This window comes from Trifolium pratense, linkage group LG3 (assembly GCF_020283565.1).
Source record: "Trifolium pratense cultivar HEN17-A07 linkage group LG3, ARS_RC_1.1, whole genome shotgun sequence".
NCBI classification, from domain to species: domain Eukaryota; kingdom Viridiplantae; phylum Streptophyta; class Magnoliopsida; order Fabales; family Fabaceae; genus Trifolium; species Trifolium pratense.
In genome coordinates, this window is record NC_060061.1 from 20,873,164 (window position 1) to 20,944,126 (window position 70,963).

General features: G+C 33.0%; 7 protein-coding genes, 1 long non-coding RNA gene and 3 pseudogenes across 13 annotated transcripts; 7 read left to right on the top strand and 4 right to left on the bottom strand.

The window, feature by feature from the left end:
- The first annotated feature begins 3,546 nt into the window (after positions 1-3,546).
- Positions 3,547-4,812, top strand: LOC123914744 (annotated as a pseudogene).
- Positions 4,813-7,305: 2,493 nt separating this feature from the next.
- Positions 7,306-11,547, top strand: LOC123916782 (arginine decarboxylase-like). 2 transcript variants are annotated; one of them, XM_045968314.1, is made up of 5 exons: positions 7,355-7,487; positions 7,565-7,624; positions 9,103-9,660; positions 9,892-9,970; positions 10,061-11,547. In XM_045968314.1, exons 1-5 carry the CDS (start codon positions 7,404-7,406, stop codon positions 10,912-10,914), a joined length of 1,635 nt encoding a protein of 544 aa, XP_045824270.1. In that variant the 5' UTR covers positions 7,355-7,403; the 3' UTR covers positions 10,915-11,547. The 2 variants fall into 2 exon arrangements, with proteins under 2 accessions (XP_045824269.1, XP_045824270.1); XM_045968313.1 differs by having other exon boundaries at positions 7,306-7,487; positions 9,892-11,547.
- Positions 11,548-13,214: 1,667 nt separating this feature from the next.
- Positions 13,215-16,840, top strand: LOC123918308 (arginine decarboxylase-like). The gene is made up of 4 exons (XM_045970316.1): positions 13,215-13,582; positions 13,670-13,729; positions 14,970-15,527; positions 15,661-16,840. Exons 1-4 carry the CDS (start codon positions 13,493-13,495, stop codon positions 16,693-16,695), a joined length of 1,743 nt encoding a protein of 580 aa, XP_045826272.1. The 5' UTR covers positions 13,215-13,492; the 3' UTR covers positions 16,696-16,840.
- A 5,787-nt stretch (positions 16,841-22,627) lies between these two features.
- On the bottom strand, positions 22,628-24,660 carry LOC123917884. Its single transcript, XR_006812590.1, has 2 exons — positions 24,281-24,660; positions 22,628-24,142 (listed from the first exon to the last, which is right to left on the bottom strand). It is a non-coding gene; the product is annotated as an uncharacterized LOC123917884 (long non-coding RNA).
- A 1,738-nt stretch (positions 24,661-26,398) lies between these two features.
- Positions 26,399-27,586, bottom strand: LOC123914746 (annotated as a pseudogene).
- Positions 27,587-30,548: 2,962 nt separating this feature from the next.
- Positions 30,549-33,118, top strand: LOC123917436 (annotated as a pseudogene).
- Positions 31,757-35,463, bottom strand: LOC123917438. Of its 4 annotated transcripts, none has more exons than XR_006812466.1 (3): positions 35,280-35,463; positions 33,717-34,696; positions 31,757-32,789 (listed from the first exon to the last, which is right to left on the bottom strand). XR_006812466.1 is itself a non-coding variant. In XM_045969142.1 (2 exons), exon 2 carries the CDS (start codon positions 34,684-34,686, stop codon positions 33,871-33,873), a length of 816 nt encoding a protein of 271 aa, XP_045825098.1. In that variant the 5' UTR covers positions 34,687-34,696; positions 35,280-35,463; the 3' UTR covers positions 33,213-33,870. The 4 variants fall into 4 exon arrangements, 2 of the variants coding, with proteins under 2 accessions (XP_045825098.1, XP_045825097.1); XR_006812465.1 differs by lacking the exon at positions 35,280-35,463 and adding an exon at positions 34,801-35,166 and having other exon boundaries at positions 32,666-32,789; XM_045969142.1 differs by lacking the exon at positions 31,757-32,789 and having other exon boundaries at positions 33,213-34,696.
- Positions 35,464-36,439: 976 nt separating this feature from the next.
- Positions 36,440-39,446, top strand: LOC123919008. Its single transcript, XM_045971229.1, has 7 exons — positions 36,440-36,713; positions 36,810-36,883; positions 36,959-37,053; positions 37,506-37,614; positions 38,583-38,596; positions 38,823-38,924; positions 39,008-39,446. Exons 1-7 carry the CDS (start codon positions 36,583-36,585, stop codon positions 39,137-39,139), a joined length of 657 nt encoding a protein of 218 aa, XP_045827185.1. The 5' UTR covers positions 36,440-36,582; the 3' UTR covers positions 39,140-39,446.
- On the bottom strand, positions 39,445-40,925 carry LOC123919006. Its single transcript, XM_045971228.1, has 3 exons — positions 40,389-40,925; positions 40,027-40,134; positions 39,445-39,933 (listed from the first exon to the last, which is right to left on the bottom strand). Exons 1-3 carry the CDS (start codon positions 40,734-40,736, stop codon positions 39,646-39,648), a joined length of 744 nt encoding a protein of 247 aa, XP_045827184.1. The 5' UTR covers positions 40,737-40,925; the 3' UTR covers positions 39,445-39,645.
- A 1,915-nt stretch (positions 40,926-42,840) lies between these two features.
- Positions 42,841-45,914, top strand: LOC123919002. The gene is made up of 3 exons (XM_045971223.1): positions 42,841-43,104; positions 43,341-43,412; positions 44,207-45,914. Exons 2-3 carry the CDS (start codon positions 43,341-43,343, stop codon positions 45,695-45,697), a joined length of 1,563 nt encoding a protein of 520 aa, XP_045827179.1. The 5' UTR covers positions 42,841-43,104; the 3' UTR covers positions 45,698-45,914.
- Positions 45,915-56,623: 10,709 nt separating this feature from the next.
- LOC123919003 lies at positions 56,624-62,104 on the top strand. 2 transcript variants are annotated; one of them, XM_045971224.1, is made up of 3 exons: positions 56,624-57,020; positions 60,052-60,123; positions 60,516-62,104. In XM_045971224.1, the coding sequence occupies exons 1-3, from the start codon at positions 56,961-56,963 to the stop codon at positions 61,818-61,820; spliced, it is 1,437 nt and encodes a 478-aa protein (XP_045827180.1). In that variant the 5' UTR covers positions 56,624-56,960; the 3' UTR covers positions 61,821-62,104. The 2 variants fall into 2 exon arrangements, with proteins under 2 accessions (XP_045827180.1, XP_045827181.1); XM_045971225.1 differs by lacking the exon at positions 56,624-57,020 and adding an exon at positions 59,672-59,817.
- Positions 62,105-70,963: the final 8,859 nt, after the last annotated feature.

Below are 70,963 nucleotides of genomic sequence, written 5' to 3' on the forward strand. Positions count from 1 at the left end.
CGGAAAATATCCCCTTGCGAAAAACGAAGTTCAAGATTGGTCCAAACAGAAGAAGCTTTGTCGATCCATAGAATGGATTTAGAGATGCTTTCAGAAATTGCGCGTTGCAGCCATGACAGAACCATGTTGTTGCAGCGGATCCATTGTTCATACAAGGCATGCGTTGGTGAAGGGCATGGAAAAGTGCCGTCGACAAATCGAAGTTTATTTTTGGAAATTAGGGCTACCTTCATCGCCCGAGACCACGAAGAATAATTCTTGCTATCAAGTAGTGGTGTAACAAGAATCAAAGAAGGGTTTTCATTGGGATGAAGATAATAGGGATTTGAAGGATTGGTAGCAAAATCATTGAAGGGATTGACATCCATGATTGTTTGAAAAGAAAGAACAAAATATAACAACGGGAGAAGAAATAAATTTTTAGAGCAAATCTGATACCATATTGAAATTAATCAACCAAATAGAAAGATAAATATATAACATCTGGATATATATGAGAATTGATAAAGTTTGTTACAAGTTTGAGAGGAAGAGCACCTCTTTATATATCCTAAATAATAGAACCGTTGATGACTATATAAGGCAAAGGATAATATTTAATTACAAATTAAACTAATTTGACTAATTGACAGCTAATAACATTAACTAATACTAATTACAAATTAATTGATTTGATCAAGTAATATCAGTAGGTAAAATCCTTTGTTGGATTATTCCTCTATGTAATAGATTCGATCTCGTTGGTAGTCAACCAATAAGTGCTTGCCATGAAAACACTATTACCTTAGATGGAGCCCAACTCAACCACACGTTGAAGGATTAGAAAAGAATGTCTCTAAAAGATACTAGTAATAAGTAGTTTTAGCCGAATACATACCTCCGTCCTCAATGCGGCAACACCAAGAATCATCATCATGTGTTATATATCTCCGCCGCCGGCTCTAGCATCTCCAATAAGTCATTTACAAGTTGCAAAGACCATCGGCCGGCTATCCACCTCCATGATGGATTGAGTTGATTGTGTAGACACCTTGAATAGCCAAACATCGGTCCAAAATTTGATTGATCCTCCATTTCTCAATTTCTTAACTAAAATCTCATGGATCCAATCATCGACCTCCCCTATCACCAGCTCACCCAACTTCACCACCTCTTTCGATCACTGTGAAACTTTTTTGTAATGGAGGTCCAAAATGGATAAATTAGTAAATTTGACTTACCTCCCAATATGGGAATGTATAGGCTAAATATGGGAATGTATAGGGAGAGGGGATTATCAAAATGGCAAAGTTTTTAATCGTCTCAATTCCCCCCACCCCCCTCCCCCCTCCCTCAATTTTTATATCTCAACCATCAATTAATTTTTCTCCATTTCTTTTAAATTTAAAAGATTGATCTTTTATATTTATAATCCAATGGTCACATTATTTCCTCAAATTTTTTCCCACTTGAGTGAATCTTTTCTTGTAGAGAGAATGACTTTGGGGACCGTAGATAATAACAGGGACGGATTTAAGTGTAACATATTGGGGGCAACTGCCCCCACTCTATCTAATAATTTATCTAATAAATGTTTAATAATTTTACTTTTGTACCAATTAAAGATTAACTACTGCCCCCATTGAGCTTGAGACTATAGATTGGAGAGGTGTGTGATATAACTGATTGTGAGACTCTATTATCATAAATGCTTTAATATATAATAATGATATTAGAATGCTTTTAGGATATATAATCATATTATAAGAAGGCCAAAAATAGTCTTTATGAATTTAATTCAGTTGGTAAGGGACATCACATTTTATATGTAGGGGTCGGAGTTCGAACTTCGAACGTTCTACTTATCCACTTTAAGAGTAGAATTTCTAGTCATTAGACTACTTGACTAAAAAAAAGCCGGTGTTTTGAATTGGCAAATAACGTTAGTGTCATGATGTTTAAACTTTGGAGATGAGGATATGATGATGTTTGTTTGAAGCAAGTAGTTGAAGAATATTGACTTGCATATTAGATATAGTTTTGAAATCTCCAATTATTTTCTTAATATATATACCCATACATCAAAGGGAAGTCAAGTTTTAGTATAGCCACTTTTTTCTTGGTTTATCTTTCATTTAAATTGTTTTACTTACCATTTTATTACTTCTTTGAGAAATCAAATAACAATTACAGTATATCGATGCATTTTTGTGTTAAAAAAAAAGTATATGATTTTCGCCCCCATTAGCTAAAATTTATGGATCCGTCCATGGATAATAAAATACCAGTACTTGAACTTTGTTTTTTTTCCATTTTTTTCCTTTCGGGTAAGGCCTACCCCCCAGGGTGTAAATGGATATCCGTGGCGGCGAATAGTATAATATTCATGTCCGCTCCATATCCGTGCGGATATCCGCTAAGCGGGTAATCCATGAATTTTGAGATATCCGCGGATATTTACAGATATTCATGGATAAAATTGCAAATTAAGATTTTATTTTTATTGTAAATGAAAAATTGTAAGAAGATGATGAAAACTTTTACATCAAAAGATGAAAAAGGAACATGAAAAGTTTCCTCTATTTAATATGAAGAGAAACATAAAAATACGATAAGACTGTTTTTTTATAAGATAAAAATACTATAGTTTATATTTAAATGAGAACATTTAAGTAATTTTACTAATTTATTAGCGGGTATATCCACGAGCATAGATAGTATTAAACCCGCATCCATATCCATTAAATACGGATAATTGAAATATTCGTTTATTTTATCCGCCGATATCTGTTAAACTATCCGTCTCGTGTCCGTGGCGGATTTTATCCACAGATATCCGCGGATAAAATAAATGGATATTTCAATTATCCGTATTTAATGGATACAGATGCAGGTTTAATACTATCAATGTCCGCAGATATCCATATATACCCACTAATAAATTAGTAAAATTACTTAAATATCCCTATTTAAATATAAATTCTAGTATTTTTATCTTATAAAAAGATTAGTCTTCTCATATTTTTATGTTTTCTCTTCATATTCAATAGAGAAAACTTTCCATGTTATTTTTTCATCTTTTGAGGTAAAAAAATTCATCATATTCGTACAACTTTTCATTTACGATAAAAAATCTCAATTTCCCATTTCATCCATGGATATCTGTAAATATCCGCGGATATCTCAAAATATGTGAATTATCCGCTTAGTGGATACCCGCACGAATATGGAACAGACATGGATATCATATTTATCCAACGAGGTGGACACAAATATCATACTATCGGCCTTCATGGATATCCATTTACATCCCTAGATAGGGGTGCCAACTGAGTTGACATATCTGCCCCTAACTTGATATCTAAATGCTCTTGTGATCCATAATATTTCTTTATACATCCATTTTCATGTATTGTTCTTGACTATTTTATAGAAAAAATGAGGTGGTTCCTTACACATGTACACTTTCATATCTAAATACAATGATTAAATGTATACAAGATTCAATCAAACCATATTGTATTGAAAACTCTCAGTTCTGTGTTGTGTTGTGCTTAGGGTTGAAAAATGGGTCGCAAAGGCAACAAAAACAAGGAAATAGTAGTAGAAGAAGAGGAACAAGTGTTTGGACGGGTTAAGAGAGAACGACTCAATGCCAATGATAACACTGCAAAGAAGCAAGACTCTTCCAGTTGCAGAATCAATATCCGTTCCGAGTTCCACAAACTCAAGTCTGTTATCAATGAGAAAAAAGATGATTTGATGAAAATTGATTCTGACAAGTTTTATTCAATCCTTAACGAGTTCAACAAGTTACATGACCAAATCAAGAGACCTCAAGAGCAAGTTATCGACGCTGAAGCACTTCTCGATCTCACAAGCACTTTAGCTGAATCCGTTAAGTCTCTGATCAACGAAGACGTTACTCCTTCTCAGTTTGTTTCTTCTCTGCTCAAACACTATGCTTTCCCACCCAACAATACTTCAATCGACTGGAAAAACCTCGGCATTGCTGTTTCCCCCATTTTTCTCGCGGCTCATGGCTCTTCTACCATGCTTGGTCCAATGGAAAATCAGTTGAAACATCACAAACCAATTGTGTCTAGAAAGCGCGCTCCTCTCCCAACTACAACTACTAGGACTGAACAACTGGATGATGATGTTGTAGGCGGGGAAAAAACCGATACTGACAAAAACATGTTAACGATGTTTAACATATTAAGGGAAAAGAAAAAGGTTCAACTTGAACACTTGATTTTGAACCGATTTTCGTTTGCTCAGACAGTGGAAAACTTGTTTGCCCTCTCATTTTTAGTTAAAGATGGCCGCGCTGAGATCATTATGGACAAAAATCGTTGGCACTATGTTTCACCAAAAAATGCTCCGACTGCTAACTCTATAATGTCAAAAGAAGTTTCTTTAACTCATTTTGTCTTCAGATATGATTTCAATGACTGGAAGACGATGAAGGATATTGTGGCTGAGGGCGAAGAGTTAATGCCACAAAGGGTTCAATACAGCGAAATGGTTGACTCACAGACAGGGAGAAATGAGTGGTGACAATTCCCAACCAGCTTTGACCGTGACTCCGGTAAGAAATGAGGAAGTTGTTGTGGAGGAATCGCCTGAATGCGATGATGAAAATGCTTCTAGAGCTACTCTAATCCGAAGGTGTAGGCGTAAAATTCCTTAAGAAGTTGCATTGCATATTAGGTACTGAATCAACTTAAGTTTTGCTCATCATATAAAAAAATATGTTTTAACTTTTGCTTAAATTTTAGACGGGATCGAGTAATTAGTATGGAGAAACTATTTATAGTCACATTATCTAGTGTTAATTTGGTTGAGAGGGGAGAACTCACTTTATGTGTCCACAGGTTCCTGACGGAGATTAACCGTCATTAACGGTGGTGAAAGTTCGTACTAATATCATGATAAAAAAAAATTGTTTTTCTCTACGTATGTATCTAAATAATAATCTAGCTGAATATACAATTGCTTCAAATCACGAGGGATATAGCAAATGAATGAAATATTTAAATTTTATAATTTATTCATTGTATCTAGCAATGGGTGATATTATTACAAATCATAATTAAAACTATGACATATTATAACTTCAATAGATTACTAAAAGAAATTCAATAGATATGTGTAAATTCATAATTTTTAAGTGGGATTGCATATACATATCTTGACTAGGTTTTTATTTATTACTATCAATATCTTGACTCTAATGAAAGAATACTTGGATAAAATAAATATGCAATGGCAAATTAGATTTTCTACTTAATAGAAAGAATTCAATTAACATGCATTGGATAATTTTATATATGAGATATATGCATAGTTTAACAATTTTCTTTTTTGGGTTATATGTCTTTTCAAAAAGCAAATAAACATGCTTATGAGATTGAGGCTAGGGTAGTAATAATGCTGGTAATTTTTATGATAATAGTGATCTTAATGATTATGCCATCACCATTACTCTAACAAAGATGGTCATTTATATTTCATTCATATTGTATCTTCCTCCATTTAAATATGTTCTCACATCAAATTCTTTTTAAATATTTTTTTTTGTACATAATTCATTTTTAAATTTTATTAATACCATATTAATAACTATATGTTTTTAGAATGTAAGTCCAGATACTAGAACATAAAAAAAAGCAAGATATCTGAAAACACCGGCCCCTAAGTGTGTATCTCTCTAGCTAGGTTTTCTTCTCAGTGTTAGTGAAAATCTGGTGTTTTGGCACAAGCACATGATCTTTTATGTTAAACAACACTTCTGCCTCCTAAAAAATTAATACCATCTGAAATTTGGATGCGATTTCAAAGATGATGAAATCTCGTGAGACGTCAGTAAGGCTACTCTGGCAAATAAGGATGGCTCTGTAGACATTCTCGGATTTCGTACGGTTGGTGTAAGTCCTCAAAACATCGATGCCAACCTTGAATTCCTTCGGGAAGAAGATACACCATTGTGGCATGCTCTTCTATGATAAAATAGCAGGAAAGGGAACGAAGACGGAGGGAGGACGGCAACGAATGATGGTGGGAGGGTGCACTTGCCACTAGGGTTTGGTTTGTGAGTTTAATGAGTAAAAAAAAACTAGAAAAAGATAGAAAGTGGCTACTGAATGTCACAATAACATTGTTTAACAAAATAAGAGTGGTAAATCTTTAATCCTTAAATATTCTCAACAAAAAAAAAGGAAAAAAGTAAATCTTTAATCCTTTACTAAGAAAATCATCTGCATTTGTTTAACGTTAGCAACATTTGCAAATTGGATAATGGATAATATAATCTCGTGCCTTTTGTGTCATCATGATGGCATCTACTAACAATATATCTACTAATCCACTAACAATATCTTTTAAAAAATAATTATTACCAAATTATCTAATTTCCTCATCAATTTTAATAATCTTTTAATTTTTTTACCCATAGGTGTATTTTTACTCTAATAATAATTATAATATTTTTACTCTAATAATATTTTTACTCCAATCTAATAACATCAAAGAAGTTGAACAAATCTATGCATAAAAATAACAACAAAAATAATAAAAAATTCATTATAATTTTCAGTTATTGAAGATATCTACGCATAAAAATATGAACTCAATTTCACAATAGTATCAAAGAAGTTATTCTATCAACAAAAAACATCAAAAAAGTTTCGTATAACAAAAAGGAAAATAAAAAAAAACATCAAAGAAGATTATGTCATTTTTTATAGTCGCATATCTACTACTAACAGTATATATATAATAAAGTTAATTACTTGGAATCTAAAACGTTTGTTAGTTGTTTTGAATTTAGTCATTCTTTGCAATTTCATTTTTTGATTCGGTCCCTCTGAGTGAATGACTGTGCATCTTCTTTGACACATCATCCTCACTTGCCACGTCACACGCTGCCACGTCAGCTTCCGTTTGACACATGCATTTTTTTAAACGGACTTTGACGTCACGGACCAAAACCAAAATGATTTGCATATTCAAGTATTTTCTTAAAACAAAGAAAAATAATATCTTAATTGATTATTTAATATCTTATTTAATCAAAAACTCACGAACTTGCATCGACAAATTGATTATTTAATCAAAAAATTTAATATCTTATTTTTCTCTCGCAACAAACTTAATTTTTTCAAATATATATCATTAATTCGTTTTAATAAAAAATATAAAAGTAATTATCAAATAGTATAATTGACAAATTATACTATTAAAATACTAAAATGACAGTTAAAGATAAACGTTAAATCTATGGTCAAACGTCACTTAAAAAAGGAATGAGGAAGTAATATTATAGGAAAAATTTTATGCAAAAATAAAATAAAATATTATACGAAAAAACTATATCTATCTATATATGAAAAGGAGCATCAGGTGGTTGGAAGTTGGAAGAAATGGTGTATGCTGCTGCTTCACTCTCACTCTCGCCCCCTTTCACTCCCAAAAACTCAAAATGCATTTTACCTTTCCATTTTCTTGTAAGCGCTTATTTCTCACTTTTAACTTTCTTCTTCTGCTTTAACTTCTCATCTTCGTTTTCCTTTCCTGTTTGCAGAAATTTTCCAACAAATTCAATTTCAGACCTTCGCCAACGATTCCATCTTGTTGCTCTCAGGTCCTCTTCACATCATATTCCATTTTTATTTATTTTCTAAACAATTAATTCATTTTCTTTTTGGATTCTTCTTTTCTAATTCATGTTGGACTTATGGACATGTTTTTAGTACTTATTATAGCATAACCCCTGTTCATAAAAATGTTTGTGTAGCATGTTTCCATAAGCTATCCTGAAGAGCTTTTAGAAATAAGTTCAAAATAATTTTTGTACATGTCATAAGTTGATTCTGTAAGCTAGTCTGAACAATCTCGCTCGCAAGTGCTTATGTCGAGAGATAAGTTCAAATAAGTCAATTCAAATAGGCCCTAATATGTATAATCGTATATGATAAGTGTTTATGCTATAAACTCTTAATTAAGCTGTTTATCCAAATAGGGCTTAATAGGCTCTACTGATTGGGCTTCTCTCCCCTTCTTATCTACTTTCCTTACTATGGAATTCTACAAGTGTCCTCCACACATGCCCAAACCACCTAACTCAAACTCAACCATATTTTTTTTCTTCAATAGGTGTTACCTCGACTCTCTCTAATACTCTAATACTATCCTTCTTAATCTCATCTCGCCTCGTATTTCACTCATCGTTCTACACAATGTTTGGATTGACTTATTTGAGCTTATCTACTGACATAAGTTTTGTGAGACTATTTGGGAGAACCTAAGAAAACAACTTATGACAATTTTCATAAGTTTGTTTTAGCTTAATTTCACAAGTTCTCCAATATAGTTTATGAAAATAGCTCGTAGCATAAATAAAAACAATTTATCTTTATTTATTTTTTTCTATAAAAATAGCTTATATAAATTTATGCATAAGTGCTTGTGCTATAAGGTGCAAATAAGCTGTTTATCCAAACAGAAGTTTATTCCCATGTTGACTTTATATTGTCTCAATCAACATTGTTGGTGTTATAGTTGTACTATAAATCTACCTTTAACGTGAGTGGTACATTTATATCGAACAAAACACCTGAAACCCTCCTCCAATCCAACCACCAACTTCAATCCGATGGTTTCCGTCATTTTGTAAGACTCAAGATATTTAAGTTGTGTGACTTGTGGTATGGTATCGTCTCCAAGTTTCACCTCTAAGCTTAGGGTGCTTTGCCTTTTGCTAAAATTATATTTCATACATTCTTTATTACTTGTACTGAAACAAAAGCCATATGCTTCTAAATGTGTGTTTGGTAGTGTGACATCCCACACCCACCACATGTTTAAATGTTGTTTCATCGTGATTTTCATGATGCTTCAAATAGATGTGCATTATTACCATAATTTTGTATTTTGCCGAACAAACGCTAAAATTAGTCTCCAAGTCTCTAACCTCCCATTTATTTCCTCTATCAACTATATCATTTGCAAAAATGAAATGTTGTTCATGCATTGGTACCTCGTCATTAATTATTATGACCTATGCTTTCCTTCACTGCATTGGGGTTATCAGGAGTAACAATTCTTTGAATTATTTTACAGAAAAGAAGCATTGCACTGCCGGAACATGGGCAAGATGAGAGAATTGGGACAGTGAACACTGCGTCAATCACAAACAAGCCCGTTTCATTCAGCAATTCACTAGATATTCAGCAAGGTGGCCTGCCTCCTCTAGTTAGCGCATTGAAAGCTTCAGCTGAAGAAAATGCTGCCACTTTTCACTTTCCTGGACATAACAGAGGCCATGCTGCTCCGGCTTCGATGACTCAACTCATTGGAATAAGACCATATGTTCATGATTTGCCTGAGCTTCCTGAACTTGACAACCTCTTTTGTCCCCAAGGGCCCATATTAGAAGCACAAACAAAAGCAGCCAAACTGTTTGGATCATCAGAGACATGGTTTCTTGTCGGAGGCACTACTTGTGGGATCCAGGCAGCAATAATGTCAACCTGTTCACCGGGAGAATTTCTGATTCTTCCTAGGAATTGTCATTTATCGGCTATATCTGCGATGGTATTATCTGGTGTAGTGCCTAAGTACATTGTCCCTAACTATAAAAATGATTGGGACATCGCTGGCGGTGTCACTCCATTACAGGTGATTCATATATTAATTTACACTACCACATTGTGCTAAAAGAAATTGGCATGCTAGCGTAGCAGTTGATGTGCTACATAATCTTCGTATTCATTCAAAAAATGTCTTTCTTCTGATTTCGTACCAACCTCAAATTTGATATTAGATATTCTCTTCTGACTCCAACTCTTCCGGTAATCCTATCTAATGTTGTTCTCTTTCTCTCTTTTTCTTCTGTGGCTGGTGTTGCAGGTATTGAATGCTATCCAGGAACTGGAATTGGAAGGAAAAAAAGCAGCAGCAGTTTTCATCACTTCACCTACTTATCACGGTATTTGCAGTAACTTGAACGACATATCTGAGTTGTGTCATTCACATAAGATTCCTTTGATTGTTGATGAAGCTCATGGTGCACATCTAGGATTTCATTCTGAACTGCCTAGCTCAGCCCTCCAGCAAGGTGCTGATCTAACTGTACAGTCTACTCACAAGGTTCTATGCTCTCTTACTCAGTCATCTATGCTGCACATGTCAGGCAACATTGTAGATAAAGAAAAAATATCCAGGTGTCTCCAAACTCTCCAAACCACAAGTCCTAGTTACCTGCTTTTGGCATCTCTAGATGCTGCTAGAGCTCAACTTGGTGAAAGCCCTGAAATTGTATTCAACCCAGCGATTGCATTAGCAAATGAAGCCAAGTGCTTACTAAAACGAATCTCTGGCATCTCATTGCTTGAGAATTCAAGCTTTTCAAACTTTCCTGCGATTGATCCTTTGCGGCTTACTGTAGGTTTTTGGGAACTTGGTTTATCAGGTTATGAAGCAGATGAAATCTTATGTAGGGATTTTGGAATCATCTGTGAACTCGTTGGGAATAAATCTATCACTTTTGCACTGAATCTTGGAACTTGTAGGGACCATGTCCAAAGGCTTTTATCAGGAATAAAGCATCTAGCTGCCACATGTTTTTCCATCAAGCAGCCCAAAGACAGATTGGTTACCGATCATGCACCCTTTGATGATATAATCATGAGCTTAATCCCTAGAGATGCATTTTTTGCAAATAAAAGAAAAGTAACAGTGAAGGAGAGCATCGGTAAGGTTTCGGGGGAGCTTATATGTCCATACCCTCCAGGCATACCGGTATTGATCCCCGGTGAGGTTATTACTGAGAGAGCCGTCGATTATCTACTCCATTTAATCAGTAAAGGTGCTGACATTATTGGAGCATCTGATCCCTTACTTTCTTCTATAGTTATCTGCGATGTACAGTAAAAATAGCTGGTGAGATGTGAGAAGAACCTTGAAGCTATATAGCACCGACACTTCAGATTGAAGGTGCGTCTGGTGTCCTACATGTATCGTTGTCTTACATCGACACAATACAGATACCTGTGTTACATTCAATCACATTTTTTCAAATCATTACTAACTTTTATGAGTTAGTCTATGTGCCATGCCTGTGTTAGTGTTCCACGGCCTTGAAGTTTAAAACTTCTCAAATACCCTTCTCTAGCCTTTGCATCACACCAGAAGGTCTCATACAATTGACAAATATTTCAGACAGATGAAGAAATTCTTAGGTAGTTATTCAATCAACAATTGCTAGCAGTGATTGAATAAGGTCAACTAAATACCTGTTAATCACTACAATATATATTTTCAATTTTCATAATTAAATAGCAGTCTGAAGAATAATAGTGAATGTATTAAACCATGCAAATTTCTCCTCTCAGGATAAGGTCAACATTACTTGTAAATTCTGTACTCAACTCAGCTGTATTTAGAGTTAGTTTTGGATGAGCTTTACAAGAATGGCTATGGCAAAAGAATTATGAAAATAATCTTATACTATAACTATGAAGTATGTAACCTTTTTTTGCTCTGTAAGAGCCTTTGTAGTGTACACATTTCATGTTTTTATTTTAATAGCAAAAATTGAGAAAAAAATAGTTCGCTACTTAACCTTAAATTTTTTTTTTTTGGACGCAGCTACTTAACCTTATAAGAATTAATTTTTTTGTCCTCCTCACCTTTCCCTCACCTCATGATTTTTTTTTTTAATGAAGCATATTTCATAAGTTAAAGTGCCAACACTTTCTTCACCCCCAAAAAAATATGATTTCTTTGTGATTGGTCGATACAAGGGTTGGAAATGAGTCGAGCTGAGTCGAATTTGTTTGAGCTCGACTCAACAGGAATTGGTTCAGCTTGAAACTCGGCTCGATTTCGACACAAACTCTTTTTTCAGTTCAAGTTTGGCTCGTTTAAAGTTCACGAACAGTTCGATTCGACTTTTTTGGTTCAATTCATTTTCAGCTCGAAACTCAACTTTATATTTTGATGTGATTTTTTTTTTAGCTCGAACTCAACACTATTTTTTTTTTTGAAAAGCAGCAAAATTTATTGAAACCCACACCATGGTATAAGGCATACCGAGGGTGGGGGGAAACATACAAAGTAATTCAATTTAGTTCGTTAGCTCAAACCACACAACTCTAAAGTAAAAAATAAATAAAATTTAGATCTATAAATAAATTGGAGTTTATAGCAATTTTAATGCTTCTGTATTGGGCCAAATCCATCACAATAAAAATTAATTAATTAAAATATTGAATAAATTTCATAAAAAAGAAGAAGAAAATATTTAAAAGCAACCTCATTAAAGGTGGATGCGGCATCAGAATTGTTATGGAGCAGACAAAAATAATTTTACCCAACCAATTATTAGTTGGTTCAGTGGTGATTGACGCTGAACTTAGTAGGAAAAACCGCGGTTCGATCTCCCGCAACTACGATCGGAGGAGGCTAGAACCACTTGATACCAAAACTAACCCCCGAACCAAATTCAATTGGTGGTGAAAAACAAAAAAAAAAAAATTTACCCAGTTCAAAACTTTGTGGAGATATGGGATTGGGACCCCTTATCACATGAAGTTGGAGTGTGGTGTGGGGATTGAATTTGAAGGAAACAACTATATATGGATACAAAATTTTAGTTTTTTGGGTATTTTCATTGAATTGAGCTTTTCAATATTTTCATTGAATTTTAGTTTTTTTTTTTTAAATTTTTTTTGTTGTCAATTTTTAGAATGAATTTATACATGTCATGTTGCATTGAAACTATATTGATACAAGTTAAGTTTATTTTTGTTAAAAAAACGTAAATTTTTTTATTTTGAAAAACACTAAATCATGCTTATTTTATAGAAGTTTTGTAAAAGTTTTTACAAAAGTGACCCATAAAGTTATTAGTAGAATCTATTCAGTAATTTTTTTTTTTGAAATGCAGAGTTGAAAAATTAGATATTTATCAGGTATTGACATTTAAAAATTACAAATGTGAGACCTGTTTGGAAAACCTGTATTGTATGCTTTTTTTTTTTTTTTGTCAAGTAGCCCAGTGAGTAGAAAATCCACATTAAAAATGAATAAGTGGAGTGTTCGGGGTTCGAACCCCGACTCATGCACATATAGTGCAATGTTCCTGTCAATTTAGTTAAGCTCACAGGGACGTATTATATGCTCTTTATACTATGAATTATGATCTATTTATTAAAATATTAGAAAGTATTGAAAAGAAACCTCATTAAAGGTAGGAAAATAAAAATTTGAAAAACAGTAAATCATACCCATACCCATGTATCCCGTGATGTTATTCATGACTGTACAAACATATCTTAAATGTCTTCAAAGAGTTAGTACAGTAACCTGTATCTTAGGCTCTTGAATGTCTTCAGAGAGTTAGTACAGTAACCTGTATCTTAGGCTATTAGTAAGGGGATTAAGATAAATAAGAGTGGTAGAGGAAACAAGCTCAGAGCAGAAGGTGGTGGAAGAAGAAAGAAAGAAAATGGTGTATGCTTCACTCTCATTATCATCACTTCCACTTTCGATCTCGCCGGCTTTCAGCCCCAAAAGGCCAAACTGCTTTCAATTTTCTGTAAGCAAGCACTAACCACTAACCAGAATATCTCTTTTTTATGTTGTTTCTAACTTCTCACTTCTCATTTTCCTTTTCTGTTTGCAGGAAGTTTCCAACAAATTCAATTCCAGGCCTTCGCCAATGACTCCGTCTTGTTGCTCTCAGGTCCCCTTCATTCCCTATTCCATTTTGATTTATTTTCTAAATACTACTCCCGCTTACTCATAAAAAGTGTCGTATTTAAATTGTGCGCGATTCTTAAGAAAATGATTAGTTGGATTGATATGTATTACTATATCATTTCATTCTTTTTTTTTCTTTTTCGATATGATATCATTTTTTTTCTTTTAATAGCATCAAGATGGTGAAATACTATTAGACAAATAATTAGTTAACAACCAAATTTTATCCCACTAGTTGGCACCCGCTACAATATATCAAATGTCACCTACATATGACCAACCACCTAAAACCACTTTCATATGACCAAACTAACTAAGTGAAATTTACAAATGTCACCTATAAATATGACCAAACTACCTAAGTGAAACTTCAACCATCTTTTCTTCACTTGGTGCTACCCTAACTTTCTCTAATGCTATCTCTTCTAGTTTTTCTACTCATCAGACACATCATTCTCACCTATGCTACAATAAGTTTATTTCCATGATGGCTTTTCATCGCCCAACAGATTGTCGCATTCAACATCCCTAGCCTTACAGTTGTATGATTAAATCTTCGTTTAACAATTAATTGTGGTGCATTTGTATCACGAAAAACACCGGAGAACCAAAACCCTCCTCCATTTCAATCATTAACTTGAATCTGATGGTTTGCATCTCCCTCTATTTCTTCGCTATTTTGTATAATAGATCCAAGGCATTTTAGGTTGTATGACTCTTGGTATAGTCTGATCTCGAACTTTCACCTCTAAGCAATAAGGGTGTTTTTCCTTTTCCTAAACTTACATTTCATATACTATGTATTATTTTTATTCTAACGGAAGCCATATGCTTCTTAGCATGTGTTTGGTAGTGTGATAGCATTGCTCCACTGTACGTTTAAATGTCATTTTATTGTGAAAGTCACGAGGCTACAAATTCAAGCATTAAATTGACAAGCAGTACTACTACGATTTTGCATACTACCGAACACATGCTAAAGCTAGTCTCCACGTCTCGAACTAAACTCCTATATATTTTCTCTCAAATCATTTTCAAAAAGCATGCATAACAGTTTTGACTCTTGAATGTGCTCCACAAGTAAATTCAACACTAAGGTAAAAAGATAGGACTTAAAATTGATGCTCGGTGCATTCCTATAAGATTAGACATTTATGACCTACTCATTCCTTCAATGCACCGAGATTTGTCAGGAAGTAACAGTTCTTTAAATTATTCTACAGGAACGGAGCACTGCAGTTCAAGAATATGGGCAAGATGAGAGCATTGGGACGGTGAACACCGCATCAATCACAAACAACACCGCTTTGTGCAACAATTCACCAGAGCTTCAGAAGAGAAGCCAACCTCCTCTAGTCAGTGCACTGAAAGCCTCAGCTGAAGCAAATGCTGCCAGTTTTCACTTTCCTGGACATAACAGAGGCCATGCCGCTCCTGCTTCATTGACTCGACTCATTGGAATAAGACCGTACGCTCATGATTTGTCCAGCATTCCGGAACTTGACAACCTCTTTTGTCCCCAAGGACCCATATTAGAAGCACAAAAAGAAGCAGCTAAACTGTTTGGATCATCAGAAACATGGTTTCTTGTCAACGGTACTACTTGTGGGGTCCAGGCGGCAATAATGGCAACCTGTTCACCGGGAGAATTTCTGATTCTTCCGAGGAATTGTCATTTATCGGCTATATCTGCCTTGGTATTATCTGGTGCAGTGCCTAAGTACATTGTTCCTGATTATAAAAATGATTGGGACATCGCTGGTGGCGTCACTCCATTACAAGTAATTCAGATATTATACACACTAACATTAGAAATTGATATTAGAAATTCTCCTTGGGCTCGACTCTTCCGGCAACTCTATCTAATGATGCTCTCTTTCTCTTATTTTTTTTTTACTGTGGCTGGTGTTGCAGGTATTGAACGCTATCCAAGAACTAGAACTCGACGGAAAAAAAGCAGCAGCAGTTTTCATCACTTCACCCACTTATCATGGTGTTTGCAGTAACTTGAGCGACATTTCTGAGTTGTGTCATTCTCAGAAAATTCCTTTGATCGTTGATGAAGCTCATGGTGCACATCTAGGATTTCATCCTAAACTCCCTAGCTCAGCCCTCCAGCAAGGGGCTGATCTCATTGTACAGTCTACTCATAAGGTTCTTTGCTCTTTCACTCAGTCATCTATGCTGCACATGTCAGGTGACATTGTAGATAAGGAAAATATATCTAGGTGTCTCCAAACTCTCCAAAGCACAAGTCCTAGTTACCTGCTTTTGGCATCCCTAGATGCTGCTAGAGCTCAACTTAGTGAAAGCCCTGATATTTTATTCGACCAAGCAATTGCACTAGCCAATGAAGCAAAGTGCTTGCTAAAGCAAATCCCTGGAATCTCAGTACTTGATAATTCAAGCTTTCCGAACTTTCCTGCATTTGATCCATTGCGGCTTACTATAGGTTTTTGGGAGCTTGGTATTTCAGGTTACAAAGCAAATGAAGTCTTATGCAGGGATTTCGGAATCGTCCGTGAACTTGTTGGGAATAAATCTATCACTTATGCACTTAATCTTGGAACTTGTAGAGACCATGTCCAAAGGCTTATATCGGGAGTGAAGTATTTAGCTGCAACATGTTCTACTGTTCAGCAACCTAAAGACAGGTTGCTTACTGATCATGCACCCTTTGATGATATAATCATGAGTTTGACCCCTAGAGATGCATTTTTTGCAAGTAAAAGAAAAGTAACGGTGAAGGAGAGCATCGGTAAGGTTTCGGGGGAGCTTATATGTCCATACCCTCCAGGCATACCAGTATTGATCCCCGGCGAGGTTATTACTGAGAGAGCTGTCGATTATCTACTCAGTGTAAGAAGTAAAGGTGCTGATATTAGTGGAGCATCTGACCCCTTACTTTCATCTATAGTTGTCGCCAATGTAGGTGGTGAGAACTATTAGATATAAAAGTTAGTTATAACAGTCAGTAATACTAGTTAGCTGGACTTGTTAGTTATTCTTTTCATTGGCTACATAAGCCTCATGTACTCCTTAGTTTAATCTATATTCTCTCGTTATCAATATAAATCCAATTTACCTTTCTCTACTTTTCTCTTATCAACGACTTTTATCCAGAATAGTAATAAGAAACACATTGAAGCTATATACCACTGGCACTTGATTGAATGTGTGTTCGGTATCCGACAAGTGTCAATGTCATGTCCATTCAATTAATAATAATAATAATAATAATAATAATAATAATAATAAGGCTTAATTAGTAAAATGGTCCCTTAAAGACATTTTTGGTTTCATATTGGTCCCTTAAAGAAAAAAAGGTCCAAATAGGTCCCCTAAAGAAAAAAAAGTCCGAATAGGTCCCTTAAAGACATATCCGTTAATCAGTTTGGTCCTATTTAGACCTCTTTTTAGGGACCAAACTGATTAACGAATATGTCTTTAAGGGACCTATTCGGACTTTTTTTTCTTTAAGGGACCTATTTGGACATTTTTTTCTTTAAGGGACCAATCTGAAACCAAAAATGTCTTTAAGGGACCATTTTATCAATTAAGCCTAATAATAATAATAACAACTAGTAATAACCATATCTACAAGATACTACATCATAGGGATTAATACAAGTCATAGCAACTAATACAAAATAAAGAAATCATCCGATGAACATTATCGAGTAATACAGATATGACTTCTCCTTCTGCTATGTTTCCGGGTGGTATGAAAACAATTTTCTTTTTGCATCCAAGATATATGGAATTGGCGGAAAGCCAGTCTCTATACTATGACATCCATACTCTTCAAATGTACAGAAATCAAGTCCATTAAAAAGTAATGCGACTTTTTTCACATACCCACGCAGTCTCTATACTACCGTCAGTTGCAGCAGTTACTACCATTGGAGTAGGTAAAGGGTTTACTTCTAAATTAAGCCTACAAAACAACACAAAAAGAAGTTTTTGATTTAAATATATAGCACATACCGGTAATGAGATCATTGTTCCCCTCGACTTCTTAGCATCCAAAGCGTACACTCTAGCTGACATGGTGGTTTCTGCTTCATTCGTTCTTATATTTCTCAATAAAGGCTACTCCTACTTCATGTGCCTAGCTGCTTACCTGAATCTTTCTTTTTCTACCACACTTGCTCCCTTTCATTATGAATCTTACTTAGACTTGCCTCCGCAATATAACATTGTTGTACTAGTTCTGCATAACTGTTATACCTCTGCAGAGCCACAATGTGGCCAATATCGCCTCTCAGACCAAACTAGAATTGATTAATTATCCACCTCTCGTCTGGGGTATACTCGGCATGATGGGAGAACTGGGCCATCTCTTCGAATTTTGCAACAAATTCTGATACCGACATAGTCCCCTGTTTAAATTGCAAAAATTCCCGCTCTTTCTGGAACCTAAAGCTATCTGGAAAATACTTCTCAAGAAATGCCGACCGAAAGTGCTCCCAATCCACTGGAATGTGATTAGCAGACATGTATGCTAGAGCTCCTTCCCACCAGGTTTTTGCTGCGCCCTTAAGCATATGAGAAGCACATATCACTTTCTCTTCTTCTGTACACGGAATCACCTTGAAGACTTTTTCCATCTCCTTTAACCAACCATGATCTTCCAAAGGATTGAAACTCCCTTCAAAAAACGGTGGTTTCATCTTATAAAAATCACGAAAGACTCTGTTCCCAATTTCTTGTGGAGGAGGATGATGCATTCCTTGGACAAACTGCTGCATGAGTTGCTGTTACTGTTGCATAAACTGCTGGTTCTGTTGCATCATCTGCATCATAAATTGTTGTTGTTGTTGTTGTAGTGTCGGAGTCCAGGGATTTTCATTCTCATTGACCTCTTGACTCCCTCCCGGATCCTCCCCTTGATTCCTTCTTTGATTCTTACGCGGCCTTCCTGGTCCCCTTTGATTTTCCGCCATAATATCCTGCCTATCACATACAAATATTAAGCTGATCAGACTTACTATTTAATGAAATGATATTAAAGGGTTGAAAACACAATATGAATTATTTGTCAAATTTTAACTCCAGGGCGATCTGAGTGTGAGCGTCTCTGAATTATACGTAAGTATTCATTTACATCTCTTGACCATTTAAGGTATTAACAACTATTTTTCACAATTCTAATGATATGGGAAATAAATAATTACTTAAGTAAGGAAAAAAATTAAAATCACTTAGACACCCTTACTAGCTCTAAAAACTCTTAAATTGCCCAAAAACCAAAACAGTAGGGCTGGCCCATGCGCGTCGCGCATGTGCAGACGCCTTGCGTCCCAGCCCACTTGCCTGGAGTTTGAGGCATTGGCTAATACCTGCAGAAAATTGCAGAATTCCCTAATCTAAACCATGCAATATTCTAATTTTCTCTAATCCATTCTAAGCATTATACTATATCTTATGAATTAAGGTGAATGTTAAACAATTCATCAACCATGCAATATTCTTATTACTTACAAAACTAGATTGTCTCAACTCTCAATCTATATATCTCCTCCATCTATCTAGTCCTTTCATCTACATCTCAAAATCCTAATATATGATCAAGACGTAAATAAGAACTCACCTGAATTAATGTGAGATGAACTTCAAAGATTAACTAAGTTGTTGATGAAGATGATGAAAACTCCCAATTTCTTGACTTCCACCAACAATGCAAGGTACAAATGAGAGGGAGAACATGCATGCAATGCTTCTAAGTGAAGGAAATGGAATAAATTGAAGCTTTTGGTTATGGAGTTGGGTTCGGTGGTGAAGAGAGATATAAACCATTGGTAGCCTCTACAGTTTACCAAGTTGCCCCTCCTTTTCCGTCACTTCTACTAACCTGCCCTTGAAAAGTGTCTCAGCATTCCAAAATAAGTGTCTCATAGATTTCTTTTTGTTTTACTACGAAGGTGAGGATCAAACTCACGATATCAACTCATCATTCCTACGGAGTGCAGGTCCCCTCCATTTGAGGATGCCTCCGGGTGTGGTTAATATGCATAAGCCTTTACTTATGCATGGTGCATAAGCCAGCCCAGCCCACTAAAAAGAGCAGCCCAAAAATCACGCACCCCCCATGCTACGTACACCCTACCACATTTCGTCCTGCACCCCTCCTCAAACCCAATATAATTGCTTTATACACCTCCACTCATTTCGTCCTGCACCCCTCCTCAAACCCAATATAATTGCTTTATACACCTCCACTCATTTCGTCCTACACCCCCCCCCAAACCCAACATAATTGCTTCGTACACCCATCCCATTTCGTCCTACACCTCCCAAACCCAACATAATTTCTTCGTACACCCCATCCCATTTCGTCATACACCCCACAAGCCAACATAATTGCTTAGTAAACAAACATGAAGAGTTGGTGCTAATATGAATTTTGTTAATAATTTAACTTTTTTTTCTAACTTTACACTTCATTTTTTCGTTTTTTTCTAACCTTACACTTCATACTTTCATACTAGTATTTATGGTTAACTTAGTTGTTACAAAAAATATGTAATTGTAAACTCTTCGTAAGTTTTACTATATTGTAAAGCAGACTCTGATACCTCTTAGAATTGAGAGTTATACCTAACCTTACAAAACTGGCTTATAATTGAAAACTAATTAAGAGTATTTTGATTCTTCGATAAAATATTTGAACACACTGAGTTTCTATCCAACAAAGCTAAAATAAAAAACCAGATTAACGGTAATTTAAACAGAGTAACACGTGACTAAGTTATATTGAAATGCAATGAGAAAAAAAGTATGCAAACATCATCACAAAAATGGTTGCCATTTTTAGAAATGAAATGATAAGAATAATAATAATCTTGATTAATATTGTTAACTAATTAATTAATTACCTCTGAAACAACTACCAGCAGCAACAATTAAACATCAACTCATTGGTTTCAGAGTACAACTCTCTGAAACCATTCTACCAGCTAAATGGTTTAGGAAGCAACAATTAATAATCAACTCACTGAAATCATTCTACCAGTAAAATGGTTTCAGAGTACAACTCTCTGAAACCATTCTACCAGCTAAATGGTTTAGGAAGTAACAATTAATAATCAACTCAATGAAACCATTCTACCAGTAAAATGGTTTTTGAAGCAACAATTAAACATCAACTCTCTGAAACCATTCTACCAGCAAAATGGTTTCAGAGTACAACTCTCTGAAACCATTCTACCAGCTAAATCGTTTAGGAAACAACAATTAAGAATCAACTCATTGAAACCATTTTACCAGTAAAATGGTTTCAGAGTACAAGTCTCTGAAACCATTCTACCAGCAAAATGGTTTTTGAAGCAACAATTAAACATCGACTTTCTGAAACCAATCTACCAACAAAATGGTTTCATAGTACAACTCTCTGAAACTCAATTAGTCATTCACTCCTCTTAAACAAAAGCCTACTACTCCTCTTATCCATACCCCAGGCCAATTAACTTGATTTAATTTAACAACAAAAGTACATATTCCTAAGAGGATATAAAATCGAAGAGAGTGAGGTATCTCCAACCGTTCCAAATAATTCAAAATACCCTAAATAAAATTCTGGAAATTTTTTATTAAAACTTGATATTTATAAAAGCATATTTACCCCATTTAATTAACTAAAAATAGTTCAAAGTCTCATAAAAATACCTAACGGGTCTCAAAATTCCCAGAAAATTATTCTCTACTTTTTATATAAAAACGTGAAAAAATTGGAGCCTCCCTGATGCCACACGCGCCGAAGCTGCGACTGGGCGTAGCTGGAAGACACTGTTCATCTTCCTCACCTGTTTTTTGCAAAACGGGTCGCGCGACCAGCGACCTAACCCGGTTCGTTCTCTCTCATTTCTCAACGAAAATCGATGTTCTTTATACTGTTTTGATCGTTATTCGATTTTGTAAAATGGTTATATGATGTTTTACTTAATAACAATGGTTTCAATGTATAACATCTTGACACTAATGCCCATATGAAACCATTTAACTAAAATAATGGTTTTAGTGTATAACGCTATGAAACCATTTAACTAGACTAATGGTTTCAGTGTATAACATCTTGAAACCAAATAACAAGACTAATGGTTTCAGTGTATAACGCTATGAAACCATTTAACTAGAATAATGGTTTCAGTGTATAATAGTATGAAACCATTTAACTAGACAAATGGTTTCAGTGTATAACATCTTGAAACCAATTAAAAGGACTAATGGTTTCAATGTATAACATTTTGACACTAATGCTCATATAAAACCATTTAACTATAATAATGGTTTCAGTGTATAACGCCATGAAACCATTTAACTAGACTAATGGTTTCAGTGTATAACGGTATGAAACCATTTTTACTGTGGAATGGTTTCAAAGAGTTGTTCTCCAAAAACATATTTAACCCTTAATAAAAATTGTGAAATAAATTTAAATTTTTAAGACGATATAAAACCGAAGAGAGTGAGATATCCCCAACCGTGAATTCATGTGGAGAAGTATGATAATCCAAATTAAAAGCAAATAAGAACCATCAATTTCTATTTATCTACTAAAACCAATTTTTTTATAAAAGAATTACTGTCATTAACTAATTAAAATGTGCAACTAGAAAACTGATTTATGCAAAAATTGTGGCACCCTAAAATCAATTGAAGTAGCAGGAGAAGATTCAAATGGAACATGAGTATCTGTTTTCATTCATTCCATGAATATGTTGTTTAAATCTTGCAATTGAAGTTCTATGAGTAGAAAGTAATTGAGTGTCATACTTCATCTGTTATAGCAAGGCAATTTCGTCTGCAGCATGCTCCGGCAATAGTCTCAAGATCATCTTTTGTGAAAACTTTGCCAGTTGGATTGTGAGGAATGTTTAAATTCTTTGTTAGTATTTTGCAATTCAATAAATGAGACTATCTCTTTCAAACATTTTGACGCTCAACAACAAAATTTATACTAAATGGTTGTTATATAACATAATCACTTCATGCATCCAATCCAAAACAATTAAACAAGGTAAAAACAGCAATGAGACACCAAACTTCTCCCAAGGATTGCAAGGCATATGAGTAGCTGCCCTTTGGGAATACTTTGACAGCATAATACACATAATGGATAAACAGAAACTCTTGTGACATTCATAATTTGAACCAATGATGAGCTTAAACCATAACTTGATAGCACCAGTATTTCTCATTAACATGTTTTCATCAACATTGCACTTGAGCCATCCAAATTTTGGTTGTTTCCACTGTGTATTCTGCTAATGTACTTGCGGTCTGCTGTTGTTCCTGTCGCGAATTTGCTGAACCGCGTCTCATTCATTCCACAAATGCATCGCTTTACCGCATAGTTGTTGCCCCGAATCTTTCACATTATTCCAAACCCAATTGTTTCTATTATTCCACAAGACCCACACTAGCATAGCGAATTTCCCAGCTGTATATGTTTGCCCTCATAATGACAAATATTCATAATAACATCTTTTGGCGCATTGTAGTGTTGAAACCGCGCCGAAATCATCACATCGAGTCCAGCAGCTTGCCACGCTGTTTTGCTGTTATTACAGTAAAAAAGGAAATGTCAATCATCCTCGTTATAGTGGTTACATATCGGACATGACAATGGGCAGGGCACAAACCTCTCTTTACCTCAAAGTTGGAATTTAAAAGCAACAATCTCTTAATATTTGAAATAAGGATACTAAAGGCTGAGACACCAACATGGTTAGCATGTAAGTTCATATTGCTTGCATCCTTCATGGCCTCTAAAAGAACTAGGGCCTCTGCTTCAAGAATTGAGTAAGCACTACTTATCCAATATGTTCCTGCACGCCTAAACAGTCCGCCGTCATCTCGGATGCACCATATACACTTTTTCAGCCATACAGTGTGTAGACCAGATAATACAACAAATCAATTTCCAACACATACAACTAAGAATTAATTTACCAAGAGATTTGCAGAGCTTAAAGTGGTGGATGTGATGAGATTCTGAAAATACCAAGTGTTTGATCATTCGAGAGATGAGCGGATACTGTAACTAACAGAACCACTAACATAGCTAAAGATCAAAGTCATGAACCTCTAAAACTAAACCCATATACAAAAAATTGAAACTAAATTTGTTATCCCCATCTGCAAAATCAAGTTTCAAGTAACAATTCATTCATTCGTTTATTCATCCTCAGCAGCAGCTTTAGAGGAAGGACCAGTATTCTTTGGAAGCAACAAGTTATGAATATTAGGCATAACACCACCATTAGCAATGGTAACATCACCAAGAAGCTTTGCTCAATTATTCATCATTCCTAACAGCCAATTGAATAATATGACTTAGCAAAGTTCTACTTTTCTTGTTGTCCCTTGCAGCATTTCCAGCCAACTCCAAAACCTAGTCAAACTCAAATTAAACCAAATTCAAAATCAAATCCAAATTCAAACGAAATCGCATGTGAATTAGTAATTAGAATTTATTCAAGAACATGAATTTGATCTAAATTTGGGGAAAAACGAAAACTAATTGAATTACCTAGATCTTGATCCTGATACAACATGTATATGAAATTGAAGAGAATGAGAGGAATTGAACGGAAATTGATCTTGATCTTGATACACCTACGAGTACTTCATCTTCCTCATATTACAACCATCGCCGCCACCCTTTTTATCAAACTACTCATAACTAAAAAGAAGAACAGAACAAGAAAGAAAAGCGAGGACCACCGTCGAGAATCCACCGTACACCACCGATTACGAAGGGAGAAGACGACGGCGAGATTCAGAGAGAATCGCGATGTTGAGACCTTGAGAGAGCTTGAGACTGTGATCCTGTGTGACTCAGGGTCAGAGGTGAGACCTTCAGATCAATACACGTGTCATCACTATAATCATGATCGGATGGCTGTCATCACCTTATGCATTGTGCATAAAAATACCCTTATGGATATTAACTTTTGCCGATGCCTCCATTTATTCCATAGATTAAATGGGTGAGTGCCATGTGGAAAAAAAAATCTAATGGTTGAGATCAAACTTTTACTTACAATATTATAATAGTCTTCACTGCACATGATTTTTTTCTCTCACTCACCCAATTCATTCTCTCGTCATGCTTCAATGGAGTTTTCAAGCCATGGCCGATTCTGTCAAAGCTTAGATGACAAGACCATGGCCGTCATACAAGTAACAGCCATCGTCGTCGGATCGGGTCAAGTCCTTAAAATTAAATCTTACCATCATCTTTGAAAAACAAATAAGTCGGATCTGGAAGCAAAGTTTCTCATGGATTTAAGTTTTCTTGTAACTGATTTCGAATTAAACATGGTCACATTCAAAAATTTGAGTAAAGTGATTTTGAATGTGACTGGGTAGATCTCATAAAATTCATTTGGGTATAATTTTGTTTTGAGTAAAGTGATTTTGAATGTGACTGAGCAGATCTCATAACATACACAAAGTAAATACAAACTTTGTTTTGATATTAATGCAAGCCAATGTTGTCGTATTTGATATTTGATTAAGCTGAATTGCAGGAATATATGTTGGTGATGAAATGGTGATCCACTTTACGAGGGGAGGAGGGCAAGAAATTGGAACAGGAAACCGTGTTGGACTGTTTCCTTTGCAGTTCATTAGTGTCCAATGCTACCGGCTGCCCAAAATGCGGCGACCAGAATAAGGATGATGGTGTCATCTCTTCTTGTTTTCAATGAAGACTTTGCAGTTTACTGCAAAATTGGTCTGCTGATATTCACAAGTATCAGTGTTGGTTATCAGTGACTTAATCAATTCCTATAAACACATGGAAACAAAGTTATATAGTTATGTTTGCACTTGGTCTCGCTAGCTCGAAATCATTTTGCCGCCCTCTTCTCTGTCATTACTTTGATATATCCAAACTGTTCTTTAGTTAATATATTTCAAAACTGTTTTTTTTATCCTGATTCCTTCGAGCTTGGTTATTTTGATGAAGATGACTTAATTGTCAACATACTTAGTGTTGCCAATTGAAACCATCTAGATAAAACAAAAACAAAATGTCATTTTCATTGTAATAATTCTATAAACCAGTAAACCAGTCATTGTCATTTGTGATGCCATTGAATCAAATATCTCTAAAAAACCATAAACATAAAGGACATGTCATTGACATAATTCATAAACTAACAAACCATAAACATAAAAGATATCTCATTGTCATAATTCATAAATCAGTTAAACATAAACAAGTGATGGTCATATTACAAAATGTCTCCCAAAAAGTTAAAATCAAAATACTTAGACATTAAATGTCTAAAAGAAGTTGTGTCCCTTGAATTGTAACTTGATGTTGAGTTCCACCGTCAACTTGGCTTGATTGTGTCCCTTAAATTGTAACTTGATGTTGAGTTCCATTGTCAACTTGGCTTGATTGTGTCCCTTGAATTGTAACTTGATGTTGAGTTCCATTGTCAACTTGGCTTGATTGTGTCCCCTGAATTGTAGCTTGTTGCTGCATAATATAACAAAAGATAAATTAAATAAAAGACATAATATATGCCAAATTTTCATGAGAGCTCTCCCTGTTCTTAATAAAAAAAATTAACACATTGATAACTCATGGTAACGAAAAGATGAATAAATTACCGGAGACGATTGCACTAAATTTTCATGAGAGCTCTCCTTGTTTTTTTTTTTTTTAGCATTTCTTTGTCTTGCCAGCTAATTTGTCAATCCAAGATTGCTCTCTTTTTCTTTTACCACATGGTTTTTCTTGCCTCTTCTTAATGCCTTTTGCCATGCCAATGGTGTCAATTTCATCATTTGCAATTGATATGGATACATTAACCATTCCACTTGATTCTCCATCCACATTCTTTTTGGCCAACATATCATCAATTATTTTATCTGCCTCTTCACAAACTTTGGAAAAAAAAGTGTAAGCTTCATGAGTTCTCGAAGCTTTGTTGGTCAATTTAATCATTCGAGGACACAACTCATTGTATCGCTTCATGAAATGAGCTTTTACGTCTAATTCAACATGCTGCCCTTTCCAATCTAGATTACTTCCCAACCTTGCATCTCTTGTCCACCGCTTTAATATATAGTGTTCAGGAATTAGCTTAATATTCATAATGTCTAAAACTTTCAAAGCATGACTGCATAAGATACAGTGCGTCTCAAATTTACGACAATCACAAGATACTTTTTGCTCCATAGGATTTCCCATTACTATCATTTCCTTTGGATTATCATAATTTGTGACAGCATACAAACCTCCTTCCAATTCCTTTATGCAAGTGTTTTGATATTCTTCATATTCCTCTTGGAATTCCTTAAAAATTCTTGGAGTGTAAACATCTCCGGCTTGTATGAGCATATAAGCCTTTTTCATTTTTAATTTAGGCAGCTTATGTTTTGAATCATACTCAGCTTCTGCCTCATTGTTTCGTTTACAATTGACAGCCCTTTTGAAGTGTGTAAAAAATTGTACCAAATTTAAATCTGACTTCAAATGGTTTTTTAAATCAGCATTAAAGCTTTCACTTAATTGAGTAGATCTCATACCTACGGTGAATGTTTTCCTAACATAAGTCCATGCCCATTTTTCCTTGAATTGAAAAATTGTATGCAACCACGAACGTTCCGAGACTTTATGCTCAACAAGCAAAGAATTCCAAGCATTAAGAAATTCACCCTCCTCTTCGTGTAGATCTATGCATGCACTAATATTAATAACTAATATATAATTTTGACTACTAATATTTTTAATTATATATTATTAAATATTATAAAAGGTTGATATTTAGAAAATACTCATCGAGAAAAATCACACATCTTGTACTAACATTTGCATTTATATATTAGTATGGCTATAAATTAAAAATAAAGATGTTTTAAAATATTAAAAAATTAAAATAAAAGAATTTTTTTTTTAAATAACTTATAAAATAAGTTTTTCTGTTATATGTAGTTTATAAAATAATTTTGCTATAAAAAAATGGAAGCCCCTAATATGGACCTCAATTTAAAAGACCATTGGTGGACCTCATTAAGTTACTTTCAAGTGATACCAATATTGTGGGACCGTTGAAAACTCGTTCTGCAATTGAAATGGTTACTTTCAAGGTTTGGTTTCATTTGGTTAGTTTCCGTTGCTTAGTGAGCCAGTAACAAACCCATAAACCTCCTTCTCTTTACCCCACTTTCATTTGCAATTTTGTACCATTGAAACAAAAATCAAAGGTTTAATTAGTAAAATGGTCCATTAAAGATATTTTTGGTTTCACATTGGTCCCTTAAAGAAAAAAAGGTCTCAATAGGTCCCTTAAAGAAAAAAAAGGTCCGAATAGGTCCCTTAGAGACATCTCCGTTAATTAGTTTGGTCCTATTCAGACATTTTTTTAGGGATCAAACTGATTAACGGATATGTCTTTAAGGGATCTATTCAAACCTTTTTTTTTCTTTAAGGGACCTATTCAGACATTTTTTTTCTTTAAGGGATCAAAAACCAAAAATATTTTTAAGGGATAATTTTACTAATTAAACCAAAATTAAACTTTGAAGCTTCCATAATAGTTGGTACTTGGTACCAACACAAGTATGAGGTTATTTTTTTTCAAGAAAGAGATGTGTTGGGCATGTAATCAACTAACTAATTTATTGTCTTCTTGTTTGAGATTGTTACGACTATTGGAAAAACCATATAAATATATTGCTTGAATGAGGAAAAAAGTCATTGTCCATAGGCTTTTAAATTGATGAGATCTGTAAACTTGAAAGTAGCTATTTATGTAGCTCGAAAACATCATATGCAGTAGCTTAAGATTCTTGAGAAAGAGTTTGTGAGGGATAGATCTTGTGTTTGAGCCAACATTGCTATGTTTATTGAGCAGTTTTAGGACCAGAAAGAGAGCATAGAACGAGGAATACACAAAATATCAGTGGACCCCACAAAATTGGCAAATCACCGGCTATAGCAAGTAATTTATTGAGTTCCACCCATGGTCCTTTAATATGAGGTCCATATTAGGGGCTCCCTAAAAAATAGTTTACAAATTTTTTTATGAACTACTCCCTCCGTCCCGATTTATAAGGGGAAAAAGACCATTTTTTTTGTCCCAAATTATAAGGGAAAATACTCAAATTTGACCAATTTAATTTTATAGTTCCAAAAATACCCCTTGTTATATTTTCCAAAACAATTAATTATTAGGGGTACTTAGAAATTAGGAGTAGGATATTAAATGATTTTGCTTTTTTATGGAATAAGTTAATAGGGGTACTTTTGGAAACAAAATTATGTTTTTGATAGATTTTAGAATATTAAATGCATTTCTTAATAAGTGTGTTTTTTTTTCTCTTATAAATCGGGACGGAGGGAGTATTTTTAAAAATTATTTTTAAAATTTTATAAACCGTGTTTTTTAAAACAATAATTATTAAAATAAATTCATACATTTTCTAAAACAAATATTTTTATTTTATAAATGTTTTTAAATTTTAAAACATTTTTTTAAAATGCCACATAGCCATTTTTTGTTAAAAAAATTAATAGGGGCTATCAAACGCAAAATGTGGTAAACTTGGGGGAGCTAACATCTAATAATTGTGAAACTTATCGGGTTAAAATTGCACAATTAAAAACTTAGGGGCCAAAATCAAACAATTGTAGAACTTAAGGGGTCAAAAGTGCATTTAAGCTTTTTCAAAAATGTTAAGTAGTGTTTAAAGCGCGCACCAGTGAGGGACTTAACAGAGCCTTCACCTCACCTTAGAATTCACCCATAAATTTTAAAATGAGACCTTATTTGAAATTTATTTATTTAATTAAAAATATTTAAATTTTATTTTTTAAAACAAAATCTTTTTAAATCAATAATAAATCTTTTATTATTTACATATTTAATTGACTTTGAGTACAAGTGAATAGTGAACGATATAAACATTCGGATAGGGTGATTTGCACCATCATTATGGTTGCCGACTAACTATTGACAAATTGAGGAACTGATCGTCCTCAATCTCTTGTTAATAGTCGACGGGATCGGGATCATAATGACCGGAATGGACAGACCAGACCAACTGGGAGCGTGCAAACTCAATAGGATATTTCCATGCTAAGTGGTAAGCGACTGATGATGATGTAGTGAATATTTTATGATAGGATTTGGTTTATGTAAAAAGATAAAAATGGAACTATAAACAAATTTAATAAATAAAATTATGCAATTAGATTCTTTGTAGTCACAACTCACAATTTACACGGGTATTCATAAATCTCAAACATTTGATAAAATTGAATAACTAGTATTTCAAAAATGAGAAATTTTAAGGAAAAAATATCCTACCAAGATTTTTATAACATCCGCTACTTAAGTAGTGGACGACGGTATATTGGTAATTTGTAGGGCGCGCCTCAGAATCAGTAGGGTGGCAAAAGTAAGTCTCGATTTGAAATCCCTACTTCATATGTACGGTGAACAGTAATTGAACAAACAACAATACACAAATCACATTCTGACGACGTGAGAGCAAAGAAAGAAGGAAAATGAGTTTCGGTACCAAATAGTTGTACAATAAACCTCCTTTAACAATACACTTTCCACCATTTAGACCCCACAAAACTCTAGAAACTAATCTTCACAGTTGTGCGTAGAAGATACTTGGATTACACTAAAAATGATCCATATGAATTATCAAAAGGACATATCAATTAATGGTATTATGAGGAAAATTTTTCATCCCACTACCCACTTTCTCACCACACTCCTGGAAATTCCATTTTTGCCCTTGATCAAAAAATTCGGAACGCGTTTTCCATGCAATTTGTTTTCTTCAAGATACCGTAAGTGCTACATTTGTATCACTTAAAACACCGGAGAACCGAAACCCTCCTCCATTTCAGTGACTAACTTGAATCTGATGGTTTGCATCTCCCTCTATTTCTCCTCTATTTTGTATAGTAGATCCAAGTCATTTAAGTTGTATGATCTTGGTATAGTATGATCTCCAACTTTCACCTTTAAGCAAGGGGTGTTTTGCCTTTTCTAAACTTATATTTCATATACTATGTATTACTTCTATTCTAATTTCTAACGGAAGCCATATGCTTCTTAGCATGTGTTTGGTAGTGTGATAGCATTGCTCCTTCAATGCACTGAAATTTGTCAGGAAGTAACAGTTCTTTAAATTATTTTACAGGAACAAAGCACTGCAGTTCAAGAATATGGGCCAGATGAGAGCAATGGGACGGTGAACACTGCATCAATCACAAACAACCTCGTTTTGTGCAGCAATTCACCAGAGCATCAGAAGAGAAGCCAACCTCCTCTAGTCAGTGCACTGAAAGCTTCAGCTGAAGAAAATGCTGCCAGTTTTCACTTTCCAGGACATAACAGAGGCCATGCCGCTCCTGCTTCATTGACTCGACTCATTGGAATAAGACCGTACGCTCATGATTTGTCCAGCATTCCGGAACTTGATAACCTCTTTTGTCCCCAAGGACCCATATTAGAAGCACAAAAAGAAGCAGCTAAACTGTTGGATCATCAGAGACATGGTTTCTTGTCAACGGTACTACTTGTGGGGTCCAGGCAGCAATAATGGCAACCTGTTCACCGGGAGAATTTCTGATTCTTCCGAGGAATTGTCATTTATCGGCTATATCTGCCTTGGCGTTATCTGGTGCAGTGCCTAAGTGCATATTTCCTGACTATAAAAATGATTGGGACATCGCTGCTGGCGTCACTCCATTACAAGTAATTCAGATATTATACACAATCACATTGTTGCTATACTTGTGAAAAATCGGTGATAAAATAGATTTGCATGCTAACTTAGCATTATATATTACATAATTATCGTATTCATTCAAAAGTAATCTAAATAGAATTTATATCTCTAACACAAGATGAGTTTTTTCCTGATTACATGATTTTTCACTTGTCCTCAATATTGATATCAGAAATTCTCTTTAGACTCGACTCTTCTGGCAACCCTTACTAACGATGCTTGCTTTCTCTTGTTTTTTTTTTTTTACTGTGGCTGGTGTTGCAGGTATTGAACGCTATCCAGGAACTAGAATTTGAAGGGAAAAAAGCTGCAGCAGTTTTCATCACTTCACCTACTTATCATGGTGTTTGCAGTAACTTGAGCGATATTTCTGAGTTGTGTCATTCTCGGAAAATTCCTTTGATCGTTGATGAAGCTCATGGTGCACACCTAGGATTTCATTCTAAACTGCCTAGCTCAGCCCTTCAGCAAGGGGCTGATCTCATTGTACAGTCTACTCACAAGGTTCTTTGCTCTTTCACTCAATCATCTATGCTGCACATGTCAGGTGACATTGTAGACAAGGAAAAAATATCTAGGTGTCTCCACACTCTCCAAAGCACAAGTCCTAGTTACCTGCTTTTGGCATCCCTAGATGCTTCTAGAGCTCAACTTAGTGAAAGCCCTGATATTTTATTCGACCAAGCGATTGCATTAGCCAATATAGCAAAGTGCTTGCTAAAGCAAATCCCTGGAATCTCAGTGCTTGATAATTCCAGCTTTCCGAACTTTCCTGCATTTGATCCATTGAGGCTTACTATAGGTTTTTGGGAGCTTGGTATTTCAGGTTACAAAGCAAATGAAGTCTTATGCAGGGATTTCGGAATTGTCCGCGAACTTGTTGGGAATAAATCTATCACTTATGCACTTAACCTTGGAACTTGTAGAGACCATGTCCAAAGGCTTATATCGGGAGTGAAGTATTTAGCTGCAACAAGTTCTACTGTGCAGCAACCTAAAGACAGGTTGTTTACTGATCATGCACCCTTTGATGATATAATCATGAGTTTGACCCCTAGAGATGCATTTTTTGCAAGTAAAAAAAAGTAACGGTGAAGGAGAGCATTGGTAAGGTTTCGGGGGAGCTTATATGTCCATTCCCTCCAGGCAGTATTGATCCCCGGCGAGTTTATTACTGAGAGAGCTGTCGATTATCTACTCAATGTAATAAGTAAAGGTGCTGATATTAGTGGAGCATCTGACCCCTTACTTTCTTCTATAGTTGTCTGCAATGTAGTTGATGACAACTATTAGATATAAAACTTAGTTATAACAGTTAGTTATACTAGTTAATTATACTAGCTAGTTGTTCTTTTCATCGGCTACATAAGCCTCATGATTCCTTAATTTAATTTATATTCTCTTGTTATCAATATAAATCCAATTTACTTTTCTCAACTTTCCTCTTTTTAACAACTTCTATCAAGAATAGTAATAAGAACCACGTTGAAGCTATATTCTCTCGTTATCCAACACGTGTCGGTGTCGACATGGTAGTCAATCCCGGGCAATCCCAGTGGGATCCCAGTGGAGCGGCGCGGCGCGGAGCGGAGCTCTGCCGGGATGGGATGGCTCGGCCGTGTCGTGTCTATTCAATTACTTATATTATGGCAAATCACTACGTAACACCCTAAACCATATGTCTATAATAACAATAACAATAACAATCACCAATCAAAGATTAGTTCAAGTACATGACTTAAATAAGTGCAAGATACTACATCGTAGGGATTAATACAATCCATAGAAACTAATACAAAATACAGAAACCATCCGATGAGAATTATCGAGTAATGCAGATATGACTTCTCCTTCTGCCATGTTTCCGGGTGGTATGAAAACAATTTTCTTTTTGCATCCAACATATACCGAATTGGCAGAGAGCCAATCCATACCTAATATGACATCCATACTCTTCAAATGTACACAAATCAAGTCCACTAAAAAGGTTCAATCTGAAACTGTAATGGGACAAGTTTCACATACCCACGCGGTCTCTATTCTACCGTCAGTTGCAGCAGTTACTACCATTGGAGTAGGTAAAGGGTCTACTTCTAAATTAAGCCTTTTAACTCATTTTGAGGAAATGAAATAATGTGATGTTTTACTATAAACAAAAAACGAAGTTCTTGATTTAAATATATAGCACATACCGGTAATGAGATCATTGTTCCCCTTCGACTTCTTAGCATCCAAACCGTACACTCTAGCTGACATTGTGGTTTCTGCTTCATTCGCTCCTTTATTTCTCAATAAGGGCTACTCCTTCTTCATGTAGTTTGGCTGCTTACCTGAAACTTTCTATTTCTACCATGCTTGCTCCCTTTCGTTATGAATCTTATTTAGACTTGCTTCCGCAATATAACATTGTTGTACTAGTTCTGCAAAACTGTTGTGACTCTGCAGAGACACAATGTGGCCAATATCGTCTTTCAGACCAAACATGAATCGATTAATCATCCACCCCTCAATGCCCTCATCTGGGGAATACACGGAATGACGGGAGAACTGGGCCATCTCTTCGAACTTTGCAATAAATTCTGATACCGACATAGTCCCCTGCTTAATTTGGAAAAACTCCTGCTCTTTCTGGAACCTAAACCTATCTAGAGAATACTTCTTAAGAAATTCCGCCTGAAAGTGCTCCCAATCCACTGGAATGTGAGAAGCAGTCATGTATGCTAGAGCTCCTTTCCACCAGGTTTTTGCTGCGCCGTTAAGCATACGAGAAGCACACATCACTTTCTCTTCTTCTGTACACCGAATCACCTTGAAGACTTTTTCCATCTCCTTTAACCAACCATGAGCTTCCAAACAATTGAAACTCCCTTCATAAAGCGGTGGTTTCATCTTATAAAATTCACGAAAGACTCTATTCCCAATTTCTTCTTCTTCTGGAGGAGGATGTACTCCTTGCTGTTGCTGCTGCATGAATTGTTGAGCCTGTTGCATAAACTGTTGCATCATCTGCATCATAACTTGTTGTTGTTGTTGTTCTTCTTCTTCTTGTTGTATCGGAGGATTTTCATTCTCATTGACCCCTTGACTCCCTCCCGGATCCTCCCTTTGGTTCCTTCTTTGATTCTTACGCGGCCTTCCTGGTCCCCTTTGATTTTCCGCCATAATATCCTGCCTATCACATACAAATATTAAGCTGATCAGAAAATTGCAGATTTCCCAGCAACTATATGTTCAAAGCAAAAAAAAGCAGTACTGAACTAAACAATGCAAAATTACAATTTTCTGTAATCCATTCTAAGCATTTATCCCTGGTTTTGTGACATCGAGTTTGTTTGCTCTATTCTCTTAGCTCGGGCTCCTATCAAGCTTAGCTTCGCGCATGATAATGATAGCGGCATTCTTTTTTTTTTTTTTGTTTTGGGGAAGGAAGTCGCTCGCTAGTGCACCTCACCCAAGGTTCACGTCGCTAGGTCAATTCATGCTTCCACGCACTCCCGCCTCGTGTTTTCGACAGAGTAAGTGTTATATATATATATATTATGAATTAAGGTGAATATTAAACAATTTATCAACCTCTAAAACCCTAACTCCCCAACTAATTAAAGATCCATTAAAAGTTAGTATAGGTAACTCTTCTACTTATTGTCTCAATCAATCTATATATATATATATATATATATATACTCCATCTATCTAGTCCTTTCATCTACATTCCAAAATCGTAATCTATGATCAAGAGTTAAATAAGAACTCACCTGAATTAATGTGAGATGAACTTCAAAGATTAACTAGGTTGTTGATGAAAACTCCCAATTTCTTGAATTCCACGAACAATGCTTTTGGTTATGGAGTTGGGTTCGGTTGTGAAGAGAGAAAAAGAGAGAGTTGGGTTTCAGTTTCCTTGAGTTTTACTAACATGCCTCTCGACAAAATTATACTATCGCAAATAAGTTTGGACTATTAATATTTATTATTAAAAATTATAAAAAATTTGATATTTTTAATTAATTATTATTAAAAATTATTTTTAAAAAATGATATTTAGAAGATACTTATTGACAAAAAAAATTATATATTTTTATTCTAACATTTATTTTTATAGATAGTCGAAGTAATATTTTTAATTGAATTTTGGAAAGTATAATCAATTACTTGAGATATTAAGTTACTAGGTTTAGTCTAACAGTGATCAGTTTGAGTACCACGCGTGTTTTTCTTTTTGATAATTGAGTACTACGCGTGTGGTTTTAGGTTTAATTTCTATTGGCACCATTGTACCTTTTATTTTTTATCATGTAGAGATTCAAAAATTACGGTTGCTTGAATTCTTTTGAAGTTACAAAGTTATTGTGTCATTTTTAAAATTGTTTTTTTCTCAAAGACATTTATGTTTTTTTAGGGGTATTTTTTCTTTTGTGAACTAATTGACTTATAAGTTATAAAAGATTTTTTTATAAATTCTCATACCTAAACCTCTTATTTATATTATTTTATCCTTGATCAAGTTTTCTTAAAACTTATATGATTGAAATGAAAGAGTCATTCTTGCCCTTTTATTTTAATATTTTTTGCAGTTTTGTTCCCCCACCACATTTTTTAACCGACTAGCACAAAACATGTGGCAGGATCCACATGGCAATGAACAATATTCACATAAGCATTTTTTAACCAGTTTGGCACGAAAACACCGATGCGGCAATATTCACGTGATAAAAACAATATACACATCAACGTTTTTTTTAGCATGGAAAATGCTTATATTTTTTTATTAAAAATAATACATTTGCCAACATGTACTTGTTTTTTGTCACGTGGATAATGTCACATCAGCATGTAAAATAGCGAGATTAAAAGTGCAATTAAGAAAAGAAAAAGAAAAAAAATTGTAAGCGATTCATGTCATGTATTGTTGGCCACTCTGTTATGTCAAAACCGCAAAAGAGGAAAGGATAAGGGAGGAACATCCGTACAAACCAAAAAAGAGGCATCAGTCACAGAATAGTATTAGTGTAGTGTGTGTGTAAGTATCAATCCAAATTTCAAACACAATACATAAACATGATGATGATGATGATGATGTTTGCCTCCACTTCCATTACACACGGAGTCAGAGTTACTTCATTCACAACTCCAATTGCTAAATCAAGAAGACACACTTTTTCTCTATCCTTCTTCTCCAACAGAACAAGGTAGGTACCCAATTACTTCACATATTTATTTTACTACTCCTTGCTTCATGTTTCAGAATCATATTTTACTTTTTTTTTTTTTTTTTTTTATTGCAGCTTAGATATTTTCTCTACTCCCACTGAAACAAGACTTAGACATATCAATACCCCAATTTCAGCTTCTAATTCAGGTTATTTTTCCTACCCATTTTCTCTTTTGAGGTTTACTATTTCTAAACTAATCTTATTATGTTATTGCTTTGTAGGTTTAGAAGCATCAACTATACATTCAAATGATGTTTCAGCCTTGTTAACGGATGTCACTGTAGTTGAAGAACCAGGAGATGAAAATAAGATACAAGTGAGTGAGTCAGCATGCATCAAAAATTAATTCCAATGTACAAATTTTCTGTTCTGTCATGCTTGATTAATCGGCTTCCATGTCAGATTAGATTACACTAACACTTATGATTACACTGAATTATGTCATTTTCTTAAATTATTATCGGTGTCGACGTGTCCGTGTTGTGTCCGGTGTCCGTGTCCGTGTCCATGCTTCATAGCTTTTGTCTATCCGATCAGATTAGACTCGAAGCTAATGTCATCACTATAACCATGCAACCTGCAGCTTCAAATATAAACAAATTGTGCCCAAATATATTGCTATAATAAGCCTTGTTCTTTTCCCTTTAGCCTCCTCCTTTTATCATGGAAAATATTTGTGTGAAGAGCTTCATATTAATTTTATGTATGCATTTTCTGGTCCCTGCTGTTTTGGAGCTTGACTTTGTGATCTCTTGATTTAAATTTCAGCTAAGAGTGGAGTTGACTGGTGATCAAACACAGAAGGTATTTGACAAGATCCTCATAAACTTAGGTCGTACTGCCCCACCGGTTCCTGGATTTCGCATGCAAAAAGGAGGTAAAAAGCTTCACTATTGATAAAGATTTATACCATTCAATTTCATACACATAACCAGTGTTGTCAAATGGCGGTTATAGCGGCGCTATAGCATAGCAGAATTTGAACAAATTGCAATTATTCTGCAATATGCTATTTAGTATAAAGTGTTGTAAATTAGTAGCTATAGTGGCGCTATAACACTTTAGCATAGCTGAATTTAAACAAACCCTTATTTTCCATAATCCACAATTGACAATACAACACTGAACATATCTAGTGGTTATCACATTTTTTACTTTCATGTCCTGTTACTACATTCATATGTCCTGTTACGATTCATGTATTGCAATACACGCCATGAACACACATGAGCTTGGCATTTGCTGCAAAATTCCTCCCACATTTAAAAACCCTTATCCTCAAGAGTTGGACGAACACAAGGAATTACCAACCACATTCTAGACACAATAAAAAGTTACAACCATTTTTGTGTGAAATAAAATAAATTACTATATAAGCTACATTCAGCTGCTTATACCGTCGTTACAAAGTATCGACTTTTGGCCGAATGTGACCGTCACATTTGCATCATATATTTTCTTGATCAACAAAGGCCCTCTCCGTGAGTCTCAAGCATGTAGGATTTCTCTGTTAAATCTTGGTCCTCGACCTGCATCCAATTGGCCCTCTTCTTGAGTCTCATCTTGAGTCTCAATTATCTCTGATACCAAATATGCAGCCCAATGATGAAAATGCCGCTATGCTGGTAAATGAAAGGAAACTAGACTTTCGTTTATACTTGACAATTACATCGAGAGGTGCCACCTATTTAAATTGATATTTATTTCTTGTTGTTGATGTTATTTTACTTGTGATTCATTCTTCTGTTCATCATAGTTCAAAATATCATCAGCATACGAAATTCAAGTTCATGGATTTTAACTTAATTACTTTTTACATGCTTTGCAATGTGTGAACTGCTCCAGGAAAATCATCAAAGGTGCGCAATTCTCAATGAAGTTTTTATATTTGATGAATTATTTTTTAGTATTCTTTTGATCCATAAATTATTCACTCATTCTTCTGTAATATTGTTTGTAACATCACTATAGTTAAAATGTTAGTATTAAGTCATCCATTGCATGAATGCGACATCACATCCGTAGATCATGATCATATATGTTTTATTCTTCGTTGAAGATAACTTGGTTAGAAAATCCATGCAGATCCCACCAGACTTTCTTTTAGAGATGCTTGGGGAAGAACGTGTCACTAAGTTTGCAATACAAGAAATACTCAATTGTACAATGGCTGATTATGCAAAAAGGGCAAGTGATTTTTTTTCCTCCCTATGTGGCTGCTGTCATGGTTATAGATAAACTTATTTCCACATTTGATTTCTCAATTCCAGGAAAACTTGGATGCCAAGGACAAGAAAGTTAGCACTGTTCAAACGGAACAAGAACTAAAAAAATCATTCAGAGCAGGAAAAAAATTTAGCTTCAATGTTATATTTGAGCCTAATGATTCTGAAGGTAAATAACTTGTTTTGAGGGATCTAGCTGTTGCGCATAACCAGATTAATGATTAAGGGATCAACAAGATTTGTCTCACAACGATATGCAGCTAAAAGAGTTACTTTAATCGTCAGTTTGATGATCACATGAAAATAAAAGTGAAATATTCTGACAGGAAACTTACAGGAAAAATGTATAAGAAACTCATCATTAGATTATTCATCGTGGTTTTGCGGTTATACTGAACTAACAGAGTGATATATTGCAGAATTTGAATATCTTTACAGCCTTTTAAATTAAATGGCGAATTGTCAATTACGACGTTCATTTTTATGCCTTTGTCATTGTGTGTCTACTGTCTACATTTTGCTCAGTTCAAAATAATTGCATCTCTTGTTAAGCAGAAAACCGCAATCAACAACCTTAGAGTAAATAGAAATAGCCAAGTTGTTGGGGATTTTGAATTCAAAGAAGAGCTAAATGGGACAGTCTCTTATGCATATAAGCTGGAAATATGGAAACTAAAAAATTTCTAGTCTCGTATAATAGAATCACGGAGATCTGTGTATAGACCGGTGAGGGAGTACTGCCGTAGATTTTTCACTTCATACCAAGAATTTAGAGCATCGAGATTCTTGTCAGTCCCTGAGAATGTCAGCTGTATGCCAATGTTGCAGGCAGCGGTACCGTTCTTTTGACATTGTGTGTTTGGCACTGCACAGTCTTGCTTATTCAGGCAAACGCTTCCACCGGAACATGAATCACAGCCGAAACTTTTCCAAAACAAGTTTTGAAGGGTTCCTTCTTGAAATTCAAGAACCTGTTAACCAACCAACATCCAAATTCAAAATTACATTCCTAAATGAAATTATATTCTTACAAAAGCAAAAAATTGACCATGTCAAGTTATTACCAAAGTGAAACTGATAATTATGTAACTTTCGTCGGCAAACATAACTGGTAGTGATCTTGCTGCATATTTCTGTCCAGCAAATGCAACCATATATCCACCAGCTCTGGCCTGATAAAACCCCTAAGTTAGTGGAGAACAAACAACCAAAAGTATAATGAAGAGTTTACGAAAATAAGTTGAAAACAACTTATGAACAAGTTATAAGTAGTATCATAACCTCCTCGATACATTCTCACAAATATTTATGCCAATGAAAAAGGTTGAATAAGTCAATCTAAATAGACACAAAGACTTGTAAATTAAGAACATCTCCTATATACAGTAAGCTCGACTTAAAATCGTGAAGAGATAGAACTCAATACCAGGTCTATGGAGCTGCTGTTAACGGTAAGTAGGGAGATTTCGTCCACCTTTGGCCTAAACATAGCAAGCTGTGCTCCTTTGCCTGCAAGGTTAAGGCGAGAGTCACAAGGCGAAAGCTGTGGACCATTATCCGGTGTGAAAGCTTGTTTGCTCGAAAACGCAATGCCAAAGGTAAAACCGTCTCTAGTCTGAACTTTAGCATCTTGACATGGACTATAAACATCATTTGTATCAATTGCATCTGCAACAAACATAGCCACCATAGCAATGACAATCAACTCTTTCACCAAACATGTTTTCCTTATCTTGAACAACATGGCCAAGAAAATTTCTTCATCCATCCTCATTTTCTTCAATTGGGTGATCAATCTCTGAACAAAATAACAAAAGGATGAATATAACTATTTTTTTTTTTTGGGTCAACATAGAAAAAACAATATTTTAAGGTGGTGATGAAAACAAAGTGGTATCAAAATTTGTTATTAATTAATTAAGATTAAAATTTGTAATTTTTGAATAAGGATATACGTGCGGCACATAAATCCAGGATAATATAATATGATAAATCAAACAAGAAGAATGTGAAGATGCATTATAAATTCAAATAAAAACAAAAAATAATGGTAACTTAAGAATCAAGGAACCGATTCCCATACCTTAAAGTTGAAATAATCGAATTTTATATCTCAAGAATGTTGAAGAGATCTAACGGTGAGGTTTGGTTTGTTTATGATTCCAGCACAAGGAATGATGGTGTCAACTAATTCAAGAATGATGGTGGCAAAGAAACATTTATTGAATTTGTTTTTTTACCAGATTGTTAACAACAACAAAAATTTGTTTATTGACGAGTAATGCAAATTATCGGGTGAAAACCAGAATTGATCAGTTAAGAAGATGTTGGAATTTTATGCGTTCGTATTATGATAAAAATTATTATTATTTTTTTTTTACTAAACTATTATATGTGGCATCTAATATGGACATGATTTAAAAGTATACCTTAATACTTTTAGTAAATACTAGTAATAAATATAATAAAATGTTATATATGCTATCCATTTATTATTATTATTATTATTATTATTATTATTATTAAATTCAGTTTTTTACTAAAAATAGTAAAGGTATACTCTTTGACCATTTTATAGAGGTCCCATGTTTTTTTTTGAAGAGTTTATATAGTGGTCCCATATGTTAAATGCATTCTTATTAGATTACCGAATAAGATGATACGAGGTAAAATGAGCCATTGAACAAAAAATTTGTCTAAAAATTATGTTTAGACGCAAAAGTTAAAAATCATGATTTTAAATTAGAATAAACTCTTGGACACAAATTATGTTTAGACGCAAAAGTTAAAAATCATGATTTCTAGCCTTGAACTACTGGACAAAAAACTAACAACTAATATTAACTCATTTTTTTTTAAATGTATCTTAATAAGTACCGATACAGTGGCACGTTATAAATATATAGATCAATAATAAAAAAAATTACTCCTTTCAATTTTATTTTTTGATTAATCCTTTCAGTCTTATATATAAACAAAAGTAAACTTTTTAAAATGAGCCAATGAATAAAAAATTTGTCCACAAATTATGTTTAGACGCAATCAATAGAATAAATTCTTGCGTAAAAAAAATTAGAAAATTCTAATGCCGAAATCAATGATAGAATAAAAAGTTCTAAAATATACTGTCAATTTTAAGTCTTCACAATCACTTTTGACTTTCACAAAATGAATCCATACATGCCCTTAACTCTTTACTTTTCTAGCAGTACGGTAGAAATTCTCAAAATGGAATGACCAGCTGGCTTCAATTTTCCCCTTTGACTATATTTTCCACATCTCATTGCGTCTCACGTAATTGGATTAAAAATTAGTTGATCAAGTAATTAAATTTAAATGGAAATTTAGCTTAGTTAGTTGATACATCACATTTTATATATAGAATTCGGAGTTTGAACCTCAGATATCCTACTAATCCATAAGGATGATATTTCTAGTCACTAGACTACCTAAAAAAAATGATTAATGATTTCTTTTTAGAATGAATCGTTTAAAAGAATTTGAGTTTAATAGAAATAATTTTTAGCCAGATTATATAATTATTAATTTGGAGTTGAATTCTAGATTATCATGTATGCTTTCTCAAAATTTGGGAGTTAATAAAAAATGGTCAAGCTAAACAGGATCCTCAAAAACATGTTAAGCATTTTCAAAAAAAACAATCTTAGCCATTGATTTTGAGATTAAACTACCAAGATTTATTACTGCTTAGTGCAATTACCCCATGATATCTAAATCGATATGATGAGTCATAGGAGAATTAGTACTATTTTTGTGCATGGCTAGTAGTTTTTCACATGCATGTTTCATGACTCCACACAATCCTATTTCCATGCATCTACATACGACATTGGTTCCCATGACAATTACTTTGGGCAGTAGTAGTAGTGGCAGTAAGATTAATAATGCTTTTCCATTTTAAGCACTCAGTTCAATTTCTTAATTATTTCTACTACTTACCATTTTAAGTAATTCAGCATCCATCCACAATACTGTTACTTTTCTGGCTAATGACACAGATTGATAACCAACACTATCATCATTCATCACATACTACTTAATCACTAAGCTTTTCAAATGCTCTCTATCTCTTCTTGCTCTGAACCTGAAACCAAATCTCAAGTTTCAGCTTAATTTTCAAGGTTTTTCTATCTTCCTTCCTTCCTTCCTTGTTTTACTTTCAAACTATCTATAGGTTTTGCATTTTTGCTGTAAAATGCATCTTAGATCTGGTCTTTTTTCCATTCATCTGAGATAGCGCATTCTGTTCTGTTTTTATGGTCTTTTGGTTAAGTTTCTGTTTGTAATTCAAAACTTTGGCACTTTTTGTGCTCTTCTTGTTAATCAAGTTTAATTATATTTTCCCTTACAAAAACAGATGGATCATGATCAACAAGACAAGCCATCTTTCTTTGCTATCATTAAAGAAGGCTTCAACACCAACTCCATGGTAATTCATTTCTACTTTAATTTGTTCAAACTTTCTCCCACATCATCTCATGCATTACTACAATTTATTATCTTCTTTGGATTATGATGGCAACTAAACTATAAGTATGAAAATTAAGTGAGATTTGTTTTTATAGGTTAGTAAGATAGTTGTTCAGTCATGAGATCCATCATAGTCCAGATCTCAAACTCAGTAATTTTAGTTTCTAAAGAAAATCCAAATTTGTTTATATTTTAAACCATTTGATTGAAATCGGACTATCATGGATCCCCTGACTGCCGTGTGCAGTCATTGACTGCAAGGAATCGAGGTTCATATACATTATACATGTGTTTTTTTATTTTATAAGTATGAAAAGTGAGATTTATTTTTATAGGTACAAGATAGTTGTTATATATGTTAGTTTTCGGAGTTTATATCTCGGACGTTCTGCTTAAAACTCCTTTGATATCTCTTAACTTACCAACCGAACTGCCTATTAGGGACAAATTGGGAATTCTAACAATAGCTTTTAGGTTATACATATACATACGAACCTGGATTCCCTGCATTCACGCAGTCATGAGATCCATCCTAGTCCAGATCTCAAACTCAGTAATTTTAGTTTCTAAAGAAAATCCAAATTTGTTTATATTTTAAACCATTTGATTAAGATCGGACTATCATGGATCCCCTGACTGCCGTGTGCAGTCATTGACCGCAAGGAATCAGGGTTCATATGCACAGATACATGTGTTTTTATTTTATTGTAAACATTACTTCTTGCTACCATGATTTTTTGTCATAATCTGCAGAAAGTCCCAAAGAAGATTGTTATGAATTTGGGTGAAGAGTTGTGGAACAATGCTTTGATTTTTCTGATAGGCTCTTCTGGTGAGAAATGGCAAATGAGTATTTTGAAGAAAGAAAATGACATATATCTGCAAAATATTGGTTGGCAAAAATTTCTGAAAGACAACTCGGTGTTAAATGAAGAGCTCTTGCTTTTCACATATAAGGAAGAGAACAGGTTCCGGGTTCAAATTTTTTGTAAGAATGGATTAGAGAGACCATGCGTCCAGAAAGAACCAGAAGTTGCAGCTCCAATTGTACCCGAGACAACGGGGAGTAGCCAACAAAAAACCCCTGCTGGTGATAGTTTATGCGTCAAGGAAGAAAAAGAAGAAGCTGTAGCACCAATGGTGGTGAAGAGAAAGAGGGGTAGACCAAGAAAAAATGCTCCTCCTCCTCCTGAGAGATGCTTCAAGGAAAAGGGAGCAGAAGCAGAAGCTGCAGCAACAATGGCGGCCAAAGGAATGGAGGATAGACCAAGAACAAATGATTTTCCTGAGAGAGTATGTGTCAAGAAAAAAGAAGCAGAAGCTGCGGCAACAACAGTGGCCAAAGGAATGAAAGATAGCCCAAGAAAAAATGCCTCTCCTGAGAGAGTATGTGTATGTGTCGCGAAAAAAGAAGCAGAAGCTGCAAGAGCGACAATGGTGGCCAAAGGAATGATGAATAGGCCAAAATATGTTTCTCCTGAGAGAGTATTCGTCATGAAAAAAGAAGCAGAATCTGCAACATCAACAATGGCGGCCAAGGGAATGAAAGATAGACCAAAATATGTTTCTCCTGAGAGAGTATTCGTCATGAAAAAAGAAGCAGAATCTGCAACATCAACAATGGCGGCCAAGGGAATGAAAGATAGACCAAAATATGTTTCTCCTGAGAGAGTATTCGTCATGAAAAAAGAAGCAGAATCTACAACATCAACAATGGCGGCCAAGGGAATGAAAGATAGACCAAAATATGTTTCTCCTGAGAGAGTATTCGTCATGAAAAAAGAAGCAGAATCTGCAACATCAACAATGGCGGCCAGAGGAATGAAGGATATACCAAAATATGTTTCTCCTGTGAGAGTATTCGTCCCGGAAAAAGAAGCAGAAGCTGCAACAGAAACAATGGCGGCCAAAGGAACGAAGGATAGACCAAAATATGTTTCTCCTGAGAGAGTATTCGTCGTGAAAAAAGAAGCAGAAGCTGCAACATCAACAATGGGAGCCAAGGGAATGAAGGATAGACCAAAATATGTTACTCCTGAGAGAGTATTTGTCATAAAAAAAGAAGCAGAAGCTGCAGCAACAATGGTGGCCAGAGGAATAAAGGATAGACCAAGAAACAATGCTTCCCCTCAAAGTGTGTGCCTCAAGAAAACAGAAGCAGTAGCTGCAGAAACAATGGTGGTTAAAGGAATGAAGGGTAGGCCAAGAAGAAATTCTGCTCCTGCTGTTATCATAATAGACTGATAAGAAAACAAATATCTGTTATATATATTCTCAGATTGAAATAGATACTGAGATAATTAAGGCATGTTTAACAACAATCCAAATATTGGAGTTAATTAATTATTAGGATTTATTATGTAGTTGTTATTGTTATGAATGACACTGCATTATTAGACATTAAGTGGATGGTACTAGGATTTCTAATTATAAGTTCTGGATTTTATTGGTGAAATTCAAATTAATTGAATGTTAATTATTTTACACTATTTGTTGTTAAATATAATTTGATCTCAACTCCAAACAAGCTATGATACCATGTTAAATATCTTTGAATCTCAATTTCAAAAGCGAGCTCATAGTGTGAGATTGTGCTCGTATATTTATACACTCAACAGTCCGAAAACTTAAACAATATGAAACTTCAAACAAACTCGAAAACCACAACTACCTATTTAACATTTGTTAATCTAGCTTTGTCTCATAAGTTTATAACAATCAAGTTTGGGGAGTCTGTTTATTAATTTTATGGGTATATATTTCTAATACAAAAAAGCCTTGCAAGTTAACACTACTACTATACGAAGAGAAAAAAATAATGAGTTTCTTTTTTGGTACATCCCGTGTGCGTGCCATGTCAATTTTAAATATATCTTTGTTTGTTGGTTAATTAGCGAATCAAATTCGTTAAATAAGCAACAAATGAAAAAAAAAAAAAAAAATTCAAATGCAAGAACGGTTTAAGATTTCATGCTGGCAAATCTTGATAATATATATATATATATAGTGGCTACTTCTAATGTGCACAAGTAGCACAAATTGTGCACCATGCACAAGTTGCTCGTATTATTATAAGGAATACGAATTTTACAAAATCCACCGTTGGATTGAAAGTTTATATCATATAGATCGTCCATAATTTTTTTTAAAAAAATCGAAAATTATTTGATATGTTATTGTGACCCATCAAAATTAACGGTTTATGAATTTTAATTGAATACCGTTAATCTTGATGAGTCTCAATAACATATCAAATAATTTTTAATTTTTTTTAAAAAATTTATGGATGATCTTTATGATATAAACTTTCAATCCAACGGTAGATTTTATAAAATTCGTATTCGTTATAATAATTTTGTATTCCATAAGCGTTTGAATAAGTTGTTTATCGAAATAGACCTTAAGAGTGTGCAGTGATGGACCCACGTTAAGATTTGTGTAGGCATTCATAGAGGAACTCGTGTGGATGAGAGGGGATTGAATCATTCATTCATCAGATACGTCTTCTTCCGTGATTCATTTCACGTCAACTCTAATTAGTTATCATCCCCGACTATGTTTTGGGGAAAAATTAATATTAGACATATACAATATAAAGTAAATGACCACGTAGAGTGAAGATAAACATTAGTCCATAAAAAAGAGTAAAGAAAATTTGACTAATTGACTAAAGTTACACATCAAACAAAACACGTATTCTCGTGCGGCATGTTTTGTTTGATGTGTAAACTTTAGTCAATTATTTAAATTTTCTATAGAACAAATAATAGTCATAACATTAATGTTGATTTATGTATCAATATTAATTAGCAAGTGATATAAAATTAACATACAACGATATATGACCACAAGTAGTAGGGATTCTCGCAGTTCGCAGTTTAGTTTGGATCGATTTTGTGTCAAAAATTCATCCGATCTAAAGTTAAAATTACAAGTGGTTAAGTTCCATTTTGGATGACTACTTAAAAAATCATATCTAATCCAATCGAATTTTGTGCGGTTTAATTTGGATCGGTTTTTGGATATCCAAAAATCATTTCAAATTAAAACACACAAAATTGAATTGGATTGGATCGGATTTTTTTAAGTGGTCATCCAAAACTGAACTGAATTGCTTGTAGTTTTAACTGTAGGTCGGATGAACTCTTAACACAAAATCAATCTAAACCGAACCACGAACATCGTAGTAAATCGTACCTTGCATGTTTGAAGAATTCACTGACTTCGGAGAAGTAGCTGACTTTAGAGTGCGAGAGTTGTTGCCCTCTTCTTGATGTGTTTGTGTGTAGTGTATTATGAAATGATGTGATGTTCAAAATATATAACCATCAGTAGTGGAGGGACCTCTCAACGGACTAACCAAACAATTTTACCATCCCTCTACTAGTGACCCGTAATAGGTTGGATCAATTGTTTTGTTAGTCCATCGAGAGATCTCTCCCTCTACCTTTGGTTATATATTTTGACCATCTCATTAGGTCATAATACACTACATGACAAATACATCATAAAGAAGACATCAACTCCCACACTCTAAAGTCAACATCTTCTCCAAAAACAATGAATTATGCGATCATTCAAAGTACGATTTACCATTATAATTACTATACACGTGTATATGTGATTTAGGTTTAGTATTAATTCACAAAATTTAGATCTAGCATAATTAAGATTAAGATAAGATTAGATCCAGTATTAATTATAAACATATTGAAAACTTCCTAATTAATGGCATAAAATGAACCACTAATTTTTTTTTACAATTACAACTAACTAACCTATAAGACTTAAAAATATAAAATAAAAAACCTATAAGACAAGGAACTTACACTGAGAGTGCTCTTCAGTTCTAAAAGTTTTATATTTGCATAATATTTATAATGAGTACCTGTATTATTACTAAATAGTAATATAACGAACCACAAATTCAAGACAACGGATATGTCTCAAAGAAATTAGCATTTCTCTTCTAACTTGTATCATTTACCTGTGAATCACAATATTAAAAATGTTAGGTGGTTTACATATTATTACAAAGTGAATTTATATAACCTTAAAAATACATTTCAAAACTTCCGAGTAAAATCACTAAATTCTAGCATACATGTAATCATTATATTCAAATATGATGAAAATGTGCGTAATAAACCACCTCATTTTTGCTATGAAATAATCTAGAACAATATCATAACTTAAAAAATATATAATAGAAACCTAGATATTTATTGAGAATTTTATGGGAAAGTATAAATGAATTCAATTAAATTAATGCATCAGAGGAATAATATTGTAATCTGCCTACAAAAGTTCAAATTTAATTAAGATATATAAAACTCAATGCAATCCAGTGGAATAATTGATGCAACAATTAACAATTTGAAGATAAATCTTTAAAAAAAAAAAAAATATCACTAATCAAACAAATCTAATATAAATGTTAAGAACAAATCAGATTCTTCAACATAGAAAACATATATATGCAACAATTTTACAAATTAATGTATTAAAAATATACAACATTGAATTAACTGAATTAAAAGATGAAGTATAGAGGCATATAAAATCGTACTAGATGATGATGATGATGATGATGATGATGATGGAGGTTTACACTAATTTACTCAACCTCCTCATCAACTTCAATCTCTTTGAGCCTACATCATTGTTTATTGAGATTTGATGTTAGGGTTAAACCCTTTTATAAGAGACACCTGGTACAATAAAGGAAAACATGTCAAAATTTGTGTCTCATTGGTTACACCTTATGTCTAAATGGAAAAACACGTAAAATATATTTCTCATTGGTTTCTCTCTTGGCAAAATAGGAAAAATACATTAAAACTTGTGTCCTATTGGTTGCGTTATGGTCAAAAGGTAAAACACGTCAAATCTTGTTCTCCGTTGATTATCTCATTTGTCAAAATAGGAAAATATGTTAAAGATTTTTCTATGTTGACTACCTCATGTCCAAATGTAACAAATTCTTAAATTTGGATTTAAGAAAATATTGAAAAATTTCTCTCTTGGCCAAATGAAAAAGAGTTTAATTGATATGTACTGACGGTGTAAAATAGTTTTACACGGTCGTCCAATAAACAATCACTATTTTGTCATGTCATATCAAGAAAGTGAGGTGATGTGGCGGAAAACATGGTTGGTATTGATTGACGGTGTAAAATTATTTTATTACACCGTTGGTGTATTTAAATTAAATCCAATGAAAAAACACGTCAAAAGCTTGTGTCTACTTTATGGATAAATTCATCATAACATAAGGCATACTTTTATTAACAAACTCATCATAACATAAGACATGTTTTTTTTTTGTTTTTTTTACATAAATTTACATAACAGACACAGACAGGCGTGAAATGCGCCCTATCTGGCCACTAGTGAAAAATAAAATACATGTTATTTTGTTCATAGTTATATTGATATATCAATGTAGATGGTGGTTTTTGAATACCAAATGACCAAAAAAAAAGTGACTTAAGAAAAAAATATTATTTATTTATAATTTTCTTAAATGATAGTATGGGTCTTCATTCAATAATAATGAATTTTTACTCAATATGATTTTTCAGTCAATCGATCTTCAGTTAATATTAATGGGTCTTAATTCAATACAATGTCATTTTTTCCGAGTATCATTTTTCGGTCAATGGTCTTCGGTCAGCATTAATGAGTTCAGTCATCCGGTCAATATGATTGTTCTATATTTTTTTAAAATGAAATTCATTTATAAATATATAGAATAATAATAAATATATACCCTTCTACCAAAAAAAAAATCCAAATTTTATAATTTCTTATATTTGAGCATGAGGTATCCAATGAAAAACAATTTTTTACATATTTTCCTATTTTGACAAATGACATGGCCAATGAAGAACAAGATTTGACGTATTTTCCATTTTAGACTTAAGCCAACCTGCCGTTAAAAAAAAAAAAAAACTTAAGCCAACCAATAGGACACAAGCTTAACGTGTTTTCCTATTTGACTATGAGAGAAACCAATAAGCAACCAATTAAAAATAAACTTTGACGTGTTTTTCCATTTAGACATAAGATTTAACCAAATGAAACACAAATTTAGACATGTTTTTCATGTATACTTCATATTTTAATTAATTTATCGTATCTTTGTCTATATATACTTCATGTATAGTTTTTTGCATTTATATTATATCCTGGTTATTATTAGTGAAACAATTTGAAGATTTTTCTTTGAAAATTTTAATCATTAATTATTCCACTTGATTTTGAGGTTTATATTTCTTAATTAAACTGAGCATGTGTCTATGTTACAAAGGCTGACTTTCATAGTCTTTACCTTTCATTTTGTTGATTTTATTTATTTTTTGTGTCTTGATCTCTTTTTTCTTGGGCCTTTGTAACATAGACATAACTTTACTAATTTGAAGAGTATTTGTTTCATATGTTTGGATAAGATTGTTATGGTAGGGATTTTTTCTCGACTACTACAATAATTTTGCAATGAAATTTAGACCTTTTAATTTGTGTACCGAAGATCCTATTACAGGAATAGCGTCGGGTTGGTTTTGGGCAGGACACAAATTCGTTTTCTTTTTTTGAGTTTGCAGATAAGGTAGAGAAGTTGTGATTAATAGATAAGAAATTACGTGTTTGTTTATTTTTGGGATGACAAGTATGTGAGGAATCATATTGAATTGGATGTTGGGTTAAATCGGTTGGATTGTCTATTGCTTGATTGTTTGTTTCAAGCTTTGGAGGAATTAGTAATTTGACCAAGTGTGATTTCATGTGGCCTATAATGGCTTTCACATTGTAGAACTAGTTACCACACAAATCACACAGACTTTGTTGTAATTCTTCTCCATAGTTGCAGACAATTGTAAAATCCAAATGATTTTTTATTGATATGATATTGTTTAATTAATAATTTGAAACTTATTATTGTTAATTTGTATCTATGAAGTAGAATAACTAAAAATCTATGAGATTTGTCGTAAGTAGTTCTCCAGTGGAAAAGCTAGAGGAGGCCACATGAGATTAGGCTTGGTCCAATTGTCAATTCCTCCAAAGTTTGAAACTGACAATCAAGCACTAGACAATTCAACCAATTCAATCCAGCGTCCAATTCAATGTGATTCCTCACATACTTGTTATCCCAAAAAGACACAAACAGAGTTTTTTATCTATGAAATGTAAATTCTCTGCCTTCTCTGCAAATCTAAATAAAGAAAATGAAGATTTGTCAAATAAATAAAACCAACAAAATCAAGGCAAAAGACGGTGTAAGGTATAGATGTGACTCTCTTGCTCGAGCTTATTCTTGATTCAAGTTCAAGTGTGTGAGGTTTGAATAAATGTTATGGTCTTACCAGACTCAATATGAGCACATAGAAGACTGTAAAAGTGAAATCAATGGTGATTTTATTATACTATATCAAAAACCTTTTATGTGCTCGTCACTCGATGAACACAAGAAGGTACACTTTTCCAATTTTCAGGTGTATTAGTAGATTTATATTTATGAGCTCCTAGATGAAGAGTATAACCACACCTTTATTGGCTTTTAAGTCCCTAGTGTTGTAATTTTTAATTCTCACAAGCAATTAATATGGAATATTGTAATCCTCTCATAATCGAATTTAACATTGAATTATATTGGATCTCTCACTATTTATTTTATTTTTTTTTACAGGAATCTCTCACTATTTAGTTAGTATTCGCAAGTATTGAACAATAAATCTCTATAAAATAAATACACTAATCTAGTGATAAATATTGCTAGAAAGGTTTGTACGAAAAAAAAAAATATTGCTAGAAAGGAACATTGAGTATATAATTGAATCTAATTTATAATGGACAAAAGGTCTAGTAGATTTTACATAATTACATAATAGAATTAAACAAAACAATATGCGTTGTTGAGGATTATTTTTTAAACGAAATCAAATATTAGAACAAATGCATATAGTTTTAATATGTGATTTCATTTCAAAAATGAATCTTCAACCATGCATATTATTTTGTTTAATTCTATTATATGATTATGTAAAACATGCTAGACCTTTTGTCCATGATAAATTAGATTGAACTATATACTAATATTCCTTTTTAGCTATATTCACCACTAGATTACTGTGTTTATTTAATAGATATTTATAGTTCAATAATTACAAATATTTAAATAGCGAGATGACCAATATAATTTAAGATGGAAAATTGCTTTTTAGGCCTCCTTATATCACTCCCAGGCCCCTCAAACTGACAAAATTACCCCCTTAGATTATTTCGGTTTCTAGTTGCCGAAATACTCAAATAATCATGATATCACAATCTTCCTTGCATATTAATTTGCTGGGTGTTCCTTCTTGTGTCAAGCGGTGTGGGATTTCAAATCATTCAAGTATCAAACTTTGTCAACAACAAAATTCTAATCAAACTGTGGATTTCAATTTTATATATATATATATATATATCAATGAATTGCTGTGTTTTCTCTGTTCAGTGTGCATGATGCAACTTCTCCCATACCTCAGTTCACCCGTCCAACCACATTCAAGGTCATCGTCACTGTCGTTCTCGCTCATCACTTGAAAACCAATTATGGAAAGGAAATTCATGAAGCATAATTGCATATGTACAAATCTCATACTTTGCTGATTGTATGTGTACTTGTTTTATTGAATCATTTAGTTGCTGCTGAACTTGTTTATTGAATGGCTTGGATTTTTGGTATAAATTTGTTTTCTGATCCTGATAGTTCAAGGTTTTTGTGATACATCTTGTTCTAAAGAAGACATTTTGTTTGTAATGGTGAAAAAGGAAGTAAAATTTCACTTTCTTTCCATTAAAGTCTGTCCCTCTTACAACACATAAAATTCCTCCCATCAAATCCGCTTGGTTAAAACAAACAAATCCTTCAAGCTTCGAAATCTACGGTAATAATAAAATATCACTTTCTATGGCATATCCTTACCATGCTTGCTGCCACTTGATCCTTATAATCCATGATTTCGGTTCCTATGATATGAAAAAAGTTGAATTTGGGTTGTAGAACCCAAACTGAACTGGACCTAAATTTAGGCACATTTTCGGATTTTTTGGGGGGGGGGGGGGGGGGGGGGGGGGGTTTCGGAGCAACTAGGAGGGCCTAAAAAGCAATTTTCTTTAAGATGTTAAATTCAAATTTGATGTGTTGCTAGGGATGTCACCTGTGAACTATAGAAGGGGTAATGTATCATTTATCCCTAATTTTATCTCACACCCCCCCCCCCCCCCCAATATCTTTTTCTTGTTTTAATTGTATTGTCTTCGGAATGAGGACCGATTGTTCGATGACTTCTAGGATGAGGGTTCAATTTAAGTCTCTCACCAATGTACCACTCTTTTTAGCCGTTAGATTAAATAAATTTATGTGAACCCTTGAAATCATTGTCATAGTGAATTTGATCTACGTATTTTTCTCTCCATTAGCATTTATCACTTTGCCACTGCACAACGACATGGCTAATGGTTTACACTAATTTCTCGACAGGTTTAATGTCAAAGTCCCTCTTTTCATTCCTCCATTTTTTTTCAATTCTTAAAATTTAACACAAACTTTTGTTGATTTTTCATTATGTTTTAGGTTAATTTCTTCCTACGTGAAAACTTGAAAAATTACAAACTAGAAAATTAAAAGTCATATGACTCAAAAGACAAAATAACAGTGAATGAACTACCAACACATTGAAATTCTTACAAAATTTAGAAGAAACACTATGCCATAAAAAAACCAAAATAATGAAAGGAGCATGAAAATGTGATGGCCGAAGTGGTTACCTGTGACATGATATGATAAGTTGCCTCTCTAGAAAACCAGTTGTTGCGTTTTCGAAAACTTTTTGAATAACATAAGTTATATATAATGGTTCAGTTCCTTTGTTTTTTTCCCTAGTCTAAAGTATTTTTTCAGAAAACTTACACCATCTAAATGATATTATGAAAAGGAGTCTCAACATCTTCAAGCAAGAGTAATGATTGAAGATGTGTCATAATCCATCTTCGTTTTCATTGTTCTTAATAGAATTACTTCTTAAAATATGGAGAAATTCTAAGAGTGACCTCTTTCAATCAATTTTTGTTAACTTTAAAACATATTTAAAGATTTTGCCTCAACAATCTAAAAATTGAATGTATATCTGTATAAGAAAAATTAGTTTAAATATAATTATTTTTTACAAAATCAATTGAAATATTGATGTAATTGTGAGTGACAAAAGTTTTCATAAAAAAAAATGCATTTTTTATCCTTTTTATTTTTCTCTTAAAAAATGAAATTTTAGTTATCCATCTTAAAAACAGGTTTTCTTATCTTCCACATTATTTTTTAATAAAAAATAAAAAATAAAAAATTGGCCACCTTCTCATTTTTTTATCATTTTTTATGATGTCATCATCACATATTCATTTTTTACTAAAATAAAAAAATATTCATTCATTCAAATTAGTATGAGACATCAAATTCAAGTACAAATTCAACCTCTAAAAACGAAAAGAATAACTTGTGAACAAAACACACAACATATATAAGTTAATAGCATAAAATGTCACTCGTGCCTACAAATAATGTGATAAAATCAAAGTGATCATAATACATTTGCCATCAGATCTACATCGTTGACGAACTTAGTCACTGTGTGAATCAGTAGTTGACACATGAAGTTGATATGTCAATCTGAATTAAACGAACACCGCAACAAAATAAGAAAGCAAACAAACAAACACCACACCAAGATGGGAAAACAAATAAACACCGCACGAAGACGTGAAATCAAATAAACGTTGCACTGAGACAACAAAATCACGAAAGCAAAACAAAAGAAAAACCTAATATGTGTAAAAACTATTTATTTTGATTAAAACGGATAAAAAAAAGTGTGCCCGGTAAAAATTTTGAGTCAAGGAAAGATCTAAAACCATCCATTTTCGATGAAGGAAGATGAATAAAAGTTTATCTATATGAAAAATTAAGTTCAACTTTTTTTTTCTTCTCTAGAATAGATAGTAATAATATTAAATGTATCTTAATAAATACCAATACAATGGCACGTCATAAATATATAGATCAATTATAAAAAATTATCCTTTTAGAAAAATTAACTTTTTAAATTCATAAAAAAATTATGTATCTAATCTATAATTCATATTTTTAATAATGAATTTAAAATTTTGCTTATATACCAAAACAACTTTTTTTAATAAACAAAACAAGCGACTCCAGTATGTTCCAAACTCCAAACGGAAAAACAACAAAAGTGGGTTTTTTTTAAGGCCAATGCTAGGGTGGGAGACCATGACATGTCTCTCACCGGTGCACCATATGATATGTGGATTGGATTGAATGTGTACATGATATTATGGTGTACTGTCAGTATTATATTATTTATATTTTTTTGAAAAAAAAAAGTTTTAAATTTTTCTGGAAAAAAGTTTTCTATCTTTTTTTCGGGCACAAAATTTTCGATTTTTTCTTTTGGAAAAAAAGTTCCTGATTTTTGGGGGAAAAAATTTCGATTTCACATAAAAGCAATTCCAGAGTTTTTCTGGGAAAAAAATTTTCCGTTCTTTTTTCGGGAAAAAAGTTTCGGATATTTTTCAAAAAAAAAAAGTTTTTGTTTTTTTATGGAAAAAGTTCAGATTTTTCCCAAAAAAAGTTTCCGATTTTTTGGGAAAAATAGTTTCGAAATGTTCACCTAAAAATTATTGTCGATACAAAAAAGAGTAAAAAAATAGAAAATATTTGAAACTTTTTTTCCGAATAAAATATTGGATCTTTTTCAGAAAAAAAATCGGAAACTTTATTTTCGGAAAATATCCGAAACTTTTTTTTTTTGAAAAAAGAACGAAAACTTTTTTGTTCAGCAAAGACTCCGGAATTGTTTTTTTCTAAAATCGAAACTTTTTTCCTTAAAAATTTGGAACTTTTTTTTCGAAAAAAAAAACCGAAATTTTTTTTCCAAAAAAAAATAGAAAAATTTTATCCGGAAAAATTGAAAACTTTTTTTTTCAAAAAAATTAATAAATAATATAATACTGACAGTACACCATAATATCATGTACACATTCAATCCAATCCACATATCATATGGTGCACCGGTGAGAGACATGTCATGGTCTCCCACCCTAGCATTGGCCTTTTTTTAAAACTGGAAATGAGAGAAAGTTGTTTAGAAAAACCAAACTGAGAAAACCTCTGAATTTGTGCTGACTCACCGAGTCACCAACTCGTTATTAGGCCAAGTTGATGTCTTTTTCTTTACGTTTTTTTTTTTTTATAAGCCTTCAAAAAGTAAATAAAAACCATTGTTTTAGTCAAAAAAGCTGAGAAAGTTGCAAAATGCAAAGTTTATTGGGAGTGATGGTGAAGAACTAGATCTGAAAGTTCAACAAGTTCAAGTAACTGCAACTCAAAGGTTTCAACTTTGAATCAAAGGGTCATTAAGGTTTTGGTTTTTTGTCTCACTGTCAGAAAATGCCTTCTCCTTCATTTCACAAGCTTGTTCTACCATCCACTCTTCAAGCTAAGCAACTGGTAAATCTAAATTTTCTCTCTTTTTTCTCTTTCAAAATTTGTAGTTTTATTTTTAATTTTTGGTTTTGTGATTTTTTTTCCCTAGTTGAATTTTTGCATGGTTTTTTATTTATTTATTTTTGGGTTTATGAGAATTTTGATGGAATGAAAGAAAGAGCTTGATAATGTTTCTGGGTTTTCATCAAGTTTAGATTTTTTTTAAATGGGTGTGAAGAAAAATTCATAATTTTTTTGGGGTCAAGGTTGGTTAATTTTATGTGTTATTTCCAACATGCAAAACACATATAAATTGAAGAAAAATCAGATTTTTTCTCTCTTGAAAATAAGATTTTGTTGGATGATTAGTTGTTGCTTTACTGTTGGAAATTCTGAGTAATTTTCTGTATGCTGAATAAATATAAATGATAGTGTACTTTGCTTTAGAGATCTACTCTCTATCAAGCATTAGCTAGGTTGTCCCACATAGGTAGTTCAGTTGGTGAGCTCAGGGACATTGAAGGAGTTTAAAGTAGGATGTACCGGGTTTTGATCCCGGAAACTAAATAACCACTAATTTACTAACATTTGCCTATTTAAAAAAGCATTGTTGTCCCTGTGAGTTTAGCTCAGTTGGACTGCATTATATATGCAAGGGGCGGGTTAGAACCCCGGACATCCCAACTTATCCATCATAAAGGTAGAATTTGTAGTCACTAGGCTACTTGTCAAAAACATTTATTGAATTTGTTTTTTTACCAGATTGTTTATTGACGAGTAATGCAAATTATCGGGTGAAAACCAGAATTGACAGTTAAGAAGATGTTGGAATTTTATGCGTTCGAATTATGATAAAAATTATTTATTTTAATTTTTTTACTAAACTATTATACGTGGCATCTAATATGGACATGATTTAAAAGTATACCTTAATACTTTTAGTAAATACTAGTAATAAATATAATAAAATGTTATATATGCTATCCATTTATTATTATTATTAGGAGAATGTTAACTTGTGCCCTTAAGGCACATGTTAAGGAAGCAAAAATAGAAATTATTAAATGCTAATTTGTGCATTTTGACTTTTGAAGCATTAAATTTCTTGTATCATTAAATGTTAAATTTCTATTTTGGTATATCTTAACATGTGCCTTAAGGGCACATGTTAACAAGACCCTTATTATTATTATTATTATTAAATTCAGTTTTTTACTAAAAATAGTAAAGGTATACTCTTTGACCATTTTATAGAGGTCCCATGTTTTTTTTTGAAGAGTTTATAGTGGTCCCATATGTTAAATGCATTCTTATTAGATTACCGAATAAGATGATACGAGGTAAAATGAGAATTTGAACAAATAATTTGTCTAAAAATTATGTTTAGCCGCAAAAGTTAAAAATCATGATTTTAAATTAGAATAAACTCTTGGACACAAATTATGTTTAGACGCAAGAGTTAAAAATCATGATTTCTAGTCTTGAACTACTTGACAAAAAAACTAACAACTAATATTAACTTTTTTTTTAAAAATGTATCTTAATAAGTACCGATACAATGGCACGTTATAAATATATAGATCAATAATAAAAAAATTACTCCTTTCAATTTTATTTTTTGACAAATCCTTTCAGTCTTATATATAAACAAAAGTGAACTTTTTAAAATGAGCCATTGAATGAAAAATTTGTCCACAAATTATGTTTAGACGCAATCAATAGAATAAATTCTTGCGTAAAAAAAATTAGAAAATTCTAATGCCGAAATCAATAATAGAATAAAAAGTTCTAAAATATACTGTCAATTTTAAGTCTTCACAATCACTTTTGACTTTCACAAAATGAATCCATACATGCCCTTAACTCTTTACTTTTCTAGCAGTACCGTAGAAATTCTCAAAATGGAATGACCAGCTGGCTTCAATTTTCCCCTTTGACTATATTTTCCACATCTCATTGCGTCTCACGTAATTGGATTAAAAATTAGTTGATCAAGTAATTAAATTTAAATGGAAATTTAGCTTAGTTAGTTGATACATCACATTTTATATATAGAATTCGGAGTTTGAACCTCAGATATCCTACTAATCCATAAGGATGATATTTCTAGTCACTAGACTACCTAAAAAAAATGATTAATGATTTCTTTTTAGAATGAATCGTTTAAAAGAATTTGAGTTTAATAGAAATAATTTTTAGCCAAATTATATACTTACTAATTTGGAGTTGAATTCTAAATTATCATATATTCTTTAATTTCTCTGAAAATTTGATAGTTAATAAAAAATGGTCATGCTAAACAGGATCCTCAAAAACATGTTAAGCATTTTCAAAAAAAACAATCTTAGCCATTGATTTTGAGATTAAACTACCAAGATTTATTACTGCTTAGTGCAATTACCCCATGATATCTAAATCGATATGATGAGTCATAGGAGAATTAGTACTATTTTTGTGCATGGCTAGTAGTTTTTCACATGCATGTTTTATGACTCCACACAATCCTATTTCCATGCATCTACATACGACATTGGTTCCCATGACAATTACTTTGGGCAGTAGTAGTAGTGGCAGTAAGATTAATAATGCTTTTCCATTTTAAGCACTCAGTCCAATTTCTTAATTATTTCTACTACTTACCATTTTAAGTAATTCAGCATCTATCCACAATACAGTTACTTTTCTGGCTAATGACACAGATTGATAATCAACAGTATCATCATTCATCACATATACTACTTAATCACTAAGCTTTTCAAATGCTCTCTATCTCTTGCTTTGAACCTGCAACCAAATCTCAAGTTTCAGCTTAATTTTCAAGGTTTTTCTATCTTCCTTCCTTCCTTCCTTGTTTTACTTTCAAACTACCTAGGTTTTGCATTTTTGCTGTAAAATGCATCTTAGATCTGGTATTTTTTCCATTCATCTGAGATAGCGCATTCTGTTCTGTTTTTATGGTCTTTTGGTTAAGTTTCTGTTTGTAATTCAAAACTTTGGCACTTTTTGTGCTCTTCTTGTTAATCAAGTTTAATTATATTTTCCCTTACAAAAACAGATGGATCATGATCAACAAGACAAGCCATCTTTCTTTGCTATCATTAAAGAAGGCTTCAACACCAACTCCATGGTAATTCATTTCTACTTTAATTTGTTCAAACTTTCTCCCACATCATCTCATGCATTACTACAATTTATTATCTTCTTTGGATTATGATGGCAACTAAACTATAAGTATGAAAATTAAGTGAGATTTGTTTTTATAGGTTAGTAAGATAGTTGTTCAGTCATGAGATCCATCATAGTCCAGATCTCAAACTCAGTAATTTTAGTTTCTAAAGAAAATCCAAATTTGTTTATATTTTAAACCATTTGATTGAGATCGGACTATCATGGATCCCCTGACTGCCGTGTGCAGTCATTGACCGCAAGGAATCAGGGTTCATATGCACAGATACATGTGTTTTTATTTTATTGTAAACATTACTTCTTGCTACCATGATTTTTTGTCATAATCTGCAGAAAGTCCCAAAGAAGATTGTTATGAATTTGGGTGAAGAGTTGTGGAACAATGCTTTGATTTTTCTGATAGGCTCTTCTGGTGAGAAATGGCAAATGAGTATTTTGAAGAAAGAAAATGACATATATCTGCAAAATATTGGTTGGCAAAAATTTCTGAAAGACAACTCGGTGTTAAATGAAGAGCTCTTGCTTTTCACATATAAGGAAGAGAACAGGTTCCAGGTTCAAATTTTTTGTAAGAATGGATTAGAGAGACCATGCGTCCAGAAAGAACCAGAAGTTGCAGCTCCAATTGTACCCGAGACAACGGGGAGTAGCCAACAAAAAACCCCTGCTGCTGATAGTGTATGCGTCAAGGAAGAAAAAGAAGAAGCTGTAGCACCAATGGTGGTGAAGAGAAAGAGGGGTAGACCAAGAAAAAATGCTCCTCCTCCTCCTGAGAGATGCTTCAAGGAAAAGGGAGCAGAAGCAGAAGCTGCAGCAACAATGGCGGCCAAAGGAATGGAGGATAGACCAAGAACAAATGATTTTCCTGAGAGAGTATGTGTCAAGAAAAAAGAAGCAGAAGCTGCGGCAACAACAGTGGCCAAAGGAATGAAAGGTAGCCCAAGAAAAAATGCCTCTCCTGAGAGAGTATGTGTATGTGTCGCGAAAAAAGAAGCAGAAGCTGCAAGAGCGACAATGGTGGCCAAAGGAATGATGAATAGGCCAAAATATGTTTCTCCTGAGAGAGTATTCGTCATGAAAAAAGTAGCAGAATCTACAACATCAACAATGGCGGCCAAGGGAATGAAAGATAGACCAAAATATGTTTCTCCTGAGAGAGTATTCGTCATGAAAAAAGAAGCAGAATCTGCAACATCAACAATGGCGGCCAGAGGAATGAAGGATATACCAAAATATGTTTCTCCTGTGAGAGTATTCGTCCCGGAAAAAGAAGCAGAAGCTGCAACAGAAACAATGGCGGCCAAAGGAACGAAGGATAGACCAAAATATGTTTCTCCTGAGAGAGTATTCGTCGTGAAAAAAGAAGCAGAAGCTGCAACATCAACAATGGGAGCCAAGGGAATGAAGGATAGACCAAAATATGTTACTCCTGAGAGAGTATTTGTCATAAAAAAAGAAGCAGAAGCTGCAGCAACAATGGTGGCCAGAGGAATAAAGGATAGACCAAGAAACAATGCTTCCCCTCAAAGTGTGTGCCTCAAGAAAACAGAAGCAGTAGCTGCAGAAACAATGGTGGTTAAAGGAATGAAGGGTAGGCCAAGAAGAAATTCTGCTCCTGCTGTTATCATAATAGACTGATAAGAAAACAAATATCTGTTATATATATTCTCAGATTGAAATAGATACTGAGATAATTAAGGCATGTTTAACAACAATCCAAATATTGGAGTTAATTAATTATTAGGATTTATTATGTAGTTGTTATTGTTATGATTGATGGTGTTTTAGTGGTTGCATTCTATGTGAATGACAATGCATTATTAGACATTAAGTGGATGGTACTAGGATTTCTAATTATAAGTTCTGGATTTTATTGGTGAAATTCAAATTCAAATTAATTGAATGTTAATTATTTTACACTATTTGTTGTTAAATATAATTTGATCTCAACTCCAAACAAGCTATGATACCATGTTAAATATCTTTGAATCTCAATTTCAAAAGAGCTCATAGGGTGAGATTGTCCTCATATATTTATACACTTAACAGTCCGAAAACCTAAACAATATGAAACTTCAAACAAACTCGAAAACCACAACTACCTATTTAACATTTGTTAATCTAGCTTTGTCTCATAAGTTTATAACAATCAACTTTGGGGAGTCTGTTTATTAATTTTATGGGTATATAATTCTAATACGAAAAAGCCTTGCAAGTTAACACTACTACTATACGAAGAGAAAAAAATAATGAGTTTCTTTTTTGGTACATCCCGTGTGCGTGCCATGTCAATTTTAAATATATCTTTGTTTGTTGGTTAATTAGCGAATCAAATTCGTTAAATAAGCAACAAATGAAAAAGAAAAAAAAAAAAAATTCTAATGCAAGAACGGTTTAAGATTTCATGCTGGCAAATCTTGATAACAGAAAAGAGGATCCATGTTGATGTAGAAAATTCACATATAATTTATCAACAAGATCCCATCTGTTCTTTGGTTTGAGAAAATTCACATATAAAAAATTGATCAACAAGATCCAATCTATTCTTGCGATTCATGCGACTAAATACATATAATTATTATGGAGAAGGAGGTGTAGCACAGATGTCTTCAAAGCTTGTGAATTGTGATGTACTATTTGCAAAGTATGAGAAGTATGCAGAGAAACAAAGATAAAGTACTTTGATAGTGAATTAGTCTCTCATGCAATAATTTCGTATTCCATAAGCGTTTGAATAAGTTGTTTATCGAAATAGACCTTAAGAGTGTGCAGTGATGGACCCACGTTAAGATTTGTGTAGGCATTCATAGAGGAACTCGTGTGGATGAGAGGGGATTGAATCATTCATTCATCAGATACGTCTTCTTCCGATCCATTTCACGTCAACTCTAATTAGTTATCATCCCCCACTATGTTTTGGGGGAAAAATTAATATTAGACATATACAATATAAAGTAAATGACCATGTAGAGTGAAGATAAACATTAGTCCATAAAAAATAGTAAAGAAAATTTGACTAATTCACTAAAGTTACACAACAAACAAAACACGTATTCTCGTGCAGCATATTTTGTTTGATGTGTAACTTTAGTCGATTATTCAAATTTTCTATAGAACAAATAATAGTCATAACATTAATGTTGATTTATGTATCAATATTAATTAGCAAGTGATATAAAATTAACATACAACGATATATGACCACAAGTAGTAGGGATTCTCGCAGTTCGCAGTTTAGTTTGGATCGATTTTGTGTCAAAAATTCATCCGATCTAAAGTTAAAATTACAAGTGGTTAAGTTCCATTTTGGATGACTACTTAAAAAATCAGATCTAATCCAATCGAATTTTGTGCAGTTTAATTTGGATCGGTTTTTGGATATCCAAAAATCACTTCAAATTAAAACACACAAAATTGAATTGGATTGGATCGGATTTTTTTAAGTGGTCATCCAAAACTGAACTGAATTGCTTGTAGTATTAACTGTAGGTCGGATGAACTCTTAACACAAAATCGATCTAAACCGAACCACGAACATCGTAGTAAATCGTACCTTGCATGTTTGAAGAATTCACTGACTTTGGAGAAGTAGCTGACTTTAGAGTGCGAGAGTTGTTGCCCTCTTCTTGATGTGTTTGTGTGTAGTGTATTATGAAATGAAATGATGTGATGTTCAAAATATATAACCACCAGTAGTGGAGGGACCTCTCAACGGACTAACCAAACAATTTTACCATCCCTCTACTAGTGACCCGTAATAGGTTGGATCAATTGTTTTGTTAGTCCATCGAGAGATCTCTCCCTCTACCTTTGGTTATATATTTTGACCATCTCATTAGGTCATAATACACTACATGACAAATACATCAGAAAGAAGACATCAACTCTCACACTCTAAAGTCAGCATCTTCTCCAAAAGCAATGAATTATGCGATCATTCAAAGAACGATTTACCATTATAATTACTATACACGTGTATATGTGATTTAGGTTTAGTATTAATTCACAAAATTTAGATCTAGCATAATTAAGATTAAGATAAGATTAGATCCAGTATTAATTATAAACATATTCAAAACTTCCTAATTAATGGCATAAAATGAACCACTGATTTTTTTTTTACAATTACAACTAACCAACCTATAAGACTTAAAAATATAAAATAAAAAACCTATAAGACAAGGAACTTACACTGAGAGTGCTCTTCAGTTCTAAAAGTTTTATATTTGCATAATATTTATAATGAGTACCTGTATTATTACTAAATAGTAATATAACGAACCACAAATTCAAGACAACGGATATGTCTCAAAGAAATTAGCATTTCTCTTCTAACTTGTATCATTTACCTGTGAATCACAATATTAAAAATGTTAGGTGGTTTACATATTATTACAAAGTGAATTTATATAACCTTAAAAATACATTTCAAAACTTCCGAGTAAAATCACTAAATTCTAGCATACATGTAATCATTATATTCAAATATGATGAAAATGTGCGTAATAAACCACCTCATTTTTGCTATGAAATAATCAAGAACAATATCATAACTTAAAAAATATATAATAGAAACCTAGATATTTATTGAGAATTTTATGGGAAAGTATAAATGAATTCATCAATTAAATTAATGCATCAGAGGAATAATATTGTAATCTGCCTACAAAAGTTCAAATTTAATCAAGATATATAAAACTCAATGCAATCCAGTGGAATAATTGATGCAACAATTAACAATTTGAAGATAAATCTTCAAAAAAAAAAATCACTAATCAAACAAATCTAACATAAATATTAAGAACAAATCAGATTCTTTAACATAGAAAACATATATATGCAACAATTTTACAAATTAATGTATTAAAAATATACAACATTGAATTAACTGAATTAAAAGATGAAGTATAGAGGCATATAAAATCATACTAGATGATGATGATGATGATGATGATGATGATGATGGAAGTTTGCCCTAATTTATTTTCAACCTCCTCATCAACTTCAATCTCTTTGAGCCTACATCATTGAGATTTGATGTTAGGGTTAAACCCTTTTATAAGACACACCCTGGTGCAATAAAGGAAAACATGTCAAAATTTGTGTCTCATTGGTTACACCTTATGTCTAAATGGAAAAACACGTAAAATATATTTCTCATTGGTTTCTCTCTTGGCAAAATAGGAAAAATACATTAAAACTTGTGTCCTATTGGTTGCCTTATGGTCAAAAGGTAAAACACGTCGAATCTTGTTCTCCGTTGATTATCTCATTTGTCAAAATAGGAAAATATGTTAAAGATTTTTCTATGTTGACTACCTCATGTCCAAATGTAACAAATTCTTAAATTTGGATTTAAGAAAATATTGAAAAATTTCTCTCTTGGCCAAATGAAAAAGAGTTTAATTGATATGCACCGACGGTGTAAAATAGTTTTACACGATCGTCCAATAAACAACCACCATTTTGTCATGTCATATCAAGAAAGTGGGGTGATGTGGCGGAAAACATGGTTGGTATTGATTGACGGTGTAAAATTATTTTACACCGTCGGTGTATTTAAATTAAAACCAATGAAAAAACACGTTAAAAGCTTGTGTCTGCTTTATGGATAAATTCATCATAACATAAGACATACTTTTATTAACAAACTCATCATAACATAAGACATTTTTTTTTTTTGTTTTTTTACATAAATTTACATAACAGATACAGACAGGCGTGGAATGCGTTATGTCTAGCTACTAGTGAAAAATAAAATACATATTATTTCGTTCATAGTTATATTGATATATCAATGTAGATGGTGGTTTTTGAATACCAAATGACCAAAAAAAAAGTGACTTAAGAAAAAAATATTATTTATTTATAATTTTCTTAAATGATAGTATGGGTCTTCATTCAATAATAATGAATTTTTACTCAATATGATTTTTCAGTCAATGGATCTTCGGTTAATATTAATGGGTCTTAATTCAATATAATGTCATTTTTTCTGAGTATCATTTTTCGGTCAATGGTCTTCGGTCAGTATTAATGAGTTCAGTCATTCGGTCAATATGATTGTTCTATATTTTTTTTAAATGAAATTCATTTATAAATATATAGAATAATAATAATAATAAAAATATACCCTTCAACCAAAAAAAAAAATATATCCAAATTTTATAATTTCTTATATTTGAGCATGAGGTATCCAATGAAAAACAATTTTTTACATATTTTCCTATTTTGACAAATGACATGGCCAATGAAGAACAAGATTTGACGTATTTTCCATTTTAGACTTAAGCCAACCTGCCGTTAAAAAAAAAAAAAAAAAACTTAAGCCAACCAATAGGACACAAGCTTAACGTGTTTTCCTATTTGACTATGAGAGAAACCAATAAGCAACCAATTAAAAATAAACTTTGACGTGTTTTTCCATTTAGACATAAGATTTAACCAAATGAAACACAAATTTTAGACATGTTTTTCATGTATACTTCATATTTTAATTAATTTATCATATCTTTGTCTATATATACTTCATGTATAGTTTTTTGCATTTATATTAGATCCTGGTTATTATTAGTGAAACAATTTGAAGATTTTTCTTTGAAAATTTTAATCATTAATTATTCCACTTGATTTTGAGTTTATATTTCTTAATTAAACTGAGCATGTGTCTATGTTACAAAGGCTGACTTTCATAGTCTTTACCTTTCATTTTGTTGATTTTATTTATTTTTTGTGTCTTGATCTCTTTTTTCTTGGGCCTTTGTAACATAGACATAACTTTACTAATTTGAAGAGTATTTGTGTCATATGTTTGGATAAGATTGTTATGGTAGGGATTTTTTCTCGACTACTACAATAATTTTGCAATGGAATTTAGACCTTCTAATTTGTGTACCGAAGAAGTTGTGATTAATAGATAAGAAATTACGTGTTTGTTTATTTTTGGGATGACAAGTATGTGAGGAATCATATTGAATTGGATGTTGGGTTAAATCGGTTGGATTGTCTATTGCTTGATTGTTTGTTTCAAGCTTTGGAGGAATTGGTAATTTGACCAAGTGTGATTTCATGTGGCCTCTAATGGCTTTCACATTGTAGAACTAGTTACCACACAAATCACACTGACTTTGTTGTAATTCTTCTCCATAGTTGCAGACAATTGTAAAATCCAAATAATTTTTTATTGATATGATATTGTTTAATTAATAATCTGAAACTTATTATTGTTAATTTGTATCTATGGAGTAGAATAACTAAAAGTCTATGAGATTTGTCGTAAGTGGTTCTCCAGTGGAAAAGCTAGAGGAGGCCACATGAGATTAGACTTGGTCCAATTGTCAATTCCTCCAAAGCTTGAAACTGACAATCAAGCACTAGACAATTCAACCAATTCAATCCAGCGTCCAATTCAATGTGATTCCTCAGATACTTGTTATCCCAAAAAGACACAAACAAAGTTTTTGATCTATGAAATGTAAATTCTCTGCCTTCTCTGCAAATCTAAATAAAAAAATGAAGATTTGTCAAATAAATAAAACCAACAAAATCAAGGCAAAAGACGGTGTAAGGTATAGATGTGACTCTCTTGCTCGAGCTTATTCTTGATTCAAGTTCAAGTGTATGAGGTTTGAATAAATGTTATGGTCTTACCAGACTCAATATGAGCACATAAAAGACTGTAAAAGTGAAATCAATGGTGATTTTATTATACTATATCAAAAACCTTTTATGTGCTCGTCACTCGATGAACACAAGAAGGTACACTTTTCCAATTTTGAGGTGTATTAGTAGATTTATATTTATGAGCTCCTAGATGAAGAGTATAACCACACCTTTATTGGCTTTTAAGTCCCTAGTGTTGTAATTTTTAATTCTCACAAGCAATTAATATGGACTATTGTAATCCTCTCATAATCGAATTTAACATTGAATTATATTGGATCTCTCACTATTTTTATTTTTTTTTACAGGAATCTCTCACTATTTAGTTAGTATTCGCAAGTATTGAACAATAAATCTCTATAAAATAAATACACTAATCTAGTGATAAATATTGCTAGAAAGGTTTGTACCAAAAAAAAAATATTGCTAGAAAGGAACATTGAGTATATAATTGAATCTAATTTATAACGGACAAAAGGTCTAGTAGATTTTACATAATTACATAATAGAATTAAACAAAATAATATGCGTTGTTGAGGATTATTTTTTAAACGAAATCAAATATTAGAACAAATGCATATAGTTTTAATATGTGATTTCATTTCAAAAATGAATCTTCAACCATGCATATTATTTTGTTTAATTCTATTATATAATTATGTAAAACATGCTAGACCTTTTGTCCATGATAAATTAGATTGAACTATATACTAATATTCCTTTTTAGCTATATTCACCACTAGATTACTGTGTTTATTTAATAGATATTTATAGTTCAATAATTACAAATATTTAAATAGCGAGATGATCAATATAATTTAAGATGGAAAATTGCTTTTTAGGCCCCTTTATATCACTCTCAGGCCCCTCAAACTGACAAAATTACCCCCTTAGGTTATTTCGGTTTCTAGTTGCCGAAATACTCAAATAATCATGATATCACAATCTTCCTTGCATATTAATTTGCTGGGTGTTCCTTCTTGTGTCAAGCGGTGTGGGATTTCAAATCATTCAAGTATCAAACTTTGTCAACAACAAAATTCTAATCAAACTTTGGATTTCAATTTATATATATATATATATATATATATATATATATATATATATATATATATATATATATATATATATCAATGAATTGCTGTGTTTTCTCTGTTCATTGTGTGTGATGCAACTTCTCCCATACCTCAGTTCACCCGTACAACCACATTCAAGGTCATCTTCACCGTCGTTCTCGATCATCACTTGAAAACCAATTTCAGGAAGCTGAAAAGGAAATTCATGAAGCATAATTGCATATGTACAAATCTCATACTTTGCTGACTGTATGTGTGCTTGTTTTATTGAATCATTTAGTTGCTGCTGAACTTGTTTATTGAATGGCTTGGAATTTTGGTATAGATTTGTTTTCTGATCCAGATAGTTCAAGGTTTTTGTGATACATCTTGTTCTAAAGAAGACATTTTGTTTGTAATGGTGAAAAAGGAAGTAAAATTTCACTTTCTTTCCATTAAAGTCTCTCCCTCTTACAACACATAAAATTCCTCCCATCAAATCCGCTTGGTTAAAACAAACAAATCCTTTACTCAAGCTTCGAAATCTACAGTAATAATAAAATATCACTTTCTATGGCATATCCTTACCATGCTTGCTGCCACTTGATCCTTATAATCCATGATTTCGGTTCCTATGATATGAAAAAAGTTGAATTCGGGTTGTAGAACCCAAACTGAACTGGACCTAAATTTAGGGGCATTTTCAGATTTTTTGGGGGTTTCGGAGCAACTAGGAGGGCCTAAAAAGCAATTTTCTTTAAGATGTTAAATTCAAATTTGATGTGTTGCTAGGGATGTCACCTGTGAACTATAGAAGGGGTAAGGTACCCATTTATCCCTAATTTTATCTCACACCCCCCCCCCCCAAATATCTTTTTCTTGTTTTAATTGATTCTAAATTTAGATACTATAGCATTTAGAAAATAGTCTTTATTATTTCTTTTAATTTTGGTAATTGTCTGCTAATGTATTGTCTTCGGAATGAGGACCGATTGTTCAATGACTTCTAGGATGAGGGTTCAATTTAAGTCTCTCACCAATGTACCACTCTTTTTAGCCGTTAGATTAAATAAATTTATGTGAACCCTTGAAATCATTATCATAGTGAATTTGATCTACGTATTTTTCTCTCCATTAGCATTTATCACTTTTCCACTGCACAACGACATGGCTAATGGTTTACACTAATTTCTCGACAGGTTTAATGTCAAAGTCCCTCTTTTCATTCCTCCATTTTTTTCAATTCTTAAAATTTAACACAAACTTTTGTTGATTTTTCATTATGTTTTAGGTTAATTTCTTCCTACGTGAAAACTTGAAAATTTACAAACTAGAAAATTAAAAGTCATATGACTCAAAAGACAAAATAAAAGTGAATGAACTACCAACACATTGAAATTCTACAAAATGTAGAAGAAACACTATGCCATAAAAAAACCAAAATAATGAAAGGAGCATGAAAATGTGTTGGCCGAAGTGGTTACCCCGTGACATGATATGATAAGTTGCCTCTCTAGAAGACTAGTTGTTGCGTGTTCGATAACTTTTTGAAGAACATAAGTTATATATAATGGTTCAGTTCCTTTGTTTTTTTCCCCAGTCTAAAGTGTTTTTTCAGAAAACTTACACCATCGAAATGATATTATGAAAAGGAGTCTCAACATCTTCAAGTAAGAGTAATGATTGAAGAAGTGTCATAATCCATCTTCGTTTTCATTGTTCTTAATAGAATTACTTCTTAAAATATGGAGAAATTCTAAAAGTGACCTCTTTGAATCAATTTTTGTTAACTTTAAAACATATTTAAAGATTTTGCCTCAACAATCTAAAAATTGAATGTATATTTGTATAAGAAAAATTAGTTTAAATATAATTATTTTTTACAAAATCAATTGAAATATTGATGTAATTGTGAGTGAGAAAAATTTTCATAAAAAATAAAAAAAGAATGCATTTTTTATCCTTTTTATTTTTCTCTTAAAAAATGAAATTTTAGTTATCCATCTTAAAAACAGGTTTTCTTATCTTCCACATTATTTTTTAATAAAAAATAAAAAATTGGCC

Excerpts from the sequence above, each read along its gene's own strand:
- LOC123919003 (XM_045971224.1), top strand. The coding sequence starts at position 56,961 with ATGCCTTCTCCTTCATTTCACAAGCTTGTTCTACCATCCACTCTTCAA. Across the intron at positions 57,021-60,051 it reads CTCTTCAAGCTAAGCAACTG|ATGGATCATGATCAACAAGA; the intron begins GTAAATCTAAAT and ends TTACAAAAACAG. Across the intron at positions 60,124-60,515 it reads GCTTCAACACCAACTCCATG|AAAGTCCCAAAGAAGATTGT; the intron begins GTAATTCATTTC and ends CATAATCTGCAG.
- LOC123918308 (XM_045970316.1), top strand. The coding sequence starts at position 13,493 with ATGGTGTATGCTTCACTCTCATTATCATCACTTCCACTTTCGATCTCG. Across the intron at positions 13,583-13,669 it reads CAAACTGCTTTCAATTTTCT|GAAGTTTCCAACAAATTCAA; the intron begins GTAAGCAAGCAC and ends TTCTGTTTGCAG. Across the intron at positions 15,528-15,660 it reads GTGGCGTCACTCCATTACAA|GTATTGAACGCTATCCAAGA; the intron begins GTAATTCAGATA and ends CTGGTGTTGCAG.
- LOC123919008 (XM_045971229.1), top strand. The coding sequence starts at position 36,583 with ATGATGATGATGATGATGATGTTTGCCTCCACTTCCATTACACACGGA. Across the intron at positions 36,714-36,809 it reads TTCTTCTCCAACAGAACAAG|CTTAGATATTTTCTCTACTC; the intron begins GTAGGTACCCAA and ends TTTTTATTGCAG. Across the intron at positions 36,884-36,958 it reads AATTTCAGCTTCTAATTCAG|GTTTAGAAGCATCAACTATA; the intron begins GTTATTTTTCCT and ends ATTGCTTTGTAG.
- LOC123919006 (XM_045971228.1), bottom strand. The coding sequence starts at position 40,736 with ATGAGGATGGATGAAGAAATTTTCTTGGCCATGTTGTTCAAGATAAGG. Across the intron at positions 40,135-40,388 it reads ACAGCAGCTCCATAGACCTG|GCCAGAGCTGGTGGATATAT; the intron begins GTATTGAGTTCT and ends GGGTTTTATCAG. Across the intron at positions 39,934-40,026 it reads TAATTATCAGTTTCACTTTG|GTTCTTGAATTTCAAGAAGG; the intron begins GTAATAACTTGA and ends GTTGGTTAACAG.
- LOC123916782 (XM_045968313.1), top strand. The coding sequence starts at position 7,404 with ATGGTGTATGCTGCTGCTTCACTCTCACTCTCGCCCCCTTTCACTCCC. Across the intron at positions 7,625-9,102 it reads TTCCATCTTGTTGCTCTCAG|AAAAGAAGCATTGCACTGCC; the intron begins GTCCTCTTCACA and ends ATTATTTTACAG. Across the intron at positions 9,661-9,891 it reads GCGGTGTCACTCCATTACAG|GTATTGAATGCTATCCAGGA; the intron begins GTGATTCATATA and ends CTGGTGTTGCAG.
- LOC123917438 (XM_045969141.1), bottom strand. The coding sequence starts at position 34,826 with ATGCTTAGAATGGATTACAGAAAATT. Across the intron at positions 34,697-34,800 it reads AGAATGGATTACAGAAAATT|GCAGGATATTATGGCGGAAA; the intron begins GTAATTTTGCAT and ends TGTATGTGATAG.
- LOC123919002 (XM_045971223.1), top strand. The coding sequence starts at position 43,341 with ATGGATCATGATCAACAAGACAAGCCATCTTTCTTTGCTATCATTAAA. Across the intron at positions 43,413-44,206 it reads GCTTCAACACCAACTCCATG|AAAGTCCCAAAGAAGATTGT; the intron begins GTAATTCATTTC and ends CATAATCTGCAG.